Raw genomic sequence first — 70,887 nt, forward strand, 5'->3', positions numbered from 1 at the left:
GTGGTAGACACCTTTAATGTCAGTATTTAGAGGCAGAGGCAAACAATCATTGTGAGTTCTGTCTAAGCCAGTCTGGTCCACAGAGTGAGTTCCAGGTCAGCAAGAGGTTTTTTTTGTTGTTGTTGTTTTTTGGTTTTTTTTTGTTTTTTGAGACAGGGTTTCTCTGAGTAGCCTTGGCTGCCCTGGACTCACTTTGTAGACCAGGCTGGCCTCAAACTCACAGTGATCCGCCTGCCTCTGCCTCCTGAGTGCTGGGATTAAAGGCGTGCGCCACCACCGCCCAGCTCAGTGAGCCTCAAAAAACCCAATTAATCAATTAATGCTGAGTTCAATCCCTGGGATCCACATGGTAGAAGGAGAAGAGGCAACAGGTGCTCTGACTTCCACGTATACACTATGGTGCATGCATTTGTGTAAACACACACAATACATATTATATAGTCCCAAGCAATTATGTCATATTGATAAGTGAGGAACTCTACTTACTAAACACACACACACACACACACACACACACCAGCTTATGCCCCCAACAAGGAACTCCTAGTCCCTTATATCCCGCTCTAGGGCCCTATGTTGCTGCTAACTCTGAATTCACGGCCTTATGAAACCACTCCACGTCTTCAGGCGCACTCAAGTCACTCATGACCAAGTCTTTGCAAAAGCTCATCCTTCTATGCTTTCTCCCTCCTCTACCCAGAGAAGTTCTCCTCACCTTGCAAGGCCCAACTGAAGTGCTGCTTCCTCTGGGTAGCTCCCCACCCCCTGCCCCCCCTCACCCCACCCCCCTGTCCCCACCCCCATCTTCCCACTGACTCAGGTAGAGCGCTTTGCTGTGAATTTCCCAGACCTGCCTTGCTGCCCACAAACATTTCACAAGCTCACACCCATTTACAGCTTTGTGTACACCTTCTCAGAGTCCTTGGAGGTAGACGATGACAGTGACGACAACGGTCATGACAGAGATGAAGGTGGTGGTAGCCAGTGGACAGGGATGATGACAGCGATGATGGTGGCAAATATGTCCAGGGAGAACCCTGCTCCAAGCCTCTTCCTGGGTCACAGCACCTCAAGATCCTCATGATGGTCTGTGAGCTCGGCTTTGTTGTTACAAGGTCCTTTTCTGTGAGAATCCCGAAGAGTCCAGACTCCTTGCCTAAACTCGCCATTCTCCTGATTTGCATAGCTTGCAGAAGCCTCTGGCTTCAGGGTTGCACACACCCACATAGTCCCTGCTCAGACTTTCCTAAGTAATCTCCAGCCAAGCTGGTCTCTTGTTTCCATGGCCTTAGGATTTGGATTGCTTCCCGCTTTTAGCTATTACGAATAAAGTTACTATAAATATTCATATAGGAGCTTGTGTAATGCTTCAACTTCCCTTGAACAAACAACTAGAGATGAAATAGCTGCCTCATGTGATAGGTATAAGTTTATCTTTGTGTGCGTGCGTGCATGCATGTGTGTGTGTGTGTGTGTGTGTGTGTGTGTGTGTGTGTGTGTGTGTTGTATATGTATGCACCAGAAGATAGATAGATAGATAGATAGATAGATAGATAGATAGATAGATAGATAGAGATTTTGCCTATATGTATGTCTGTACAGCACGTGCCTGCCTAGTGCCCACAGAGACCATAGAGGGCATCGGATCCCCTAGAACTGGACTTATAGACGGTGTGAGCCACTATGTAGGTGCTGGGAACCAAACCCTGGGCCTCTAAAGAATAAGCAGCCATCTCTCTCTGGCCCTATGTACTTAACCCGTGTGTGTTTGTTTGTTATTTGTTTGAGACAGGATTTGTCTCTGTAGCCCTGGTTGTTCTGGAACTCTGTAGAACAGGCTGGTCTAGAACTCATAGATCTACCTGCCTCAGTATCCCAAGTGCAGGGATTAAAGGTGTTGCCATACCCCCCAGCTTCCTTTTTATATCTTTTTAACATCCTTTTGTCTGTTTGGTTGTGTTTCTTAGACCAGCTCTCACTAGGTAGCCTTGGATATATATATATATATACCAGGTGGATTTCAAACTCATGGAGATTTGCCAGCCTCTGGGCATGTGTGTTTTATCTGCATGTAAGCTGTACACCTTGTGTATCCCTAGTACCTGTGGAGGCCAGGAGCCACAGAGTTGTGAGCCACCAGGTGGGTGCTAAGAATCAAACCTAGGTCCTCTGGAAGAGCAGCCAGCCGAGCTATCTCTCCAGCCTCCTTTTCTCTTATATATGAGTGTTTCTCCTGCACGTATGTCTGGGCACCACACATATGCCTGGTGACCACGGAGGCTAGAAGAGAGCGTTGGAGCCTCTAGAACTGAGTTCTGTATGGTGTGAGCCACCATGCAGGTGCTGGGAATCCAATCCAGGTCCTCTGCAAGGACAGCAAATGCTCTTAACCTCTCAGGCATCTCTCCAGCTCTCTGCATTGGATTATCATCATCACCATCATCACCATCATCACCATCACCATTACCATCATCATCATTATAATTGTTTTTTTTGAGATAGAGTTTCTCTGTGTAGCCTTGGCTGTCCTGGGCACACTCGAACCCACAGAGATCTGCCTGCCTCTGCCTCCCAGAGTGCTGGGGTTACAGGTGTGTGCCACCGCACCCAGCTTGATGTATTTATTATTAATTGATTGGTTTGTTCGTTTTTTTTTTTTTTTTTTTTTTTTTTTTGGAGATGTTGTCTATTGTAGCCCAGGCTGGCCTTGAACTAACTATAATGTCAAGGACAATTTTGAACTTTGAACTCTCAGTCTTGCCTAGTGCTGAGGTCTCAGTTCTCCTGGTCTGGCTCAGGATCCATCTGTTTTCCTGGTGAAATATATGTTCAAATCTTTGCCCATATTTCATCCCACTGTTTGTTTTCTTAGTACTGACTTGTAATGGCTTTTTATTTTGAAACAAATCTCTTCTTGACAGATGATTCTGTTTTCTATTGATGACTCATCTTTTTCTCCTCCTTAGCAATGTGTTCCCGAGCGAGACAAGTTTCAATTTTTATGAAATCAAATGTATTGATTTCTCTCTTTTGTGGATCTGCTAAGTTATCTCAGCCGTTCCATCAGTTTGGTATATAGGTCTGACACATATTTTATCAGATTTATCCCTAAACATTTGATGTTGGCTTCATGGGTGGTTGGGTGTGTAGGTGTCTCTTCTCTCTCTCTGTCTCTCTCTGTGTCTCTCTGTGTCTGTCTGTCTGTCTGTCTGTCTCTCTCTCTCTCTCTCTCTCTCTCTCTCTGTGTGTGTGTGTGTGTGTGATATGTGAGCATGTGTGTGTGTGTGAAAGTGACAGCACAGCCTGCATGGTCAGAGGACAAACTCATGTGCTGTTGGTTTCCACCTGTGTGAGCAGGGGGCTCTTTGTTGCTCACAGCTGTGTGTGCCAGGCTAGACCGACCACAAGCTTCCGTGGCTTCTCCCTTCTCTACTTCCCATTGTGTGGTAGGGACACTGGGATTTGTGCTCGACTGTACCAGGCTTTCCTGTGGGTTCTGGGGATTTGAACTCAGATCCTCATGCTTGCAAGGCAGGCACTTTACTGGCCATCTTCCCGGCCCCTAAATATTTCATTTTTAGATGCATTTTTTTCAATTGTGTATGTATATGTGTATATGTCTACATGTGGCAACATGGAGGTGCCCACAGTTGCCAGATCCCCTGGAGCTAGAGTTATAGTTGTCAGTACTTGGTGTGGGTGCTGGGAATTGAACTCAGGTCCTCTGGAAGAGCAGCCAGTGCTCTTAATACTGAGCCATCTCTCCAGCCCCTAAATATTACATCTTGTTATATCACTGTCTATTGCTCCTACCATCTGTGTTGTTTCCAGGGCAGTGTCTTTTATAATTAAGATATACGAAAATGATAAGAAGATAATAAGGTACCAGATGTCAGATATTAGACTATATGGGGCTTATTAAATGAGCATGGGGAAAGAAGGAAAGGGGGAAGGGGTACCCGGGAGAGAGAGAGAGAAAGAGAGACAGACAGATAGACAGACAGACAGACAGACAGAGGAACAGAGACAGAGGAGGAATGATGAGAGAAGAGAGAGGAAGAGGAAGAGGAAGAGGAAGAGGGAGGGACAAGGTAGGACTGTCCTTTTATATAGCCCTGGGCAGGGCCACGCCCCCATGGCAGGGAGGCAATGACATCACAGGTAGGCAGACCGAAGCAGAATCCTAACGGTGTCTATGGGTTTCCTGATATTCTCACTATAGGCAGAGTCCCTTTAAGAGTGTGTGTGGTTCAGAGTGTGTGTGATGCCAGCTCGCCTCTCCCCCTGATGTCCCCAGGCTCGCATAGACAGAGCCTTTTCCATGAGCCGTCTCAAGGCTCTGTGTGGGCAGTGCTCTCTTTGACTCTTTTCTCTTCGTAGCGGCTGATTGGAAGTCCATTTTAATGCATTGGGTGCTACATGTATTTTATTTGTTTATATAAAGTATATTTAGCTTTCTTCTGAGAATAAAGTGACTTGGAGACAGTTCGATCCTTTAGTTAAATGGGTCTGGAGCTGGATTTGCATAAAGCTACTTCCTTCCTCTCAGGTCCAAAAGACAGTCTAGTCCCCCAAAACCCCAAAAGTCCAACCACCTGGAAATGAGCTCAACGTGGACTACAGGAGGATTTCTGCTTGTTAGCTAAAAGCCAGCATTCCCCCAAGAACTTGTGAAACTGGTTTCCCTCTACCAGAAGCAGTCACTTCCTGAGGCAGAGGACACATATGGCTACCTGCGGTGCCTGCTTGCATGTCAAAGCTCATGCTGACCTCCTGGTTCCTTGAGTGGCACAGGAACTCAAACATTTCCAAGTTCAGGCTCCCCTACCATAAACTCTGCACCCTCCTTATAACCCCTCTTATTATCAGTCTCTCTCCCTGTGCTCTTGTCTCTCTCTGTGCTCCTGTCTCTCTCTGTGTGCTCCTGTCTCTCTCTCTCTATGCTCCTGTCTCTCTCTCTCTCTCTCTCTCTCTCTCTCTCTCTCTCTCTCTCTCTCTCTCTCTCTGTGCTCCTGTCTCTCTCTCTCTCTCTCTCTCTCTCTCTCTCTCTCTCTCTCTCTCTCTCTCTCTCTCTCTCTCTCTCTCTCTCTCCCTGTGCTCCTGTCTCTCTGTGCTCCTGTCTCTCCCTGTGTGCTCCTGTCTCTCTCTCTCTCTGTGCTCCTGTCTCTCTGTGCTCCTGTCTCTCTCTGTGCTCCTGTCTCTCGCTGTGCTCCTGTCTCTCGCTGAGCTCCTGTCTTTCTCCATGCTGTTTTCTCTCTTCTCTCTGTGCTGCCCTTCTCCTCTTCCCCACAGATGACCCTGGCCATGTCCAATCTATTTTCTCTCCCTGTTCTGAGTCCTTCCAGATGCCTCTGGGTGCTCTCTTTCTTACTTCTATAATAAAAACCCTCCCCTTAACCATACCGTGGAGCGGTCATGCTTTGGCTTATCCCCACCTCTCAGCCAAGGCCCTTTTTAGGAATTCTCACCCATGCCCCTTGAACTAAGAACCTTTCCCTCTGGCTCTCAAAAGCAAGCTCTGCTTTCCAGCATTGTGTGTGTTCTCAGTGTTTCTCCGTCGTCTTTTGGGGTAGGTCTTTCCTAGCCTCAGGCAATTTCCATTGACAATACTCAGCTGAGTGTGTCCCGTCCTCTCCTCTTCCTGTGTCTCCCCAGTGCTCTTCGTCTGCAGCTCTCCCTGCCTGTGCACTGCCCATTGGCTCTGGTATCATTGGTGCTCCTAGATTTTCAGGCATTGTCTCACTCATTTGCAGGAGTACCACGGCCTTAGACGGGTCTCCCGGGGGTAAGTCACCTAGTTTTCCTTCCTTCCTCACGTTGGTCACTGTTCAGCATTGCCTGGAGTGCCACTCCTTTGGTCTGGTTTTTGTTGTTGTTGTTTTTTTTTTAAATGGTTTCAGTTAGCAGTGTCTCTTACGTCATCCTGACCAGAGGTTCACAGTCCTGCCATTGACATTGGGATTAGTTGAGAAGTATCAGGGTTGCTTTTGAGCTGGAGCTATGAGGTTCTGTTTGTTTGTTTTGTTTGTTTGTTTGTTTGTTTTCTCCTTCTCGGTAGTTGGGAAACTTGGCTACAGGGATCAGGGACCTCAGCCCCATTGTGCTTTCAAGCTGTCAGGCACTGAGTGCTACCAGGTCTACCGCGTCTTAGAAAGCCACCTAAAGAATAATCCTTCCAGGGCTGCCAATTCCTCCCCGCATCCTACTTTGGTCAGAATGTAGTCACCGGACAGTTTTAACTCCACCACCGACCACCACCAGAAAATAAATAAATAAATAAATCTGTTACCATTTGCCAGCCTCTGGGTTACCTGCTAAGAATTTGGGGCTAGAAAAGGTAATGAAGCTTGCCCAGGGATCAGCTACAAAGAGAAAGAGCCGGGATTGGACACGAAACCTCCAGAGTCCTGTGGCTGGCAGGCCGAGAATTAGTTCTGGGAACTTCCTAGCCTCCATTTCTTTTTCTTCGCTCCAGTCTGGAATCCTGATTTCATCTCTGGTTCCTGCCTTTTGCCCCTGAAACCTTATTCTGAGTAGGAGGACAGCATGGTAGGTGATATATAAACATAGGCTTTGTAAACAGATCCAAGTTCAAATCCTACTTTCTAATTAACTGTGTGACTTGGAGCAAATCACTTTCATCCTTGCTGAGCTGCAAGAGTCAATTCCTAGCTGGGTGCAGTGGTGGCACAGCTTTAATCCCAGCCCCTGGGAGGCAGAGGGAGGCGGATCTTTGTGAGTTCAAGGCCAGCCTGGTCTATAGAGCGAGCTGCAAGACATCAAGGGCTACATGGAGGAGCCTTGTCTTGAAAAACCAGACTGTAGGCATACATGTATTGTGTAATTCAAATGATTTCTATACCTCCCATATATGCTTTCAGTCCCTGTTCTGAGAATCTCTTGGCTCAATGTTGTGTTAGCAATGCTCCCTGCCCAGGCGTGGTGGTAGCAGTGCATGCCTTTAATCCCAGCACTCAGAAGACAGAGGCAGTCAGATCACTGTGAGTTCGAGGCCAGCCTGGTCTACAAAAGTGAGTCCAGGACAGCCAAGGCTAAACAGAGAAACCCTGTCTCAAAAAACCAACCCAACAAACACAAAAACACCCCAATGCTCTCCAACAGTCCCCTGATGTGCCAATAAAGCAGTAGGGGAGAGAACAGGGGTGGAGGAGTTAGAGGAGGAAGTAGGGGATTCAACCACCAGAGAGACAGCAGAAGGAATTGGAGCAGTAAAGCTACAAAGTGCAAGATTCTGTGGGAGGTATGCTGGGAGGAAACCAGATTAGCTTAGAGGGTAAAGAATAGAGTAATAACGGCTCAGTTATTGTGTTGTGAAGCTTATTATTAAACAAATATAAGAGTCTCAATTATTTGTGTGATAGCTGGGTTAAGAGAAAACCTGAAAAAACAAACTCAGTTTTAGAAAAGTAACTTTAACAACAAATAAATAAATAAAGCATTCACTTCCACATGAGTATTCTTGGGACATGGCAGGCTTCTCTTGGAGAAGGCAAAGTCTTCTTCCCTCATGGTAATATGAGCCGTCTGGTCCCAAGAGACTCCATTCACATCAGTCTGTCAGTCTGTGTGAGAAGCCTTCTCTAAAGGCATAAAGTATAAAACCAAGACAACTGAACGCGGCCACCTTGCACCCTGAAGCATGAGAGGAAATGTCACTTCCATCTGAAGGGACTGTGGGATCTTCTTGACAATCCCCGCTAGCTAATATTTAGGCTCTAATAGTTTCTTGTTGTTTTGAGACAGGGTCTCACTATGTAGCTCTGGAATTCACACTGTAGACCAGACTGGCCTCAAACTCACAGAGATCCACCTGCCTCTGCCTCCTGAGAACTGGGATTAAAGTTGTGTGCCCCTATGCGTAGTGACAATTCTGGAATTTTGGTTTCTTTTAAAAAAAAAAACACAGAAATATTATAAGAAAGTGTTTTCATTTTAATCCCAGGTGTGGGGTATGGGGCTGCTTTGGACTGTGTGCAGTAGCTGACTATGATTTGCCTCGTGCTCTAGCAGAAGTGTGCTTTTTCCAGCTGCAGATAGTTTCTGTGATTGTGTGACATTTGGAATTCTGGGAACTTTTCAGAAGGTACATAAATGCTAAGGTCCCAATAGGCAGAATAGGTCGTTCAGAGGTGGTGACTATAATTTGTCGTGCTCAAAGAAGAAACAAAAGGAGTAAAATTGATCCAAGAATCTCAATTTCTCTCACCCCACGTCTCTCTCTCTCTCTCTGTTGCATTAGTGTGTGCACGTATGTGCTCATGCACACACATGGACTTGTACACACTCACACACACTTGTTCTTGCTGGTGGAGGTCAGAGGACACACAGCAGCTGTGCTGGCTGTGTCGTTCTGTCACAGGTGTGCTGTGCTGAACATAACTGGGGGATTCTTCTACCACAAGGTGGACGGAATTGGAGTCCACCTCTAGACCTAGCTCTCGATGCCTGGATGGACATGTCATGCTCACAAGACATGTTTATGGGATGGACAACCCATTGACCAATGGGCTGTGGGAAATGAGTTCTGGTGTCCTTCTCAGCCACCATCCTGGGATTGCATTCATGATGGGGCTGGCAAAGTGAGCATGTTTCTGAAGCCACCCAAGCAAGTAAAAGCAAGACAGAGGTCGTCCTCACGTGAGTCTGGAGCCAAGAGCAAGATAGATCGGAAGGTCTGGGTCTGGAGCAGATGGTAACTGGAATTCAAAAGAGGAGCCAGAGGGGAGTCTCGTGAGGGAGGCCACACAGCAAGCAGAAGTGCCCAAATGCCCCCAGGTGTGAGTGACTCAGTTCTGCAAGTAGTCATTAAGAAAAAAAAAAAAAGAAGAAGAAGAAGAGGTCAGGGTGTACATGTGAAAAAGTCAGGTGTCCTCAGCCGTGTGTCAGAGTCTCACTTCCCAGCCGACACCCTTCAGGACTGTGGAAGCTCCCCAGGGCTGGCCTTTGCCCTGCTTCCCAGGTGCGGGCTGCTGTGGCCGGTCCCCAGACACAGCTGCTCCTACCTCCGAGCATCTTCAAGCACAAAGTCCAGGAGCCCCTGCTTGCCCCAGCCTCAGCCAGATACCCAGCTGCCCTCAGTGGGGCCAGCTCTTCGATCTAGCCACCTGCTCCAGCAATGACTCCCCGCAACGAGACAGGCATTACACTGCTGCTGTGTCTCTCCCTCCCCTAAACCCCCCCTGCTCCCCCCCCCCCCCCGCTCTTCTCCAGTCGATCTCCACAGGACTGTTCTAAACAGCAAAGCTGACCCTGACTCTCCACCCCCGCCCCTCGGGCCCTCCAACGGCTCCCCCATCACCAGTTCCTCAGCCAGGCACAAAAGCAAGGCCCCTTCACCGGCTCCCCTGCTGCCTCTCCCAGCCTTCACTCCCTCTGCACCCTTGAACTTCACCTGAGTTCCATCCACTGAAAACAGTGCACACCTCTGTGCCTTTGCCCTCCTTAAGTCCCCTACTCGTTCTTCATTCAGCCTTCCATTGGTCACACCCTGGTTTTATAAGACCGTATACACAACATCATGGTGGCAATAATGATGTTGTGTTAGAGTTGTTTGGTCATGCTGTTTCTCCAGGTGAGAACATATTGTCCTCCTAGCTGTACTTGTGCCTGGATCTTTGTCCCTCTAGGTCGCTATGTGTCTGATGGAGGAAGGGGGAAAGGCGTGAAAGGCAGCCACTGGCACCAGGTGACTGGAGGCAGGAGCGGAGTTGCGGGTTGGAGTGGATGAGGAAGGGACCCAGAGGAAAGAAACAAACAAACAAACAAACGAAAAAACCAGGCAAAGCATGAAGACACAGAGCTGGCTCCAGGAGGGAGCTGAGGAAGCAGCTCAGAGTGTCAGCCTCAGCTCTCTGTGGGGGTCCATCCCATACCTGAGCTCTGTGCTCTGAAATCCCCAGAATCCTTGTCATTTCCTCACGTTTGTTGTTTCTGCTGCCCTGGGAGGAAATGACCCTTGACCCTGTCTCTGGGAAGAGTTATTCAGACCTAACCCAAGACAATTGTCTTCTGGGCCACACAATTTGCTCCCACCCTGAGCACCGGGATCTCAGCAGGGCCAGGGTGTGGGGCGCCCACCAGGAAGCTCAAGCCAGGGCAGAAGAGAGTAGGGATGAGGAACCGGGGAGCCTCAAGGATTTGAGGCTGAGCCAGTGGTGAGTTTCCTGTCCTGGTCCTCTTGTTCTTAGTCATACTCCAGGTAACAAAGAATTTCAAGCTCAGAGGAGCTGAAGAAATATGACTGGGGTGTGCAGAGAGAGACCTACCACCCATTTGTACCATACTCACATGGCCTGGCACATGGTAGGATCCAGAACCAACTGGAATAATGGGAAAGCGGTCCTCGTCCTAGGAGGCTTTCCATAATGACCATTCCTGGGTCTCATCTGAGAGCTGTTGGCTCAGAAAATTGCTGGTTTAGACCGGGGGACTGGGATTGTTTGAAAGTGGCCCAAGCAGGGCTGGAGAGATGGCTCAGAGGTTAGGAGCGCCGCCTGCTCTTCCAAAGGTCCTGAGTTCAATTCCCAGCAACCACATGGTGGCTCACAACCATCTATAATGAGATCGGATGCCTTCTTCTGGCTTGCAGACATGGAGGCAGAGCACTGTATAATAATAATTAAGGCTGGGCGGGGTGTAGCACGCCTTTAATCCCAGCACTTGGGAGGCAGTGCGTTCGAGGCCAGCCTGTCTACAGAGTGAGTTCCAGGATAGCCAAGGCTACACAGAGAAACCCTGTCTCGAAAAACCAAAAAGAAAAAAAAAAAAGAAAAGGAAAAAGAAAAGTCCCTCAGCAAGGCATTCCCCTTGAGACTTGGCCCCAGTGGCTAGGTGCTGCCTTGCCTCATGAGAGACTTCTTGCTCCACAGAACACATTCAGCTGCTTCTTCTTCTCCTTCTTCTCCTTCTCCTCCTTCTCCTTCTCCTTCTCCTTCTCCTTCTCCTTCTCCTTCTTCTTCTTCTTCTTCTTCTTCTTCTTCTTCCTCTTCTTCCCATCATCCTGATCACAGAGCACCTGCCACTCTGCCTTGTAATTATTTAATAACACCAGTGCCAAACAGTTAGCATAGGGTGCTTTGTGTAAGCCTCCCTAGGACCCCTTCAGATGGATGACAGCGATGACCACAGTGGCGATGACAGTGACAAGCGGTAATGACGGGGAGCGGGTATGGAAATACTTACTGGCTAAAGAGTCTGCCAGACCCCCTCACCCTCACATCACTCATTTGATATTGGACATTTTTTAAATTTTCAGATAAGGGCAGGCCCTGAGCCACACAGAGGTAAATTCATTTGCTCTAGGCCACATAGCAGGTAGGAGAGGCAGGGTCTAACCCAGGCCACGGTCCAAGCACCTACCGGGTTTCCATTCTTTTAAGGATGGAAACATTGAAGTGCATGGAGATGGTTAATCCAAACTCAACATTTTCATTTATAAGAACCTCTGATCCTGAGGCTGCACACTCCCGCATGGCCCCTGCTTAAACTCTTGCTAAGTTATTTTGGGCTGACCTCCCCAATTCCTTGCCTTCCAGGCTCCCTTCCTCTCTTTCCCCATAATCCCCAGAGTCTTGCCTCCTCCTCTTCCATGCCTGTTTCCCCTCTGACCTCACTCCCTACCCATCCTGCCCCACCTTGCTTCCCTGGAAGCAAGGCCAGCCAGGCCTGGCTGAGGTCACTGCTCCTCAGGCAGGGAGGGATCCAGAAAGACTCAAGTGTTTCCCTTGGTTCCCTTAGCTGGCGTTCTATACTGAGCCTGTTGAGGCAAGGAAAGGCACCTGCCTCTCCTGCCACCACCGCCCCCCCCATCTTCCTATTCTACCCTGTCTCAGCTTCTCTATTGGTAAGGTAGAGAATGGCCATGCTCTGGTACCTTCCGGGGCTGAGAGAGACCCTGATGAGACCCTGGGCCCAGAAGGGTACATGCTGATGGGCCCACTCCAACTGCCTCATTCTTGGGCAGTGGTTTAGAAAGTAGGGGTTCCCAAGTCAGCCAGAGAACACTACATGTTTATCTCACCTTGCTGGTGCCCTTCTGGGCCTCCGTCATCTATGGGACAGGAATCATAGCAGTACCTTCTGTGTACTCTGAGGCCGTTACGGTTGGAAGGAACCATTAAGGGAAAGGCCACAAGCACAGGGCGGGCTCTCCATCAGCAAATGGTGGCAAGTGTCCAGTGAGGCCTTGCCTCCCTCTGTGGAATGCAGGGCCATCCTGGGCCAGCTTGTCAGAGACTTGTCAGGTCTCCAGGGTGGGTCTCCAGTCCAGCCATCAGGCCACAGGCACCAAGAATGACATCAATAACCGAGTGGGTGACAGCAGGCTTCCAAATGTCACTGTGTCAACAAAAATGCTATTGAATTCCAAGTGGGGAAGACTCCCTCTCCTACTTCTCTTTCTCTGGCTTTGGTTTGTGTTTTGAGATGGTGTCCCAAGCACCCACGTGGGTGTTGAACTCAGTATGGAGCTGAGGGTGACCTTGAACTCCTCCTTTCACCTGAGTGCTGGGTTAGAGGCTGAGTTCTGCACCTCCGGTTTCTTTGCTTTTTTTCTCCTTTGATCAGCTAGTCTACACAAAGCCCAGCGCATTTTTCATGATAAGTCTGAGCTCACCATCAGCTCTACTGTTCATTCCCAAGGGAGCGCGGACAAGCCATTTCTCTGTCCTGGGTCACACCTTGCTCATCTGTGAAGTGGGCGGGGTGCTTCCAGGCTTTGAGGGTTCCTGTGAGGGTCACGAGAGTCAGGCACAGAGGACGTAAGTCCTCAGCCCCTGAGACTCTACTCCCTTCTATTCTGGATGAAGACACTGACATTTGCTCATGTGGTTTTGGTGATTCTGTTTGTTTGTTTGTTTGTTTGTTTGTTTGTTTTTCAAGACGGGGTTTCTCTGTGTAGCCCTGACTCTGAGAACTCACTCTCTAGACCAGGCTGGCCTTGAACTCAGAGATCTGCCTGCCTCTGCTTCCAGAGTGCTCTCTGTCTATCATCTCTCTCTCTCTCTCTCTCTCTCTCTCTCTCTCTCTCTCTCTCTCTCTCTGTGTGTGTGTGTGTGTGTGTGTGTGTGTGTGTGTGTGTGTGTGTGTGTACATGTACGCGTCCATGACACACATGTGGCATTTAGAGGACAATGTTCAGGATTTGATTTCTTCCACTATGTTGGGTCCTGGGGACTGTACCCAAGTCATCAGTCTTGGCTCAAGGTGTCATCCAGCTGGCCTCAGTCCCTTGGCTTGTTCCATAGTCAGGAAGAAGCAGGCAGCGGTCAGGAGACCGGCTTGCACTCAGGAAGGCAGTCCCCAGTGCAGGAGGCGTTTGTTGCTTTGTTTTTGTGATGCCAGGGTTCCTCTCATGCAAGGAGCATCTGCCGTCCGCCCACATCTTCAGCACAGTCCATGACTTTCTGAGGACAAAGACTAATCCACCTTGTATGTTACACCCTCATTAGTAATGCCCAGCCAGGCCCAGCTATAGCCCAGCTCCTTCAGACTGGGTCAAAGGGAACAATCACCACGAGAGAGGTGTGGCAGGTAAGGCCACATGTCCTGTTCCCACTAGAAAGCCCACAAACACAGGACAGGAAATCAGTGGGCTTGTCCCAATAGCTGGTGCAGGGAAGACAGTGACCTTAGACCTACTGCCTGTAGCTTGGCTGGCAGCATAGAGCATTGATTTCCCAGTCTGTCCCTGTGTGTCAAGCTGCTTGGTCTTGCTGTCTCTAAGGAAAAACCAAATACAATTTATGGTTTATTTAGAGTGCTGAGGATTGGCCAGCCATCTACCATCACCAATCTGCATCTGGCTCAGAGCCACCTTGAATCTTCTCTCTTCCAAAAAGAATAAAACCTCATTTCTAACTGGGCATCGTGGCACATCCCTTTAATCCCAGCACTTGGGAGGCAGAGGGAGGTGGACTGCTGTGAGTTCGAGGCCAGCCTGGTCTGCAAAGTACATCCAGGACAGCCAAGCCTACACAGAGAGACCCTGTCTCAAAAAACCAAAACCAAACCAAACCAAACCAAAAAGCCATTTCTTATAGATCTAACTGGCAAAGACTAAAATACAGAGGACACTTAGTATTGATGAAGACTGTGAAAGGGTGGTTGTAGTGGAAGGCTTGGTTTCTTTTAAAACTCAGTTATGTTATATAAATATGTACTTGGTTTAATCCCAAGTGTGGGATATGGGGCTGCCTTAGTTTATCCACAGCTGATAACAGCCTCATGCAACTCAGAGAGGGGCATTGTCTTTGCCAGCTGGAGAAAGTTTAATTCTGAGAACTCTGAGACTGCCTTCCAGAGTGCAAGCAGGTCTCCTGACCGCTGCCTGCTTCTTCCTGACTATGGAACAAGCCAAGGGACTGAGGCCAGCTGGATGACACCTTGAGCCAAGACTGATGACTTGGGTACAGTCCCCAGGACCTAACATAGTGGAAGCCCAAATCAGAGCCCAGACAGAGAGGGAGGTCACTTCAAGGAGATGGTTAGAAAATGCTCTGAGAAAGGACACTCAGAGACAGAGACAGAGACAGAGAGACAGAGACACATACACACATGCACAGAGAGAGAGAGAGACAGAGAGAGAGAGAGAGAGAGAGAGAGAGAGAGAGAGAGACGACACTCAGAGAGAGAGAGAGACAGACAGACAGACAGACAGAGACAGACACACAGAGACAGAGAGACATAGACACACACACATACACAGAGAGAGAGAGACAGAGAGACAGAGAGAGGACACTCAGAAAGAGGATGAGAGACAGACAGACAGACAGACACACACACATACACACACACAGAGAGAGAGAGAGAGAGAGAGAGAGAGAGAGAGCGCTTTGAGGAGAAGGTTGAAGGAGGAAGGCTGCTTGTTCATTTGCTGGTCAGCAGGACTGCCACATATCCTGATGACTGAGGTTGGTATTGCCCCAAAGAACCCACTGAACCTAACCAGCTGGAAGTAGCTAAGGAAAACTACACCTCCTTTTCCCACTAACCTTCTTTCTCTCCTGCCTGCCTGGTGGCAGGGGTGGAAGGGAGGAAGAAGTATAAGAACTGAACCCCTCCCCCCAAATAAAATTTAAAAGTAGCGTGAGTAAAATAGAGTTAAAACAGTTGTACCTATAGGTGGTGTCTTAGGTTTTTGCTGCTGTGATAAAATGCCATGTATGGGGAACAGATGAAGCCCTATCTAAACATGTGCTGTTGACATGTGCAGAGTCATGTCAAATACCCCAGTGCTTCAGACCCAGGGGAGTGGCAAAAACATCCCTAGAAGAGGCTCAGCAAAGTTTTTCTCTGCTCCTGGTATGAGCATTTATGAACAACTGGCCAGTGTACATAAAAAGTGTCAACCACAGACGACTACAGCCTGAGACAGTGCCCTCCAAAGACCTACAAAACCTACCTCCTTGTCAGCTGGCTGCAAGAAACCGGCCTCTTCCATTCAGACGAGTACAATAAAGGTGTCCGGTTTTTTGGGTTGCTGGTGGTGGTGATGTGTCTCCATCAGGTCACATGCCCTACCCCATCGCTGATTTTTCCAAGTGCTTGTCTTTTCTTCATTCCCTCATCACCCCAGTAAGGTGTCCAGGACCAGGGCATGCAAGGCAGGTGACCATGACCAAAAGCAACTTGGGAAGAAAAGTGTTTACTTCTTACAACTCTTAGATCGTACTCCCTCAGTGAAAGAAGTCAGGGCGGGAACGCAAGGCAGGAATCTGAAGGCAGAAACTAAAGCATAAACTCCAGAAGTATACTGCTCGCTGGCTTGCTCCCCGTGGCTTGGCAGCCTGCTTCCTTACATACCCCAAGACCACCCGTCCAGGTTGCTACCATTCATCGTGGGCTGGGCCTTCCAATATCTATCATTAATCAAGCAAATGGTGGAAGGTCATGGTGGCGTGCGCCTTTAATCCCAGCACTCTGGAGGCAGAGGCAGGTGGATCTCAGGAGGTTCAACGGCAGTCTGGTCTACATAATGAGTCCCCAAAACAATCAGGGCTATATAGAGAGAAGCTGTCTCAAACTAACTCTACAGACTTGCCTGGTTTTTGTTTGTTTGGTTGGTTTGGTTTGATTTTTGGTTTTTGGTTTGGTTTGGTTTTTTTTGAGACAAGGCTTCTCTTGTGTAGCCATGGCTGTCCTGGACTCGCTTTGTAGACCAGACTAGCTTCCAACTCACAGAGATCTGCCTGCCTCTGCCTCCCTGAGTGCTGGGATTACAGGTGTGCGCCCCCTTGCCCGGCTTAGGCCAATCTTTATGGAGACATTTTCTCAATTTATAGCCCTCTCCCAGATAACTCTAGCCTGTGTCAAGTTGGCAAATAATAACAACAGCAAAATACAGCATGCAGGTCGTAGTAAATTGAAGGTATGAAACCTAGAATTTACCATGCAGCAATTCAGATCTGAAAGGAAGCACAAGATATAAGAAAAAAAATCAAAAACAAAAAAAAAAACTGAGACAAGATTTTACACTGTAGCCCTCTCTGGCCCACTTCAAGCTTTTCATAATCCTCCTGCTTCAACCTCTTGAGTATTATTAGGATTACAGGTATAAACCACCACACTCTGAAAAACTTATAATTTTTGAATCACAATATGTCAACATCTTAAAAATTACAGAATTTCTTTTCACCTTGTAATTCTTCTCCTACAAAAATTTATACTGGGATACTAATATTTTTTTCTTATAGAGTTATTAACAATTACCTCAGGATGAAGGCATCCTATCTAAGGCATCCAGTGGAGCCTCTGTTCAATCATCAAGACTATCAGCTGTTAAAAAAAACTGTGTCGTGCATTACATGATGGCACATAGACGTAATCCTAGCACTTGGGAGCTAGAGGCCAGAAGGCTAGGAGTCCTAGGTCATTTCTGGCTATACAGAGAGTTTAAGGCCTGGGTAAACATTATCTCAAACAAAACAAAACAAAAACTGTGCTAGGAAAGTTCTACTTGCAGAGACATGTTCATTACTGGCAAGTGACACAGCAATCTAAACCCAGAATGGTCTACACTCATATAACTGGCCAATAAGCCAATATGCCTCCTCCACTGGGGCTTGACCTCTTAGAACTGAGCTGCCAGGCTAGAGGAAAACCAGGCTATCCTGCAACAGGCAGACGAGGATACAATACCACATGAACAGATGGGCCCAAATATGTGCCTACAAACACAGCTGCATGAGTGACCTCAGCTGATGTCATGTGCAATGGCTCAATAGGTTCCAAAGCCACAAGTCCTTGCTGTTTAAAACCACTGAGTCTGGAGATGCTTTCTCTCCTATGCTGTGGTTGAAGCCCGCTGCTGTCCTCACGTCTAGTTTTCAGAGTGCACACAGCCCTTTTCTGCAGCAGCTTCCTCCTATGAGTCCTCATCCTTGTCAGCTCCAGGGAGGCAGTGCTTTGAGCGACCACAGCTTACTGAACCTACTACCGCTGGCCAGTGACTGTGCAGCCTTCACAAATACCAGTGTGAGCATGATAAACATTCATATATATAATGTGAGTCTTCTTCTATGAAGAAAAAATTACTCAATGGCAGCCGGGCGGTGGTGGCTCACACCTTTAATCCCACCACTTGGGAGGCAGAGGCAAGCGGATCTCTGTGAGTTCGAGGCCAGCATGGTATACAAATCAAGCCCAGGACAGCCAAGGCTACACAGAGAAACCCTGTCTTGAAAAACTAAATAAAAAATAAAAATTATTCAATGGCTACTCATTCCTGGTAGAAAAACCAGAAAAAATGATTTTAAAAAATAAGAAACTAATAAGACTACTAGTTTTGCTACCCATAGATCCCATAGGTAACTTGAGTTGTCATATAGCCTGTATCTATAGAAATCCAGCTATGGGGCACATTATAGCCTCACTCTGTAGCCCAGGCTGGCCTCAAACTAAGACAATCCTCCTGCCTCAGTCTCCCAAATTCTGAGATCACAGGCATGAGTCACACCTGGATTATTTACATTTGAAATCGTGACAAATTTACAGCTTTGTAACCTTTTTTTTCCAGAATATCTCAACTTCCTTTCTGCGGCAACCAGTTGACCTCAAATGAACATTCTAAGCCAGTGTACATGCACCTGTGTGACATGACACACACCGTTTCTCCACTAGGTTCCCACAGTGAGGGACTCTGTCGGCTTTGTCTGGGGCTGGTAGGGGTTACTTTTGGCAACACCGCTCTCAGTATAAAATTTGAAAAGAGTCTGAGGAACAAGCAGTAGCCTCAAGTCACCCAGCAAACTTGCCGCGGAGGCCAGATTGAGCAAGTCTCTGTCCTCCTGAGTCTCCAGCCACAGCACTCTCCCTGTCTGAGTGAGGCACTGGACTGTCCTGGATTTCAAATGTCTGTAAAGATAGGATCTCACTCTCCCTCTATTAAAGTGTGAGTCAGCTCCAGCATCAGGATGAGTCACCCAGCTCTTCCTGATGAACGTGCCTGTGACTGCCAGGAGACCCAGGAGGGGACGGCCAGGAAAGATGGACATAGGTAACCTGTTCTGTTAGGGGTGAGCTATGGGAGCTATGTGTTTCTTTTCCGTCTAAATTACTTCATGGTTCATTCTTTTTCCTTTCTTTCTTTCTTCTTCTTCTTTTTTTTGTTTTTTTTTTTGTTTGTTTGTTTGTTTTGTTTTGTTTGTTGGTTTGGTTTGGTTTGGTTTGGCTTTTTCAAGACAAGGTCCCTGGTTGTCCCGGACTCACTTCGTATACCAGGTTGGCCTCGAAATCACGGAGCTCTGCCTCCTGAGTGCTGAGATTAAAAGCGTGCGCCACCACACCCAACTCTACATGGTTACTTCTAAACACGAAGATGCCCTCATTTCAATTTACTACTAAGGGCCTCCCTCACCGTGGCCTCCAGCAGCCGCTTAACATCCATGCTACAGTTTCCTCAGCCTCTCTTGTCTTCCCAAGGGGGAGGGGGAGGGGGAGGGACAGCGTGTGGGAAGGTGTCCTGTTGGTTACATCAGTTGTGAACCGCATGCCCAGTCGTCCACGCCTCTGTAGAACTCAGTTCTCAGAACAAGAGAGCCAAGTTTGCTTTCCCATGCGCCCCGAGCTTCTCAGGCTCTTCTCCTCACTGCTCCCCACATCTTTACGAAAGGCCTCCCGTGTGCTAGGCCCAAGGCGAGGAATAGAACCCACCTCAGAGCCCTACAACTTGAAGAGTATTCAGGGTTCATTTTAGTACAAGAAAGCATCCACAAAGAAGAAGTAACTGGCTTAGCACAACATCTCTGGCAATAATACCAGACTTCCAACTCCCAGAACTCTGCTGTTCCTGAGGCTCAGACCATATCCAACCCTCTCTCCAATCCCAGAGGCCCCCAGAAGGAAAAAAAAAATCAACATACAGAATTTCCAAGAGACAGGAGCCTGCAACCCCGGAGTAAACAGGGCTTGGAGGATGTAAAAACCTAGATATAATGGCCACCACTCCCCAAGTCCTTGTATAGTGATCACCCAATAGTGACTTTCTCACTCCATATCCATGATCAGTTAGTTCTACAGGTGGAGATATTCCCAGCATGCATTTGGGAGACTCAGATCAGGTCACATATCCAAGGCACACAAGCATGAAGCAGGTCTGTCTCCGAATCCTGTACTATGTCTTCTCCACACCTTGTCACTTCCTCCGTCATTTATCCTTTGGCTCTGTCACTCATTAAGCATTTATAGTTTATTTCCGGTGCCAACTAACTTTCTGGACAGAGGAAAGCTGGGGATGACCGAGGGCTGGCCCTGGAGAGGTATTTATCTAAGGGAAAGATAAGGCTCAAATAATTGTAATCTAAGTGATTAGAGGCAGGCTGGGCAGTTGCTTGGCTAGTGCTGGGCCAGGGCCCTAGACAAGTGCTGCTGGTCCAGTCTTTATTTACTCTAAAGATTTGTGTGGGCGTGTGGGAGTTATAGCATATAACGGTCAAAGGGCAAATTTTTCTGCAGTCAGCTCTCTCCTTCTACCCTGCTTTTAAATTTTATTCATTTTATGTCTCTCTCTGTGTTTCTCTCTCTCTCTCTCTCTCTCTCTCTCTCTCTCTCTCTCTCTCTCTCTCTCCAAAATGAATTTTGTTATTCTCTCTAACTCTCACCTTGTTTTTGAGGCAGGGTCTCTCCTGTTTCTTCCATTGTTTTGCCCCTGGGAGCGCCTGTCTCCATCTCCCATTCCGTCTAGGTATCCTGGGATTGCAGATGCAGCCTCTGGATTCTTATGTAGGTTCTAGAATTTGAACTCAAGTCAAAGGCTCTGCACTGCAAGCACTTTCATCTAGTGAGCCATCTCACTGGCCCCATGTTTTTAAAATCTAGGTACTAAAACTTACTTACTACAAATTTCTTTACTTTGTAGAGCCTTTCTTTTCTCCTTTAGAAAATGGAGAGGAAAAAATACAGTCATCTCATAGAATTTCTGAGGGGATTAAATTACCATATTTTCCAGTGTATAAAATGACCCCCGCCCCAACTTTTCCAGTTAAAATATAGAAGTTAATAGACTCTCCATATTAGACTTCCCCTCTTCCAATGCACCCCCTGTGCAGCAGACTCAGGCATGTGTCTATTTGCATGCAGGGCACAGACAGCCAGGCATTAAAAAGTTAAAAAGTCATCTTATACACTGGGAAATACCTGGATTATTGTATTGTTCCACTTAACAAACTTACAAAAAGCAGGAGGTAGTGGCTCACCTGCAGGTTGAGGCAGGAGGATTGTGAGCTTGACATAATGTGGCTCTTCTGAAAAACAAACATGAAAAACTTTCAAAATAAAATAACAAGGAAAAAAATATGTTAACAGCATGTAGCAGCTTTTAGTTTTTTGAGAGGCTTGGAGTACTGGAAGACACAGACAGGGGACATCTCCCTAGAACTACGTAAAGATTTTAGGAAAACCAAGCAGAAAGCCAATATGCATTCAGACAACTGCAGAACTCAGAAACACACACAGTTCAATGTTTTCATAAACGGGACACACCTGTGTCACCAGCATCTTAAAAAGAAACATTATCAACAGGGTCAGGGCTTGGGTGTGGCGAGACTGGCCCTCCACTCCCAAGGAAAGCTCAAGGCAGGGGTGGGTAGGGGTGCCCCAAAACCCAGTTGTGAAGATAAATAGTGCCCTTAATGCAACTTCTCTCTCTGGTGCTGGGGAATCAAATCCAGGCTGAGCCAACACTCTATCCCTGAGGTTCAGTCCCAGTCCTTAATGCCATATTATTGAAAATCAAAAAAATGATAATAATGAAGAAGAAAAATCCATGATGACAAAGTATCAAAATTTTCAATAAAGTTGGGATTTAGCTGCTGAGTCATATAAAAGCTTGGGGCAAAGAGAAAAACACCAGGACTGCTGATTGGCTCTCCAGCTGCCTCACCCTGATTACCCAGCAACCCCCCCATTCCCCCACCCCACCCCACCCCACCCCGGCGGGAGCCCCTCCCTTCCAGACAGAACTGTTCTCCAGACTTCTGAACTCCGGAGCGTTTTGCATGTTGTGTGTATGCAAACACACGATTTTGCGTATGACCTTTCATGTGATGCCTGTGAGATTTAGCCATGTCGTCATATGCCATGTGCTTAAAGCAGAGAGTGATGTTTGAGAGACAAAGGTCATGGCAGGTGGGAAGATACCTGAGAAATGGCTCTATCTAATGGAGGGTAGCAATGGGGGCGGGGGAGGCAATAGTCCTATGGAAAGGCAGAAGCCACAGGATTGATTGGACTAGGGTAATAAGGTGAGTGGCAGGTAGCTCGCTAGGGCAGTTTGGAGGTACCATCTTTGGGGTACTTGGAGGACTGGAGGTGGAGTGGTGAGTTTAGATTTAAGATTTGAGTGGGAGCGCCTGTGGGACACCCAGGACACCGTCCTGAAGGCAGCTAGATAGCCAGTTGTGGCGTTCAGAAAATAGCATCCCCCGGATCAATGAATAGGTGGTAGCACTCGCAGAGAGGCACACCAGACGATCGGGGAAGGGACACCGATGAGATAGATCGGAGCAGGTGGTTGGAACAGGTGTGCATATCAGACTATCATATAAAACACAGAGAACTGTCCTGCCTGGCCCAGCATGTCCTCCGGGAGTCCTATACCATGTTTACATCCAGCGCAGGAGGATCTGAGCTGCAAAACAGCCTTCGAATTAGAGGCGCCCCATCCCGGTCCCTGCCTGCGCCCCTTGCATCAGCTGCCACTGATTCAGCAAAGCCTTTTCGCCCTACGCGGTATACTTGCCTTTAAAGGCAATAGAGCCTTTTCCGGGCTCTCTTACTCACTCGTACTTCGTAGCAGCTAGGACCCGCCCCGCAAAAGCACCGCCCATTCCTAATTCGTGCTAGTAGGCACGCACCCGGCAGGCACCCGCCAGCATCATCCTGGGCACCTGGCACCTCTCCGCTAGTCCGGGTAGCTCTTTTTTTTTTTCTCCCAGACTGGCTGGGGCTGGAGCAGCTTGGAAGCAACCCAGAAAAAAACTGCGTTCGTTTAAGGGCTGAAGTCAGCCTCCAGGGAACAAAGCTGCCAGTGTAGGCGCAGACCAGCGAGTCTCACCGGGTCTTGGGGGGCTGCTGTGGAACTCTACCTCCTCCCGTCCAGAAGCCTCAGGTCCGGGCGGGTTTGCTGAGCTGCCATCGGGTTCTTTTCCTCCGAAACCCTCTGTGGCTCCCCACTCCCCACCCGGCTCTGGCTTAGTAGGGGCCAATCACACCACAAGGAGCCACTTCTCCAGGCCACTCTGTCCACATCCCCGCCCTCCGTGGCACACCATTCCAGCTAAGGCCTTACATCTCCCGGTCTTTCTCTGGTGCTCTCCCCTAGACAGGGTTAAATTCTGTTTCCAAGGACTCGGTCTCCAAGACAATAGTCCATCTTAAGAATCTAACAACCCCTGAGCCAGTGTCCATGGCTCCTGGTGAATTTGCCTCTAAACAGTAGCCTCCAGGGGCCATAAAACATTTACAGAGAGGACAGAGACTTGGAATTCCAAGCAGACAATGGGATCTGTGTCTGGGCAGGTATAGGGAGATGGAGGAAAGCAACGTCGTTTCCTGGCTACTCTGTTTTTCCTTGAGTGCCATGGGACCATGGGACTGGGCTGAAATGCTGACACCAACAATTAGCACAGTTTGAGCAAGGCCTGGTAGTGCAAGCCTTTAATCCCAATATTTGGTAGGCAAAGTGGATCTCTGTGAATTCGAAGCCATCCTGGTCTACAGAGTGAGTTCCAAGACAGCCAGTGCTCTATAGTGAAACCCTCTCTCAAAACCAAACCAAACCAGAAGTGTTAGTGCAATTCACTTTGGGAGAGCCTTGTCCACACCAGGAGGAGACTGTTAGACCCATTTTAGAGACATGGGGTTTGAAGCTGAGATGAGGTGTACGTTTGGCAAGTCAGTTGCAGAGCTGGAACTCCAAAGTCTGAACCTTGTGGTTTAGGGTGTTGTCTAAAGATCTTCTTTCTGAAATCATTCATTCCGCTGCCTTTGTGCGCGCTCTTCTCTCTGTCTAGAACGGCCTTCCCACCTAGCCACCTACCGAACTCCTATACTACCTTCCAAACCCTGCTCTGTATCACCTCCCCCTTCCCACAGAGCTACTTCCTGCCAACAGCCTTACCCACCCCCACCCCTCCCCCGACCCCCTTACCCTGTATTCTCCCTTAGTAATGTTTTTTACACTCCCCCTCTCCTCTCAATGTCCCTTGAGACTGGGAACTCCCCAAAGCTAGGAATGCTCTCTCTCTCATGCCTCTGTCCCTAGGAAACTGACTAGTACAGGACCGGCACAGAGGAGGAAAAGGTGGCTTTTTGGCGGCGAGATAGGCATGTGCTTCTGTGATGGGGGAGGTTGAGTTTGTGAACGATGCTGTAAGGAAGGTGTGTGGACCTTGCTCCAGCCCTGACATCAGCTGTACAGGGGGAAAGTAACAGGATCCAGGGTCGGAGACAGCAAGAGCAGCGCCAGGTCTCGCAGACAGCAGAGAAGGAAAGGGGGGTGAGGTGGTGAGCAAGGTGAGAGAAGGGGACCCTAGACTTACCAGGCCCACATGCTTTCTTTTTCAGTGACCCAACAAGGGTGCCCCCTAGGCCAGCAGCTGACACACAGCTCAGCTTCTTGTCTCTAACAGAAACTACTCTGAGATCCCTCCCTCACCCGAACCTAGGTGGGAAACTGGGACTAGAGGCTCTTCCCTCTATGGCCTCCGGGAAAATAGAGTGAACCCAGATGACAATAATGCCACCACCATAGAAGCTATGGACTGTCATGCTGAGCATTTTCGGAGCTCGCCTGTAAGTCTCAAAGCACAGGACTTGATACAAACTCCATTTTATCCAGAAGAAAGCTCACTGGCTAAGAGCTTGCCCAGTTTATTATATAGGTGAGCTGGTTCAGTGCCAAGGTGTTCTGTGTCCTTAACCATTTAGACACCCAGCCTCTCTGCTTTTCACATTTAGGTGTCACCATACAGTCAGAAATAGAGGTAGGTGGCAGTTTTACAGCCTAAAGAAGTGGTGGGCGTGGATTCTAGGCGCAAAAGAGGAGCTGAGCTGAGAAGCAGGAATACAACAGGGCACGGAGAGGGGAAACCCAAACTCGGAGCCAGACCTCCCGTGGTCTCTCTAATAAATTAAATACCATTTTACACGTAACATCGCGGTTGTAAACACCCTCCAAATATTAACTCGCTTAATCTTCCTGACAACCCAGGAGGTTGTACTATTATTATCTCCAGTTTACCAAGGTTTATCCGGTAGCCTAGCGTGGAAACCGGAGTCCCAGCCGCCGGCTTTACAGCCCGGCACCATTTTGCTAGTGGCCGCTGAGACTCAGAGACGTGTGCGAAGCAGCCCCGAGCCACACAGCGAGCGCCCCCCTCGGGTGCACGCGCGCGCTCAGCTCGGGACTACCAAGTTGAGCATCTAGAGCTAGTCAGGAACCCTTCCCCCCACCTCCACCCGGCAGAACCACGCCCATCGGAGCCCCGCCCCGGACGTGCTGCAAAGGCCCCTCCCCTCCCGGCCCACCTACACTCCCCCCCACCCCACCCCCCCGCGGCGCGGGCCAATGGCGGCGGTCCTATAAAAAGGCAGCTCCGCGCGCTCTCGGACAAGAAGCTGAGGATTTCTTGTGGGTTGCTTTTCAAAACTACCGGGTCCCAAGATCGCCAGGTTGTGGAGGTCCGGCGGGAGACGCATAGTCACAGCACGCCCGTTCCCCGCCTCGCAGCCAGCACAGCTAGAACCTCGAGCGCACCGTGGCCATGGAGCCCAGCAGCAAGGTGAGTAGTGGGGCTGTGCGCCCCGGGAGGGGACACGCTGCGGAGCGCTGGGGCCCGGGGGGCGCCCGTGCGAGGCCCCGCTTCCCCACGCGGCTGGGGCGGGGGCCGCGGATCAGGGGCCCTGGCGCCGCACGTCGCGCACGACCTCGGCGGCTCCTCCCGCGCGGGGGAGGGGGCCGGAGCGCGGCGCCCATTGGCTAAGAGGGCCGAGCCCCCAGCCGGGCCCCGGCTAGGCGCGGAGGAGGCGGGACCCGCCCGGAGCCCGCGCCGCGCCCGGAACCCGGGCCTTGGGGGTGGCCGGGAGGAGAAGGCACTTCCTCCAGGCCAGGGTCGGGAGACGGCGTGCTCCCGGCACGCCTCGATGCGCAGTCCTCCAGGGATGAGGGGCTTTTCCCCGGGGCGAGCCACTGTGTAGATAGGATGGGTCTCTCATCACCTGTGAACAGGCTTGCCCTGCAGTGAGCCGATTTACTGAACCCCTCCTGGGTGTGCGACATTGTTTCTTTCCTGCCGTGCCTTTGCTTTGTGTAGAGTTTGTTTTAGTCGCTTAAAAAATTAAAAAAAAAACCCATGTGGATATTCTCGTTTTAGTCTATAGGAAGGGACAAGGATGCGCACCTTCCCGCGACCTCCGCCCTTCCCGCCCCCATTTCCTTTTTAAAGCTAAGAGCAGCGTGAACGTGAGCTAAATCCCGGGTTCCTTTACTGGGGAGTGGAGGGCTTTGGCTTTTGGTGTGACCAAGCAAAGTTCCAGTTGGCTTCCGATGGTCGTACTGGCGCCACGGTGATAGGGTATAACTAGGTAAAAATACAAAAAATTGAAAGACGGAAACCCGAAGTCTTTCAGAAGCCACTTTAAAACTCCGAACTTTGGTTTCTCCACTTAGAGCTTTTCTCCCTGACTTCTTCAAATGCAAGCCTTGTTACCCTCTGTAGTGCCAGGCCTGGATTGATCCGTCCGTCTTTCTTTCTTTCTTTCTTTCTTTCTTTCTTTCTTTCTTTTTCTTTCTTTTTTAGAGACAGGGTTTCTCTGTGTAGCCGTGGCTGTCCTGGACTCACTTTGTAGACCAGGCTGGCCTCGAACTCACATCGATCCACCTACCTGTGCCTCCCGAGTGCTGGGATTAAAGGCGTGAGCCACCACGCCCGGCTGATCTGTCTTTCAAAAGTCCTTGCATTTTGTTTTTGTTTTGGAAACAGTCTCACTATGCAGCTCTGGCTGTTCGAGAACTCTTATGTAGTCCAGGCTGACCTCAAATGCAGAGATCCTGCCTCTGCTTCCTGCGCTGTAAAGCCCGGCACCACAACATTCGCCTGGATATTTCTTTGAGTGGATAAGGTGACTATTCTGAGCGCAGAACAGTGAAGGTGAAAATCGGCGGCTGATTGATCACCTGGCTCATGGCTAAACTACCTCTCCGTGCCCTTCTGTGTGTCTCCTCACCAGGAACACACAGAAGGGAAGTAAGTTTCCTCAAATCACACAGTTCCTAACGTCTAGGCTGCGCTCACTGTCCCTTTTCACCCGTGTGTTTTGACTTGTGAGCAGCAGGAAGAGTTCACTTGAACTTCTGGGGCAGCCCTTGTGGCGCCTGGAGTAAACGCTGCCACTAGCAGAGTGAGGGATGGATTCACCCCTACCGGCTCCGTCTATAGCTTTTTCAGAATACCTCCTTCCCTGTGGTTTATCTCTGTAATGATAAATTTGTGTTCTTGCACTGTTACACCAATAGAATCTGATCCCCTCACCCCCCACCCCCACCCCTGTACACACAGGTTTCTCTGTAGTTCTCCCTGGATGTCCTGGAACTCAGAGAGATCCGACTGCCTCTGTCTTCCTGAGTGCTGGAATTAAAGGCGTGCACTGCCACGGCCCAGCACACCAATTAAATTTTTTGCTTAAGTAAAATAACTCTGGAAGCACAAGTAGTTTTTTGTTTTGTTTTGTTTTGTTTTTGAGACAGCGTCTCTACATAGCACTGGCTGTCCTGGAACTTACTTTGTAGACCAACAGATGAGACTGGCTTTGAATTCCCGCCTGCCTCTGCCTCCCAGTGCTGGGATTGAAGGCGTGCGCCACTATACCCAGATTAGGTCCTTTTTCATTATCTTGTGTACTTTCTGGGAGGAAAATAAAACCCTTCCCTTTGCAGACTGCTGATTTCTCCAATCAGGGCTACAAGCCTTTTGGGTTGTGTATTAAAACATAGTCCTGGAGGGCTGTTTAAATGGCCGTCCGTCAAGTCACGTCACGTCACGTCTCAGGTGCGCTCCTGTAGTAAGGAACTTAACTGAGTAGGAAGTAGGGCGGGGCGTGTGGAAGCTCCTGACCGGCAGGGGCTGAGCTCCTCCCCTCTCCACCTTTTGACTCCGCCTTTTGTAGCCGTCCACGGCTGGCCTAGTACACATCTAGTCCCTGTGGTCCTTTGCTTTACGGGTCAGTCTCTGCGCTTAACAGAAGACTATTTAAAAACCACAGGGTTCTTCGGGATCCATGGTAGAAGGACTTAAGTATCTGAGGTTCACGGTGAGGTTTTCAATTCTCACTTAGCTCAGTTGCCTCACCTGCCGAAGACAGTTTTAATCATTAGACGGTAGCATTTAGTGTTGGGGGTGGAGCTGGGGGGGGGTGGGCGGAGACCTAGAGAGATGGCCTAACAGAGAAAGGCACTTTACCTGCTGGGCATGAGAATCTTTGTTCATCCCTGGGACTCATATGGTAGGAAAAAAACTAGTTCCTGCAAGTTGTCCTCTGGCTTCCATATGCACACTGGCATGTGTCTCTTCCCTGCTCTACACAAATAAGTAAGCAAATGTAATTTTAAAGTTAAAAAAAAAAAAGATAAAAGAGCCAGGCAGGCATGCAAATGGATCTCTCTGAGTTTGAGGCTAACCTTGTCTATATAGCGAGTTGCAGGCTTGTAGCTATGGCCATAGTAAGACCCATCCCTAAATACATTTGGAAAGGGCGGACCCAAAACACGTGTACCCGCTCCTGTGGATGCTCCATGAGCCTGCCTTGTTTCCTTGAATCTCTGACACGCTGGGCCCTGAGTAACCTATCTCAGCTGAAGCCTGCATTCTAAGAGCATGTGGTTTTAGGGGCCAGGATGCATGCTGAGCTTTGAGAGTTGCTCAGAGAAGTCATTAAAACTCTTCACTGGTCAGGAGTCTGGTGTGTGTAGAGAGCATGGTTGGGGGTGGGGTGGGGTAGGATGGGGTGGGGTGGGGTGGGGGAGCCAGGACAGAGTGCCAGGCCCAGAGCTAAGCCAGCTACTGTGGCTGCCTGGCCCTGCCTTAGGCTTCTGGTTCAGGTCCGCACAGTGCCGGGGACAGGCACAGCTCTGTGGCGGAGCCCTTGCCTAACACATGCCAGGGTTTACAACTTCACTGCGAGGGACGTGGGAGAGTCCATGCAATGATGGCCTTAAAGCTCAGAGAAAAGTGACTTCAGAAAGTTTATGAGCTAAGCTTCCCCCCCCCCCCCAAATATGCTGCCAGCCCTTGCACGTAGCACGAAGATAAAGGGAACTCATCAGGAAGAGACCTTGTGGCCATGGGGGCCAGTGACATCCGTCTTGGACTTTGAAGATTTGAGGTGTTTTTTGTGCTGGCAGACTCCCCCCACCCCCGATCCCATGTTCTGTGCCATCTTCCACCCATCTCAAAGCAGAAGTCTTCAGGCTTCAGGACTTCCAAGCCATTTCTGGGTACAGTGAGAATCTGAGGTTTGCATTGGGTCTAAGTGGATCTCTGGAAGCTTCTGTGAGGGAAATAGATTTCCTGAGAGCCTCCGTCTCTGTCTCTGGTAGTTGCGGTTAAGACTGTCCTCTTGCCCTCCATCAGGGTGGTGGCTGTTATAAGTGAAAAGAACCCCCCTTTTTCTCACCATCTTAGATACACAAACAATGTCAACAGGCCCAAGATGATTCCTGTTCAGTGTCCAGCCACCCTCCGGTTCCACCTTACCCTCCTCCCCTGGCTAGGTCAGCCCCCAAATCCCCCTCTAATCAGCTTGTGACTTGAGGGAGCGCAGCTTTGCCGGGTGCCTCCTGGTCACAGGGTGTTGGTGCCCAGAGCTCTGCTCCAGCACCAAGGGTACAAACATCAAGCCCCTCCTCTCCCTTCCCCCAGACTGGCAGAACTGTTCCCCTGGAACAAAGGGGAAAGTGTGCAACATTGGCCTGGGGCCTGCAGCCTCACCCCCTCACCTCTCTCCTGGGCACAGAGGTGACAAAGCCATTCAGTCTAGCAACCACTGTCCTGGGACTGCAGAGGCCAGGAAAGCTCAGAGAGCTTGTGTCCAGACTGGCCTAGACTAAAACAAATCTCCAATTGTTACCTCCCTCCCAGGGAGGGGTGGAACAGAGCCTGAGGCTCTGTCACTCGGCCACCAAGCCTGGCAGAAGCTTTAGGCAGAAACGTTGAGATTTTTGCAGTAGCTGAGCCAGGGCCTTCTGGGCCTTGAACCTGGTGGTTCTGGCTTACCCCAAGGCTTTGACATCCAGACAAGGCAGAGCGTTCTTACCAGGCCCCAGATGTCGCATCTGCCCAAACTGCTTAGTCCATAGCTCATGCCCCTTGTCTTGAAATTGAGAGTGCGCTTGGAAGGGCCACTCCGAAATTGCTTTCTTACCTTGTCAGACGTCCCTAGCCTGTGATCACAATCTTTTGTGGATCAGCCACACTGAAGTTTGCTAGGTGTGAGCCACATGAGGACTGTTAGATCTCTGGTCTGCTTTCACAGCAGACTGTGTGTGTGGGGTGGCGTGTGGGGTGTCAAGTGTCTGCAGGAGGAGGGATGGGGAGCCTCGCTAAAGGGAGGCAAGAAACAAATAGTACCTCTTAACTTTCCTTCAGCATCAAGCCGTAAGCTACGGCTATCCTCGTGACCTGAGCCATGGCTTCCTGCTCAGCTCTCCTGGTATGTGACTAAGTGGCCCTCCAGTGTGCCAGAGCAACTCTTCAGGGTCCTGACCCATGTCCATGATGCTCTAGGCCCACCTCCTCCCTATCACAGCCTTGGGTGTGGCCGGTGGTGGCCATGTCGGTCACATGGCTAGCTCGGACCAGCTCCCTGGAGAGTAGTGCTAGCTGCTGAAGAGATTTCCTTCAGCCTGAATGTGGGCCTTGGTATCCTGTTAGCCAGCTTTGCCATCCGTGTTGGGGTCTGCATCTGTGTAGGAGCAGCGACCACCTTCACCCACACATTTGGCTTCTGGCCTCCACCTTTATTCTCTCCATGAAGAGCCCCTCCGACCTCCACAGCCAGAGCGCGATTCTAGGACCTCTTCACTCCAAAGCTATTAGCGTGCCGTGCCCACAGGCAGTTGCGTCTCAGGACCCGATCTTGTGAGTTAGTCTGCTCTGTTGGCCCTGTCCTTACCCCCACCCACCTTATGTCACAGTCAACTAGGCCCACATCTTGCCTGACCAGGGCGGTTACTCTACCATAATGTCATTTTTCTCTCCTCTAAACATTTACTTGCAAGAGCTGACCTGGCCCTAAAATCTGGGTGCAGTGTCTCCCAGCTAAGTAAAACCCTCAGCTAGAATGCTGCACTGGGGGATTAACATCCCCCCCCAACACTTCTGAAGACTGTGCTAGGGCCTGCCAGGCCCTGGGGTGGTGTCCAGTAAAATTCCCAGATGTGACTGGAAAATAAAATAGGAGTTTCAGAAAACACAGAAGAAGTAATGGAGCAAACTAGATACCCACAAAAGTAAAAGACCAAATACATCTTTTTCTTCCAGTTTTCACAGCAGTGTTTATTCCCGAGGCTTCTTTTGTGTATGTGTACACACCTGTCCCTGGGTGCAGTATTGGTGTGATGGTTCACACTTCTCTGTTGTGTAGCCCCTCCCGATGGCCAACCTAAAATGAATACTTCAGTGCCCTGCACAGTTAAGGTATTGGCAACTAGCAACTCAGGGGACTTCAGGTTTGAAGTCTACACACCAGGTATCCTTGCACAAATCACTGTCTTCCTCACACAATATAATTATACCTGTGGGTTTTTTTTTTCCTTTCCAGCATATGCAGATGTTTTGCATTCTTTTCAGCAGCTGCATAGTATTCCATTACAGGCGTGTTTTGCTGTGCCCTTGTACTTTTATGTATACTGCACATCTATACTTTCTCCACCCAGTACATTACATATTCACATTCGGCTCTAGCTGCCAACCGAAATATCAAGTTACACAGACAGGGATTTGCTTCAGTATATAACCGGATCCCCGTTCACTCAGGTAGCCCTGGGAGCGTGTGCTCAGACAAGTCTTCACTCAGCAGTGTCTTAGGAAAACCTCACAGAGAACGGACGATGTAGAGGAAAGGATTTTCATACGGTCACAAAAGCAGTAGAGATGGGACTTAAACTTGCTGAGAGTGACAGTGACCTCTGTCTATGCCCAGTCTTAATCAAATTAATTTTCTCTGTTGAATTTGGATACACCTGAGCGGTGTCGGCTTCTTTAGGGTCCCTTTATTCACCCCAGGTCTATTCCCACAGGCCAAGGAGGTAGTAGATTGCTCCTCGTGGGAAGAACACCCCCCTCCAGCTACTTAAGGATGGTTTTGCCGGGAAGACTTGGACAATCTAGCATCGCTCAGGCATTGACTTTGCATCCAGCCACTCAAGGAGCTACAGTCCAGGCAGACAGGGTTTCTATAAAGAGCAGGACAGCAAATATTGCTGGCTTTGTGGCAAGATCTATCTGCCCTAGCGTGCCTCAACCACAGCTGAACCTCTATACTCTATAGCACAGAAGCCCCAAGTAGGTACTCAGATGTGTGATCTTATTAATTAGCAGTCACAGAAATTCTAATTTAATATAGCTTTCATATATTTACCCTCCCTTAGAAATGCAAAGTCCATTCTTAGCTGGTAGGTGGCATCTCTAGTCCCTTAGCCCAGGCAGGGTGATTACTCTAAGCCAAGGTTGGCTGACAATCACCCTTGAGTTGGCTAACAAAACTCCAGGAAAAATGACCAAAAGTTTCCCAGGCTTTGGCTGCTGGTTTCAGAATTGACAAGACCTAGAGAGGCGCGGGAACGGAATTTGACCTACATAGAACGCTACATAGATAGCATGTTTCCTTCCGAAACCAGTACTGGGAAGTAGGGGAGAGAACCTGACCAGGAAGGGCCAGGGCGTGTGGTACCAGAGGCCCTGCCCCGCCCCCACCCGAGGCTTCAGAGGAAGTCCGTGCACCCCAGGGTAGGAGCCTTTCCCTCTCTGAGCCTTCCACAGTGAAGTACAGTGGGTCCCTGGTGGCTAAGTCAGGATGTGAACAGCCCCTGGCAGGGTGCCTGGTACCCGTGCTGCTAAGTGCCCGCCTCCCGCTCCTGCCCCTTTTAAAGACCCACCTGCCTCTAGGGCCACCCCAGAGTGCCCTAGAGGCAGTCATGTGAGTCTTAACATCACTAGAAGGCTTTAAGGAAACTGATTCAAGAGCAATCAGGGCCTAAGGTCACTTGAATATCGGTGTTGTGGGATCAGACCATCACTCATATGATTCGGGCGGCTTGAAGGAATCCGGGTGAAACAGCCCTCTGGGAGTTCAGAGAAACTCGGGTCCTACCGCTGGCTTTTTTGTTTCCTGAGTAACCAGTAACCAGGGCCCCTCTCTCTAACCTCACCTTTCTTATTTATCAAGTGAAGATGGCACACGGCTCTACAATATCTCAGGATGTTTTGTTTTTTAAACACCCAGAACTTTATTCAAATGCATCCTGAAAAGAAATCTATGTAATAAGCAAATGAGTGAAAGGGGCTAAACTTCCTTCCTGCTTCCTAGGGCTAAAATCCTGCGTGGTCCCTGCTCCGGCACACCCCAAGACCATTCAGGAAGCAGCAGAATAAGATAAAGTGGCATCTAAGCGGGGAGACTCTCCTCCCACAAGGAACATCCTGCCTCTGCCTCCTAGTAGTGGTGCCGCGTGCCCTCCCACCCTCTGCCAATATTGACTGAGAGCCCGATGCAAGGCAAGCCAGGCAGGAAGGGCACAGAGGTGGGGCTAAAAGGCCAGGGATCAGAGGGCATTATATTATACACTGTGGCCTGGGCGATTTGTATCTCAGCAAATGGGGGAAGAAAGGTCCCCAAGCTAACACTTCACCAGTTGCTTCCTGGGCTAGGGAGGAGCGGGACACGGAAGACCGACCCTCTTGTATGCCAAGGCCTGAGTGCAGGTGTTTGCTAGCTGAGAGCCCGTGGAGCACCTAAGGGATTTGAACTCTGTACACCTGACTTAAGGTCTCCCATATCCATGTGGGCATGTCGCAGAGGCTTGGGGAGGGGACCAGCCGTTTCCACTTCTTGGCTCTGATGTTCTAGCATGCATTAGGGTTTCATTCTGTAAAACATAAGTGGTATGAGTTTTATCCAAACAGTAAGTTGAGAGGTGGCCCTTTGTGGGTGTTCTCTCTTTCTTTCCCTCCCCGGGCATTATTCTGCTGCAAAGACCACACAAACCAGGTTCCCATCTCCAAGTCCCCAGTTGATGGCAGGTAGGTATATTAAAGCCAGAGACTGTAGAGAAAACATCAGAGGAACAGCTTGGAAGAATGTGGAATATTCTAGAAGGTAGCTTCATCCTCAAGTGAGGCTTGCACCCCTTCTCTAATTCACCATCACGTCAGCCTGGTAAAAATAAGCACATGTTGAGTTTATGGATTCTAAGTTTTTTTTTTAAGGATTTATTTATTATGCATACAGTGCTGAAGAGGGCATCAGATCACGTTATAGATGGTTGTGAGCCACCATGTGGTTGCTGGGAATTGAACCCAGGACCTCTGAAAGCAATCAGTGCTCTTAACCACCGAGCCATCTCTCCAGCCCATGGATTCCAATTTCATCTGCAGGCTAATGGGAGCAGATGGACAGTGGTGGCCCAGGTGAGGGTGGCTGCCTTGTCAAGCACTTGTTGACTGAGATTTCCCACTAATGTGGAATTTGACAGTGACCCTTTAAGGAAGAGCTCTTCTGTTTCCTCAGAGGTAGGGGCTGCCTCAGATGCTAACAGCAAGGTGAAAGGAAGTGGTGGGCTGTGTCCAGGGCTTATCCCCTTTGACTCTTAAGTCAGCAGTGACCAAGCAGGGTATGGTAAGTGGTGTGGGCCAGGGTGGGGAGGGCTCTGGGGCAGGTGAAAGACCTCAGGGCCTTGTACCTACCGAGGGGCAGGAGCTCCGTTCCTCCTCTGCAGTTTGTACTGAGCCTCACTAAACCTTCATTTTCTTAACCTGGCTCTATCAGCCGTCCCTGTTTCTGCTGCTGCACATACTGTTCCGTCTACCTGGAATGTAGTCTGGCCACGCTTTCCCACTTGGCAGACTGCGCATTCGTCCTTCAAGCTGACTTCAATGCCACCTGCTGGGAATTGAGTTTGATTGCCCCCAGGGCAAAATTAGAAGTGTGTCCCTCCAGGGATTCCTCAGGTCCCCAATGCACCTTTACTGAAGTCCAGTGGCCATGGGTGCTCACTGGGTCTGCCTCGCTCGACACCGGTGCTCACTTGACTGCTAGCCATCGCCTTGGCATTAGGCTGGTCATCTGCAGTGAAGTTAGACCTTGACCTGCCAGTGGCAAAGCCCCTTAGAGAGGGGTTTGTCCTTGTTTCCCGGCAGATCTCTTCTCCCTACCCTTTGAATAGGGAGGGCCTTAAGGGACACATAGGCCTAGGATCTCAGGCATCGGAAACAGACTTAATGGAAGACAGGGCCACCTCGCCTACCCTCCATTGCTGTAGTTTCTACTCACACTCCACCTGCATAATTTTTGGACAAGTCTGTATTATTTTTCTCTTACTATTTTTGACTAAATCTGTTACTTTTTATTATAAGGTATATGAAATTGTGGGTTTATAAAAGTGGGTAAATGGTCAGAATTCAAGAACCCGCCAAAGGGCCTGAAGTCTCCTTTTTTTTCACCTTGCCTCTTGCCGGCACCCAGGACCCCCAATGTTCATTATTACCTAGGCCAACTCAGAGCTACTTGCCTCAGCTTCCCGAGTGCTGGGATGACAGGAGTGGGCCACCGCGCTCGACCTCCATTATCCTTCTGGTACATGCTTTTAAGTGGCTTTCATATTTGTCCCTCCAATTGTTTTTTTTTTTTCATATCAAAGGTGGCATTCAATATGAATACTGCTGAAGCTTGCTTAAAACTTGTCATCATAACATGGAGAGGGTCACAAACCAATACATTCTTTACATATTCCATTATATTGCTATGCCACACCTCACTAAATCCTAGGTGTGTGCTAATTTCCTATCTGTTCTAGTGTACTAGAAAAAAAAGCATATCTGCATACCATAAGCAGCACACCTGAACAACCCTGAGCATATCACTCACCAGATAGCCCAGCACATGGTGGGGCTCAGCTGTCACCACTGAGCCCTGCCATTGATGTTTACCACGGCCTCTTGAGTCCCAGTGGTCACCTGATGACCCTTGGCTTGGCTATGGCTCACCAGAAGCTTGTCATGTGCTCACCGCCCACTCACCCAGCAGCCCTGCGTCTGGAGACTCCCTAGAGAGCTGGAAGACAGGAGAGCTGAGAGGCCATGCCTCTGATTTAGCTCACAGAGGATGGAAGTTGGAGGGAAGCCCCCAAAGTAAAGGATGAATTCGCTCGCAAGGTCAGCCAAGGAGAAACAAGCAGACAGACCAGTAGAAGGCAGGCTCCAACCTTCTGAGCTGTGTACTGGAGCAGACGCAGCCCTTCCTCTTCCTCAGACTGATGTGAGAACTAGCTTTGGCAAGCCTGTCCCGCAGCCTTCTGGAAAATGAGAAGACCAGGAACGTGTCTGCTTAAAAGCCATGCCCAGCTCTATCTAGCAATCTAGACGTCAGCACTGCTTCTGGGTACTGAGGGGGAAATGCGCCCAGAGACCCACACAAGGCTGAAGCCCAGCTAATGCCATCCCCCACCGCCCTCTACAGCCTCACCTGGCTCTGGACCTGCAGCTACCGTGTGGGTGTTCTGCGCCCACAGATGCTGGCTTTTTTTTTTTTTTTTTTTTTTTTTGGCATGTCTCCCCAACTCTATTTTCCCACAGCCAGTTAAGGGCCCGCCTAGTGTCACATTTCTTGGCCTCTTCATTTGAAGAGCTGGAGAGAGTCCTTTACTTTTGTGTATCCAGGTGGACACCTCAGTGTGTGTCACCTCTGTGTAAGCAGGCCCTTTTCACCTACTGGCCTCATCCCTTCCTGCTGCTTCCAACCCTTTGCCCCTTAGAAACTCTTTGGTTGAGCACTTAGTCATCTCGGGTCATGTACTGTTTGCATCATATTTCTGGTTGGTGTGTTATCTAGTACAAGTAACCCTGAAATGAAAGTGCATGCTTTGCCGGAAGGGGGGAGGGCGTTGGTGTGAGGAGCACTGAACGGGAGATTCCAGAGCCCTGAGTTCCGACCCTGCTGCTGCTGCAGACACCTGAGTTTGGTCTCTTGCTCCGAGCTCTCAGAGCTTTGTTTCCTGCCCCATGAAGGGTAGGAAGGTTGGGGAAGGGCAGGGTCATATCTCTAGGAACAATGTCATTGTCCCCATTTTTGCAGACAGGCACATGGAGGGTCGGGAAGCCGTGGGGCATAGAGACCCAGCCAGGCCTGCTGGCGTTCCCATGGGCTAGACGCCAGCCATCGCCCTTGGCTTCGCTCCACAGCCTTTCATTCCCATCTGCACTGGCCCTTTCCTTTAGTTTGGCCTCCCTGACACAGGAGGCAGGGTCGCTTCCTGGTCCTCCCAAGAGTCTGGGGCTCCCTGAGGTGTGAGCATCACTCTACCTGGGGCAATGAGACCTTGGAAAACCAAAGCTCTATAACTGCATAGAGAAAACCCTTATTCCTCTCTCCTCAGAGATAAGTCTAGAAGTCAGTCGGGCAGGTTCGGGCACCTGAGGCCAGGAAGTAGCCAGGTTTCCTGGGAGAGGGACAGGTGTGTTGCCAGGAGTCAGGCCAGGCATCTGAACATGGGAACCTGCCAGCATTGACTTTGTTCTAGAGTACTCTGGGCCCAGACATGCCTGTAACCCTGTGATTTCTTCCTCTGCAGAAGGTGACGGGCCGCCTCATGCTGGCCGTGGGAGGGGCAGTGCTCGGATCCCTGCAGTTTGGCTATAACACTGGTGTTATCAACGCCCCCCAGAAGGTAAGTGCTATACCACCCTACCCATATAGACCATCACCCCCACATACTTATGGTGCCTCCTGGGTGTCGACCATCCACATCAACAAACCATCTTCTCACGGCCATAGAATGCTGGGATCTTGGTAGGCCACCTTAACTAGTTTCCCCGAGCAGCACAGACACTTACAATGCTCCGTATAGCGGGGTTTCACTTACATGGTATTTGGGGCTCCCGGCAATGGGGAAACGGTCAGAGAGCAGGAAGCTTTCCCCAGTGCCACTGAAGTAGGCAGACAGAGCTGGTGTCTGATGCCACCCTGTTGTGCAGTCTTTATGTTCTCACACCCCATCCATGCACCCACAGCACAGTCTACTTCCAGATTGAAACTGCTTCCTGTCCCTGCAGGTCCCAGGTCAATGTGTAAACAAACTCAGCATTGTGCCCTGAGGCACTGCAGGAGCTAGGAGCCTGGCTTCCTTCTCCCCACTTCGCATCCCAAGTGTGCCCCTACTTGCCCTCTGTGTGTCTAGACTGGAGAGGGCTCTGGCAATCATCTGGGAGATGAGGAAAAGGGCTTAGGAGCGGAAATGACGATCCACAGCCCCTCCTTCCTCTACACTAGGCATTTTGCATGTGTTTATGGGGCTGGGTGGCGATTTCTAGTTTATAGTCCCGGAAACCCGAGGCCCAGGCTGATGAGATGACCCATGGGCCCCAAGGTCACACACTAGAGAATGGTGGCACCAGAAGCCAAGCTGTGTGTTTCCATAGCCCGGGGCTGCCTTCCTAACCTACACTCTCCTGTCACTTTAACAATTCAGACTTCCACAGGGATCACAAAGTGGAAGTAGACAGGCCTCCTGCCAGACCCATGCTCACTACCTGGGCTGCTGAGACCAGACAGTGAGTGTGAGTGGCTCTCAGGACCAGGGGCCCAGCTTGGGCACCAGACTGTGAGGAATCAGCTGGGCTTCTTCCAAGTAGGCAGAGCTTGGCTGTAGGGGCCACGCCTGATGCTGGGGAACAGCTCACTAGGAAGGCTTGGCTGCTGAGTCACGCTGAGCTGCAGCAGCCCTGATGGGATTTTTCCAGGATCTAACATGGCCACTGTGAGACAATGCTTAGAACAACCCCAAACCCTGCTTTTACTAAGTACTTAGAACAGCTCCCACCAAGGTGTGTGCTTTGGAGCCGGCTCTTTGTGGGAATCCGAGCAGACGGAAAGCCTGTAAGATGAGATAGGCAGATGAGCTTGCTATACATTGAGGGTTCCTGGGCACCCCAGATTCTGGTTTAGGATGCTTGAGGAAGCTCCTTAACCATTTCTGACGATGGGTAGCCGGCATTGGAAAGTACTGGGTTGAGCAATGTCTTGACTGTGGTCACAGTGAGCTAGTGACGTAACCAAGACTCTAAAGGCAGGATAGAGGGAGAGTTTTATCCCAAAAACAGACAGGGTGAAGTGAGCAGGGGAGGCAGTAAGATTCACGGAGAGAGCCACATCCTTTGGGAAGGATGAATATGGTGGCATGTCAGGAAGGTAGACTGGAGGAGAAGTGAGGAGTTCACAGCAAGCCAGAACTGGGCCACTATAGCCCCTGTGTGGAGCAGCCTGGATGTGCAGCATAGCCAACCTCCGGTTGCCATGGCACATCCAGATGGCCAGGTGGAGGCTGGGTATCATGAGGCCCGTCAAGCCCATGAAGAGGGCAGGCCCGGTCAGATCCTGGAGTGATGGGATGGATCTGAGTTATGAGCTGGGGTCAGAGACATTCACAGACGAGTATCAGAAGAGCAAATGCTGGATGCTGGGGACAGATGAGGGGTCAGAGTACAAGGTGCCTGCCACCAAGCCTGACCACCTGAGTCCAGCCCCTAGGGCCCACATGGTAAAAGACAAGAACAGATTCCTACCAGTTGTCCTCTGATCACCACACACATGCCAGAGTACACATGTACGCTCCCCCTACACAGATAAGTGGAATTTATTTTATTTTATTTTTAAATCTTGGAAGGAGAGTTAGACAGGATTTAGTCAAAATCATTTCAGGATGAGGACATAAGGGAGAATGGTTTAAAAATGGCTTTTACACTTCTGGTTCAGGGGAGGAGCTAGTAGGTGTGAGATGTCAGGAGTCAGTTTGTCTGTAGGTATGAGGTGGGCAGGGACCGAGGTTTGTCAGCCACCTTTAGGTGGGCAGAGGTGCTCATGCAGCTGAACGGACAAGTGAGCGAGCGAGCGATGGCCGCTGCTATCCAAATGGGCATTGAGGGAAGATCGAGAAGTAAAGGCAGCAAAGCTCAGCTCCTGAGGGCATTCCCAGTGACAGATGGACAGGAGCCGATGTCGAAAGCCAGCCAGTGATGTGAGAAGTGGAGGCCGGAGGCTCAAGAGCTACAGGGCCTTGGGCTACATGGCAAGTCTGAGGCCAGTATGGTCTCTAAAGATCCTGTTTCCAAAAAAGCCAAAATAAGATGTAGAACCCAAAAACCAGAACCTTGCACGGTCAAAGGAGGACCTGGGGGTTTTGAAGGACGAGGATCTGTCCAGTTCATTCTCCCCTGTGTCTTCGTGCCTACAGCAGTGCTTGTCACAGTAGTAGGCACACGCTCAGCAGCGAGCAGATGCGGTGGAAGAGTTGACCAGACACCCAGAGCTGGGCTGGTCATCCCCACACTGCTTAGTGTGGAAACGGCAGTGGTGGCTTTGCGGCTGCCAAGGCCAGCGATGGCAGTGTGCGTGCGTAGAAGTCTCCTTGCATTAGTTTGAAGAGGAAAAAGGAGACAGAAACACTAGACACTGGGCCTTCCCAGGAGACTGGGGAAAAAGAGAGAAGAGACAGAAAGAGAGAAGAGGTCACAGTGGCTGCAGGGCTTGCATAAGGTTGGAGTTTGTGTCAGGAGTTTTGTTTTTATTCCAGACTTCCTTTCTAAATACATTGTAAGGCATCAGTAGAGGAGGAGAGGGAACCGCTCAGGGAGCCTGTAGGAGGCAGCTGCTGGGCAGGAGCTCGGGAGACTGCTCTTGACAAGGAGGGAGGGGCAAGATACTTCTGAAGGTGTGAGCACAGCGGGAAGGAGTCTTGTCTGCCTTGGAGGTTCCCTGGCTAGGAAGGAACAGTGGGACAGAGGCGACCAGAATTGATGACCGTGATGTCAGAGGACAGGTAAGCCCCACAAAACTGCATTTATGAGAGCAGCCAGGGACACCTGTCCAAAGGTCACCTCAAGAGCCAGACTTGAGAACGACCCTGGTAGAGGGACCCTTCTGAGCCAAACACAGCGGCGTTCGCTTGTCCATTTTTACACTTTGCAGACATTTCTCCCAAGCCTGGCTGGAGTTTTCCTATGCAGGTAACCAATTTATCATAGGAAAAGAGGATGGAAGGACGCGAGAGTAAAACACGAAAATGTGGCTCCCTGGCGTATAGCGCCATACTTACTTGGATACAATTGAATTCATTGCTCAAGGAAGGCACGGTTCAACGTGCTAGCACTGGCCTTCAACGAGGACTGTTGAATCCACTTGCCCAGACCCTGCCCTCTGCAGCAAGGAGATGGGCTGTGAACACAAAAGCCACCCCATCTAGAGAGGATGGGAGAGACCTCTTTAAAAAGGGAACGTGCGTGGGGATCTGCGATGGGCAGGTTCCAAGACCCTCCCATCTCCCACATGCACTGAAATCTCGGACACTCACGGCCCCATGTGGAATATAGCGCGGCGCTGCCCAAGCCTTCTCGCATCCTTCCTCTCACGCGCTCATCCCTGCATTACCTGCATCTGAGACCACATCAGTGCTGTTGTCAGTAGTTGCCTATTGCTTAGAGATTAAAGACAACAGTGTGTCCATGGTCAGCACAAATATTTATGTTCGCCAGCTGGTCGGACCCACAGATTTTAAGGAAAGAGGCTACAGGAGGGGCAGCACACCAGAAAGACCTCAGGAAGGATTTGGCAGCCCACTCAGACTTGGCCCCACAGCAAGCAGAGCCAGATGCCCAGACTAAAAGTGTGCAGGGCCGTGGCCGTGGACAGGGCTCCCCTGCCGTGGAATCTGTCCATCAGCACCCGGCGCTCCCACTTCTCAGTCTGTTCCCTGTCCTTGCCCTCGTGAGTAGACATTCCTCCACTCATCCAAAGCAGGAGGTGGTTCTTTGCCATAAAACAGGCCTGAAAGGCTTCTGCCGGAAGTGGCAATTAATTGTGATAGTATCTTAAATGTTTATATAGCACCTGCCCTCAAATTACCTCCTTTCCCTGCACCTTGTAAGCCTGGCAAGCAAGACTAGACTGACTTCCTTTTTGTGGGTTGAGGAAAGCAAGGCTGGCTGGCAAAAGGCACCCGGGAGAGTGTAAAGGCTGAGCTGGGGTAGAGTGGGATGGGGTGGGGGATGGGTTTGGGCATTGGCTCTGGTCACCCCAAATCATGGTGGAAACAGTGAGCTTGGCTCCAGAGGGAGCCAGTAACTGCACAGTGACACCCTGGGCCGACCTATTCAGTGGCTCTCTCCCTTTGATGAGGAGCAGGACCAGGCACCTCTGAGGAAGAAAGGCATCCCGTGGAACCCTGCGCCTGTTGGGAGGGACCTTACGGCTCAGCTCTTCTGTTTGGCAAGGGAGGATCCTGGGCTACAGAGGAAGTAAGGCCTTGCCTCAAGTGACCTGGCTTGGCCAGTGACAATGACCTGAGTTGGGCCTGCTTCCCACCCCCAGCCCAGGGCCCCTGTGGCTGAGCTGACACCAAGCCTCTCCTTACCTCTGTGGGGGTACAAACGGCCTTAGGGTGACCCATCGCCACACACCCTTACAGCTTATTTCTTTCTAAGCGCTTTGGAAAGTGGTCATTCGGTTCTCATGATAACCACCCCAAGTAGGCACCATAACCCCCATTTTCTAAGAAACAAGCACAGAGATGTGAAGAGTCTACACCAAGGACACATGGCCAGCAGAGAGCAGAGCTGGGCTTTGAATCCAATGAGTCAGGTTCTGGTCTGTGCTCAACCTCTGTGGGAGACTAGCACTGAGAAACAGGAGGCATCTAAACACATCCTCCCTCTCCCTTTCTCCTTTTCTCCCTCCCTTTACCCCCTCATCTCCCAGGCTGACCTTGAACTCTGCCTCTGGACCCTTTCTCACACTTGCCACACCTCTGGCCCACTGTGCTCTGAGCACAGAGCTGAGTCAGGCCCAGTCATGTACAGAGACACCTCAAAAGCTTCCCACACAGTGCTTACACAATCCCTCATGCCTTCCCGGCTTCACGCTGTCACAGCCCCATTATTGCCAGCCCCCTTTGTCCCCTGCACCCAGCACCAGTGGCACGTGGCTCAGACCATGTTGAAGTTTGAGCTAGATCACAGCTGTCCGAGGACAGTGACAGAATCATGGACAGGCACGGTGTGGGCAGAGACAGCAGTTGGCCCTAACAATGTTTCTCAACCATAGCGCCGTGGGTACTCTAGACTAGACTGTTCTTTGGTATTTATTATGATGGGCTGTCTTATATTCAGTAGGATTCCAAAAAACTGTGTGACAGCAGGCATTGTAGTCATGACATGTCCTCTGAGGGAGGGGCAGGTCACCCTTGTTTGAAAACCACTTTGATGGAAGGGGAGGGGTGCTGCTGGCTAGGGGGACTTCCCAGAGGGGAACTGCGCTCCCTGAGAGATGATCAGATAGAAGGGAGAGAGCACTTTGAGATGTACAGTGTCACTGTCTGCCCAAAAAGGATGTGAGTCACAGGGCTAGTAAAGACGCTCTTCTGACATGGCTCTGGCTGCTGCAGCTGCCAGTGAGGCAAAAGTCTGTGTCTTACGTGGAAAGCTCCAGAGGGCTCTGGCGGGCTGTGGAGCAGGGAAGCACAGGCCAGGGCAGAGGCCTATAGATGAGGAGAAAGGCCAGTTCCCGGTCCTCTGAAGCCCCCTGGGTGGTCTGATGCAGCTTCTGGCTTTAACCTGAGCCTCTTCCAGGCTTCAGAGAGGGGGCCCCTGGGGATGCAGTGGGTGGGACTGTGTCCAGCCCTACCTGCAGCATCTGGCCCTGGGTTCACAGCTGACCCTCGGGTGTGGCTGCATTGTTTCAGAGGCATAAGCTCCGAGGGGAAGAGCGGTTCATGGGCCTTTGTTCTGAGCAAGGTGAGAGTATAGGGGTCAAGGCCAGGCTGAGGGACTGAGCTGGGACAGTCTGACCTTTTCCCTCAGAAGGACCGTATCCCTTCATCCACACAGACCATAGGGGAAAACCCTCAGGGGGCATTGCTGGGCCATGAGAGAAGATTCCCACCTGGAAGTGGAATGGTCAAGGGTGGGTGCTGAGAGCAGCCAGAGCTTTGCAAACATGCCTCTGTGGAGAATCCTGGAGCAGGTCATCAGGGTGACCAAGCTAGCCAGCACCCCACATGTATAGAGCCTGTGAGCCAAGATGGGGTGCTTATTTCTAAAGGGTTGAAAGAAAAGCAAGTGACAGGCTGTATGTGGCTTCAGCCCTTTATATAATAATGTTTTCTATCACAGCTCTGGATAGCTTTGCCTTGCAAGCTCACCACAACAGGCACCTCCCACTCCTGAGGTGGAGAGCCTCTTTCTCAGAAACCTAGGAACCTGCAACTTCTGTTCTCTGGGGCCACAGAACCATTAGGATCCCTGAGCCAGCCGCTCCCCCCATCTCCCACTCCCCAACACCTCCCCCCCCCAACCCAAGTTCCTTCAGGTTCTTCCTGCTGTGCAGTCCCTATGGTAGTCATCTGTCCTTGCCAGTGTCAGCTGGGAACCTGTCTCAGATGCTGCTCTGTAGCTTAGGTATTTTTTGTCTGAGTCCTTTGGGGATTCTGATTGTTTTTGCTGTTCCAGTGCCCGAACTTTAGAGTGCCTGGTACATGCTGAGTAAGCACTCTACAAGCAAGTCACACCCTAGCCCCCTCTTGGTTCTCTCAGAAAGGTGCCTTCTCTTTTAGAGAGCAGCAGTGACATCAGTAACGGCTTTTTCTGTGTGCAGGCTGCATGCTCTGCCTCACGTCCCTTCACAGACAGCGCCCTGCCACCACAGAGAGGAAGCAAGTACTTCCTCTCTAAGGAGCAGACGTGCTCACCTACAGTTGCCCGGGCCTGGTAGAGTGTGGCTTTTGTGATTCCCAGGACACCCTTGGGCATGAGCAGCTCCCTCACCTCCACCCCAGAGGAGCAGCCTGGTGAGTTATAGCTTTTTTTTCTGGCAGCCCAGGGACCTCAGCTGCACGGCGCCAGGGTGCTTCCCATATGAGTGAGGTCAAGGAAGCCTCTGCACTAACAAAGCATCGCTAAGACCTCAGCTCTGGTGACAGGCTAACTCCACACTGAGGCCGTGCTGAAGTAGAGGAAGCTGGTTGCCTACGCTTCTTCCCAGGGCTCAGCAGCCTAGGGGAGCCACTAGGAGAGTGAGCATTGCCGCACTCCCGGCAACTCAGGCTGGGAACTTAACCTGGGTGTGGGAGAGCTTCCGGCTGCTTCATCACTTCGCTGCCTCTGTCCTTGCATTGTGAGGAGAGCTAATGACCTGAGCTGTGGGGAAGAGAAGTTCAGAGTTTGTCCTTCAGTTCACAGAAGCAGCTTAAGTCTTAGCTGACTTACTCTCAGCACAGATCCACCGTGTGCACACAATTCAAATGAGCTCCCTTAGCTGACTTCAAACATTATTTTTTATCAGTTGCGATGGCACATGCCTTTAGCGCTAAGAACTCAGGAGGCAGAGGTAAACAGCATCCACAGAGAATTTCAGGACAGCCAGAGCTATGGAGAGCGAGCCTGCCTCCAAAAAAAAATTTTTTTTTTTATTCTTTATGTGTGAGTGTTTCGCTTGCAAGGACATCATTCCCCTTAAATTCCGCTTGTGGGTCAGCTTGGTCACCCTGAGAGTGAGCAAAAGGAAAGAGTTCCCACTAGTTTCCAGTGAGTGCTGGAGAAGCAACTGTCGTTTATCTGTACAGCTCCCTTACTCAGAACAGCGTGTTCTCCGCAGGGCCTGATAAACAGGGCCTCCCATTCCAGCGGTTCGCTGGGGTGTGTATCCCTTGAAGAACACAAGCACTTTGTTTTGTTTGTCGGACCAGGAGCTTCTAGGAAGAGAGCCCAAGACCCTTTGGGTTTTAGGAAGAGAGCCTTTGACTCAAGGTGTCCTTACCACTGGCTCTGGCCCCTCAACCTCAGGGAAGACAAATGCCTGGGAGTCTGGAAATCTCTGGGCTAGATCTCAGCGGCAGGAGCAGCAGTGGGAGGGAAGGGAAGGTGCAGAAGATATCAATCAGAGCAGTGTTGAATTGTAACAGGAAAGTATAGTCAGACTTTGACAATGGTTTTCACTGAATTGGGGCCAGTACCGTGTGGTTGGTACCATGAGTGTGTGTCCTGAATTCCTTTTAGCTCTGTAGAGGAAGCAGTCATGTACCACATGAAGACCTTTCAGTGACAGGCTGTGCGTGCAGAGTGGCCACCCTGTAGTACCATAACAGCCAGGAAGTTGCTCGGTGGTTGAGCATATGACCAGCTTGTGCAAGGCCCTGAGTTTATCCTCAGCACCAGAAAACAAACCCATGGAGAAAATACTCCTGTGGTCTAGCAACATTAACATAATAGCACTAATCCTAGGTCTTGAACGTGCCCGCGAAGCTGCCAGTCATAAAGGTTTAGCCCAGGGCTGGGGCAGTAGCTCAGTGGTAGAGGCCTTGCCTGGTATACTCAGGACCCCCAGTTTGGCCTACACTGCAGCAGAAAGAAAGTGTTTACCACAAACAATGAACAGTTCCACAGATGGCGGTGACCATAGGGGCTGGAGAGAGGGCCCAGTGGGTGTGCAAAGCATGGTTGCTCTTACAGGGAACCTAGGTTTAGCTCTCAGCACTCAGGGTGGCTGCCAACTTCCTATAACTCCCAGGGGATCTGGCACCCTCTTCTGGCCCACATGAGCATCCGCGCTCAGATGCACATACGGATATGCACATACATATAATTTAAAATAAGTTTTTTAAATTATAGAATGATACTAGAGGTAGTTCTTATTATCTTTTGACTTTTTTTTTTTAATCAGAATTTCACAGTGAGTTCCTTTTACATACTAGAAGAGCCTGCCTGGTTGTGCAGCAGCAGCCTGGCGTGTCTCATGTTTTCTGTCACCTTAACTGCAGCAAGAGCCCCTGGATGACCCACACCATTGAGGTTTATTCTAAATGCACGCTGGTGTTGGCACAATGGAACCACATAGTGACACGTTTCGCAGAGTGGGTCTCCATGAGGTGACATACGATGGAAATGCCGACGGCCGTGGTAGAGGGGAGCCAGTTAGAGCTCAGGGCTGTGGTGCCGTGTCCACGTCAGCCTGAGCTAAGGAGACCCACGAACAATCAGAACTTGATTGTTTCTATTCAGATCTAGGGTCGGCCCCTGCACTGTCTGGCTTTCCCGGATACAGCAGGTGCTTAGACTGTATACAATATGTGCTTAGGCCACCTTTTCCCAATCTGTTCCTAAGCCCTGGAGCCTGGCTCTGTCAATTTCTGTCACAAACCGTGACAACAGAGCAGGGGTAAAGATGGTTAGGGGCTGAGGGCCCAGGCCCACTCCCCACACACTTAACTCTGGCAAGTGTGGCTTGGCGGCTTTCCTTTCCGCGCCCTTCCTCTCTGCCGTACCCTAGTGCTTAGAATCAGGGCTGGGGAAGAGACCGTGTGCAGGAGCGTGCAGTGTGCACCTGGGGAGGGGATGGCCTGGGTTAGTGTGGGATTGTGTAAGAACTGCAAGTGATAAGGTTGGAGGAGGGGCTATGACTGGCCCAACCCAAAAGCCTTATGCTCCAGGCAAGAATCACTCACATCTGTGATCCTAGCATTCAAGGGGCTGAGGCAGGGGGATTGCTATGAGCTCCTGAAACCCTGTCTCAGAGAGAGAGAGAGAGAGAGAGAGAGAGAGAGAGAGAGAGAGAGAGAGAGAGAGAGAGAGAAGTGAAAAAAGTTTAATTAATGTGTCATGTCCGGGTGTGTACCCAGAGAGTTGTTTCCCTGTGTATGCGTGGGCCTGTCCATGGCTACTTGTGTGCTGGGTGGGTCTGGCCTAGGTCTGTGGCACTGGGTGTTGTCAGTGTTGCCTGACTGTGGTGAGTGTGTCAGAACCAGTGTCACTTGCCCATGGCCATATCCTTGGCACCAAGTTAGGCTCTCCCTGGTGTGGAGGCAGGGCTAGTGAGCAGCCCCGCACCAAGACTAAAGTCTCCAGTTCCTGGAACCGCTTCTGTGCCCTGGGTCTTATCCCAACCCACCCAGGTGAGCACCTAGAAAGGAAAGGGGCCGTGGGTCCTTCAAGGTGGCATTTCCAGCCAGTCCCAAGTGAGCTGAGCTTGGGAGACAGAAAGTGCCAGTGTACCTTAGAGTGTGTCCTTCAGTCCTGCAGGCTCCAAATGCAGAGTCAGTGAGTATACACTTCCCACCCCACCAGCCCTCAGAACGGCAGAACCTGTCTGGCCAGGTGTGCAGGGAGTTGGGAGAGGGCCCAGGGCCTGCAGCTGTGGCTTAGTGGCCTAGAATATACCAGGAGCCATCTGAAAGGGAAAAACTAGGCAGAAGCATTTCACCCCTCACCTCTCACCTCCCCATACTTTCCTGCTCTGTGCCCAAACTATCTCTGTCATCCCTGGTTCCCTAGCAAGTCTTAAGCACCTTGGGAGAGAGGAGAGAGAGCCCAGCCCTTTTTACGCAAGGAAACTGAACCTGTATAAAAGGAAGAAGCGGGCTGGCAATGAGTTTGCAGCCGAGCCCTGGCATCGCCTGTGGTGAGGTGGCCACTCTGACTGGAGGGGCCACCTACCCAGACTCTTCTCCCTACAGGTAATTGAGGACTTCTACAACAAAACATGGGTCGACCGCTACGGAGAGCCCATCCTGGCCACCACACTCACCACGCTCTGGTCCCTCTCGGTGGCCATCTTCTCCGTCGGGGGCATGATTGGTTCCTTCTCTGTGGGTCTCTTCGTTAATCGCTTTGGCAGGTAAGCAGGAAAGGCCCTGGCCCTGCCTTGGGGAGCCCACGTCATCCTGCCCTGTGAGTTCTAGAGGGAAAGTTGGGGTGGCGGTGACTGTGGCCTCATCCCTGGGGAACCTGGGGGGTCCTGGGAGCTGGCTGACCTTTGACCCATCCGCAGGCGGAACTCCATGCTGATGATGAACCTGTTGGCCTTTGTGTCTGCTGTGCTCATGGGCTTCTCCAAGCTGGGCAAGTCCTTTGAGATGCTGATCCTGGGCCGCTTCATCATTGGAGTATACTGTGGCCTGACCACTGGCTTTGTGCCCATGTATGTGGGAGAGGTGTCACCCACGGCTCTTCGTGGAGCCCTTGGCACTCTGCACCAGTTGGGCATCGTCGTTGGCATCCTCATTGCCCAGGTAAGCCAGTTGTGGTCTACCCGCCCCAGCATTGTGGCCCTCAGGTCACAGGCAAGCAGAGCACCCATGACCCTCAGACCCACCAGCCTAAGAGCTCCTTTCACTCTAGGCCTCCAGGCCTGTGTGCCTTCATGCACACTGAACCTTCTTTCTCTCCTGGACGCAGCTCCTTCTCCATCCCTTAATTCGAGTAGCAACCCTCGGCTGCGCTGGACACATTTAAATGTGGCCTTGTCCCTTGTCCTTGCAGTAATTTGAGCTGGTTTTTGTAGGTGAGGGAACAGGTTCAGAGAGGTCCTCCCCTCTCCTAGCTTCTGGCAGGCAGGGAAGGCCCGCTTGGCGCCTGAGATGGAGACTGGAGTAGGGCCAGGGCGGGGACACTCAGAGTCCCTCGTTTCTTCGTCCAGGTATTTGGCCTAGACTCCATCATGGGCAATGAAACCTTGTGGCCCCTGCTGCTCAGCGTCATCTTCGCCCCAGCCCTGCTGCAGTGCATCCTGCTGCCCTTCTGCCCCGAGAGCCCCCGCTTCCTGCTCATCAATCGGAACGAGGAGAACCGGGCCAAGAGTGGTACGGGCCGGGCCCTGCCCTCCTCCCTGCCCCCCCCCCCCTGAGCTCAGGCCTTTTTCCTCCACTCTGAGCCCCACCCCACCTTCCCTTCGGTCCCACCAGTGCTGAAGAAGCTCCGAGGGACAGCCGACGTGACCCGGGACCTGCAGGAGATGAAAGAAGAAGGCCGGCAGATGATGCGGGAGAAGAAGGTCACCATCCTAGAGCTCTTCCGCTCCTCCACCTACCACCAGCCCATGCTCATCGCTGTGGTGCTGCAGCTGTCCCAGCAGCTGTCGGGCATCAACGCCGTGAGTGTCCCACCTACCCCTTCCTGCAGCCCCCAAGTGTGCACCGGGAGGGGTGGGAGGGAGTTCCTGCCAAGGCAGTGTACCTGTGGAGCCAGAACCTGTTGGCAGTATCTACCTGCCCGAGGAGTGCTCCTCCCCCACCCCCACCCCCACCTTATTCACCTGGGGTCCCACACGAGCATGCTGGGTCTCCAATGGTCTCCCTTTTCTGGCAGGTGTTCTATTACTCGACCAGAATCTTTGAGAAGGCAGGCGTGCAGCAGCCTGTGTACGCCACCATCGGCTCGGGGATTGTCAACACGGCCTTCACCGTGGTGTCGGTGAGTCTTGCTTTTTTGGTCAGCAGCCAGGGTCCCGTTCAGGGCAGCATGACAGAGTTGTGTCAATGAACTCAGGAGGCTCGTTACTCATGCCGTTCAGCTGCCCACACCCAGGGAGGGGAAGAGACAAGTGCACTCCCCAGGTCACAGGCAGGATGCCCTCAGCCATCTGATCCTCAGGGTCACCTCTCACCCTGTTACTGTTGGACTCAAAGGCAGATTTCTGCCCTCATCATCCTGTGAGGCCCCCAAGCTTCAGCCTCATGAGGAAGCGGTTTTTCCCTCACTAGTGTGTGTATTGCCTTGTGCTCAGCTGAGAGGCACCAGGCAGAAGGAACATGTCTTCTTGCCCACAGCTGTTCGTGGTGGAGCGAGCTGGACGGCGGACCCTGCACCTCATTGGCCTTGCTGGTATGGCAGGCTGTGCTGTGCTCATGACCATCGCTCTGGCTTTGCTGGTGAGCGGCCCTGCCCTGGAAGGCCCAGGGCAAGGTAGGGTGGGGACCTGGATTTAGATCCTAAAGTGCCCATGTTGCACCCGGCCTAGGCTGCCCGGTGTCGGGTGTGCTTCTGGACAGGAGCCTGCCCTTGGCTTCTCAGGTTGTCTCCTCCATCTCGATCTTTCTCTTCCCTGCCTGGGGATTTCCTGACCCTGCACATCTCATCTCCATGTGAATTTACCTATATGGCCGCAATTCATCTCCACAGCAGTGTAAAGGTGCCCTTAGTGCCACAGAGGTACACAAACACACTGGCTCCAGGCTCCAGGCGAGGAGCCATGCAGCCTGAGCATCCTGTTCATGAAGAGCTCAAACCAAATGCGCCTTGGGTTTCAGATCTGTGGTGTCTGCAAATATACAATGAGTTAACTTTCAGATCGGGGCCCAAGTCTAAGTGTAGAATTCCTTTATGTTTCATATGTGCCTTCCGCCCATAGGCTGATGGCAAATTTTTTTTTTTTTTTTTTTTTTTTGGTTTTTCGAGACAGCTGATGGCAAATTTACATGGTGTTTTTATCATGTCACCAGCACTCGAAAAGCTTCAGATTTTGAAGCATTTTGCATTTCTTGTTTTTCAGATTAGGGATGTTTGCCTTGCGTTCCCATTTTACTCAACCTAAGGCCCCCGTGTTGGATAAGGAATGAAGCTAAGAATGGTCCCCAGCCTGTCTGTCACTAGTCCCTAACCACTATGAACAACTTGTTCTCCTTCTCTCTCTCTCTCTCCCTCCCTCCCTTCCTCCCTTCCTCCCTGTCTCTCTCTTCCTTCCTCCCTCCCCCCTCTCTCTCCCTCCCTCCCCCCTCTCTCTCTCCCTCCCTCCCCCCCCCTCTCTCTCTCTCTCCCTCCCCGCCTCCCTCCCTCTCTCTCCCTCCCTCCCCCCCTTCCCCTCCCTCCCTCCCTACCTATCTCTACTGTGTTCAATTCAAGCAAAGGAAAGCACCCAGAGCACTGGAGGATAGGCACAGGTTAGATCCCCTGAGACTGAGAGCCTGCATAGGGTACCTGGGTGTCTGTTACTTTTTTTATTGCTATAATAAGACACCATGACCAAGGCACTTATAGGAAAAGAGCATCCTCTCTGGGGGGCTCCAACAAGGCCCTACCCCCTATCCTTCCCAAACAGTTCCAACTTGGGGCCAAACATTCCAACATGAGCCTCTGGGGCCCGTGCTTTCAGACCCATCGCATTGGGGGTTGCACGGCAAATCCAAGGTGACCCAAGGCCCCCTACCTCTCAGCCCAGTGTGGAGACTCCTGCAGCTTCTTTCTCCTCCTGAGAAGCCATCTAACCTCTCACCTCATCTCCCTCAACAGGAACAGCTGCGCTGGATGTCCTATCTGAGCATCGTGGCCATCTTTGGCTTTGTGGCCTTCTTTGAAGTAGGCCCTGGTCCCATCCCATGGTTCATTGTGGCTGAGCTGTTCAGCCAAGGGCCCCGTCCTGCTGCTGTGGCTGTGGCCGGCTTCTCCAACTGGACCTCCAATTTCATTGTGGGCATGTGCTTCCAGTATGTGGAGGTGAGAGCCACATTGTCTCTGTCCACCATTTCTCAGTGTAGGGACCCAACATGCTATGTGAGGTGCTTACCCAAGAATCATGCTGACAAACATGGCTGGGCTCAAAAGCCCAGGCCACCAGGCAGAGCCCTGCCCAGTCCAGGCTCTCGCCTTAGTTTTCAGGTCAGCTTTGAGCAGTCTCGTTTAGTTTTCATAGCATTTGGGTGGCTGGTGTCCAGGCAGGGTCCTTTCAGCCAGGACGGAGGGTGATGTGTGTGTGTTTTCCAGGAACTCTGCGGCCCCTACGTCTTCATCATCTTCACGGTGCTCCTCGTGCTCTTCTTCATCTTCACCTACTTCAAAGTTCCTGAGACCAAAGGCCGGACCTTTGATGAGATCGCGTCTGGCTTCCGGCAGGGAGGTGCCAGCCAAAGTGACAAGACCCCTGAGGAGCTCTTCCACCCTCTGGGGGCCGACTCCCAAGTGTGAGGAGCTCCACACCCAGCCCGGCCTGCTCCCAGCAGCCCCAAGGATCTCTCTGGAACACAGGCAGCTAGACGAGGCCTCTTCCAAACTTGACAGATCTCAGGCGAGCCGGGCCTGGGTGCCTTTCTTCAGCCAGCAGTGAAGTCCAGAAGAATATTCAGGACTCTGGCTCTAGAATTTTTAATGAAAGCAAGACTGTTGCTCAGATCTATTAAGATAAGCAACAGGTTTTATAATTTTTTTATTACCGATTTTGTTATTATTTTTTTTTTATCAGCCACCCTCCTATCTCCTCCACACCTTAGTCTTCACCTTGAATGGCCCAGTGCCTGAGGGTGGGGACCACGCCCTGTCCAGACACTTGCCTTCTTCGCCAAGCTAATCTGTAGGGCTGGACCTATGGCCAAGGACACACTAATCGAACTATGAGCTATGAGGCTTTACCGCAGGGGCGGTAGCTGCAGCTGCTGCCCCCCTTCCGCAGGCCTGGATCTCCCCCACCATAGGGGTCCAGGCTCCATTTTAGGATTCGCCCATTCCTGTCTCTTCCTTCCAAACCACTCAATTAATCTTTCCTTGCCTGAGACCAGTTGGAAGCACTGGAGTTGCAGGGAGCAGAGGGGAAGGGCCAGACTGGGCTGCCAGGTTCTAGCCTCCTGCGCACTGAGGGCCAGACCGTCACCGTCACCATGAGAAAGGCCTCGGAGGCTGAGAACTCACTTACTGGATACACGGACACTCCTGCCCTGCTTTGTATAGATGGAAGATATTTATATATATTTTTGGTTGTCAATATTAAATACAGACACTAAGTTATAGTATATCTGGACAAATCCACTTGTAAATACACCAACATACTTCTGTAACTTTACCTAAGCAGATATAAATGGCTGGTTTTTAGAAACGTGGTCTCAAGATGTGTGTGGATTGGGGCCAGGTTGGTTTGGATGAAAGTGAGAGAAGCGAAGCACGGATGTAACAGGGCAGAGGCTCTGGGCGTCCTGGCCCAGGATCCTGTCAGTTCTAAGCACCCACTCAGCAGCCATTGTATTGCTCAAAAATCTGTATGACCTCTGACCCAGAGGAAAACTCAAGTTCTCTGTCTTAGCCAGTTTCATCTGGTTATTTTCAGATTGATAACTGACTATACTGATAGCCAAGCTTGAACATTACCCTGAAGTGAAGATAGAGGCCCCATCTTGATCCAAGAAGCTTCACTCCCTCCCAATGCCTTGTCTCTTCTTCCCCAAGTAGTTGTTGGGGTGGCTTGTATCCAGTCGAGGCCCCCTGAGGGAGTGTCAGGGTGTCTGAGCAGCACTACACAAGCAGGCCTTTCCTAGTGAAGGACCACCATCGGATTCAGAGACCCTTGAAGGGCCTTTCCTGGAGCAGTGTATCTCACCTGTCTGGGTTTCTCTGGATTTCTGAGCATTATCCAACCCAGCATTAGGCTGTAGTAGACCGCCCTGGGCCTCCTGCCTCCAAAGACCTGTTACATCAAAGCCTGGAGGGAATTTCCAAAAACGAAGCTGAGAAGGGCAGACCCTGAGCGGCTGAGGCCAGGTGTGGGGAGTATGAGAGTTATCCTTTGGCTGCCTGCAAGGCCTACCACCAGAGAGTAACCCCTCCAGTAAAGCATAGGGTAGGGACTGGTAAGGAGTGCTTAACAGCAGCAGGGAAGTAGCAAGGCCAGAGGCCTACAGGTTCGAGAAAAGCGGGTCCAGCCTTCTCGCCTTGCCCCTAACAACGACGCGCAGGCGCAGAGGGGCGGAGATGGCCACATCCTCCTGGCCACGCAACAGGGACGCGGTCAGCCCACTGATGCGTGGGGGAGGCGGGGTTAGGTGACGTCTTCACCAATAAGAGCGAGGAGGCGGGCTCTGAGCCAGGGAGGAGCACACCTGTTCGGCATCAGGTGAAGCGTTCAGTTTCTGATAGGAAACCAAGAGGTTACCAGGGTTGCTCCCTAGCTCCTCCTCCTCCTCCCCGTGGTCTAGACCAGTGTCTCCCGGACTAGACCATCCGGGCTCCACGGCAGCCTGTATTTTCTTCATTATATTTCTGTCCACCCACTGCGCAGGAGGTGACGGTCCTTCCGCCATAGCAAGGAGGGGCAAGGCTGGACCTCAGCACAAGAGCTTTGTCTAAGCTTCCTAAACCGAATTCTTCCAATGAAGTTTTAGGCATGAAAGCCGATTCAGAAAGTGCATTCATTAATAGGGAAAGAATGGCTATTGTCTTTTGACAAAACTGCATATTCATGGCCCCTCCTCCCATTTTATTGTCCCTCCAGTCCCTTGTCCACTCAACTGCTCACAGTAGTGCCCGCCCCTTCCCCTTCCCCGCCCCCCCCCCGCCCCCAATCAAGCGACAGCCTCCTCCTCATTCCTTTCTTCTCTTTCAATCTATTACGCTGTCCCTCAGGATAATGCCTGGCTTTCTTTTCTTTGCGTATGTTACACATAATGGCTTTCGTTACAGCACTTTATGCGTGCATGTGGTGTATATTGATCATATCGCCCTCCGTTACACTGTTCCCCTTCCCGCTTTTGCTGAGCCCTTGCCTGAACCAACTCCTTCCCCCCAACTAAAACTTCTTTCTTTCTTTTCTTTCTTTCTTTCTTTCTTTCTTTCTTTCTTTCTTTTAAATTTCGGCTGGGCAGTAATGGTACACTCCTTTAATCCCAGCACTCAGGAGGCAGAGGCAGGCAGATCGCTGTGAGTTCGAGGCCAGCCTGGTCGACAGACTGAGTCCGGGACAGTCAAGGCTACACAGAGAAACCCTGTCTCGAAAGACAAAAAAACAACAACAAGATCATTACATTACTGGAGGGGGTAGTAACGGGAGGTGCACACATGGCCCCCATGTGCCTGGAAGTCAGGGGACAACTTGTGAAAGTTAGTTTTCCACAAGTTCCAGGCATCAAACTCAGGTGGTCGGGCCTTAGTGGCAAGCACTTCCTCCTGAGCCATCTTGCTGGCCTTTCCTCCTCCTCCTCCTCCTCCTCCCCCTCCCCCTCCCCCTCCCCCCCCCACATGAATTTCACTAGAGTGCTTGCAGGAGCATGGGCCATGGCTTGTGTACAGGAACACGGGCACCTTGCCAGTGACTACACGTTGAAGAAGCTATCAAGCCGTCCTTCGGCAACCATCAACTGCCTCTAGGTCCTCAGAGATGGTGGGGTCCCTCCTGCCCCTCCATGAGAGGGTGTCGATGGCCCAGTCTTGTGTGGGAAATCACAACTGCTGTGAGTTCAAGAGTGACCCAGCCAGTATCATGTCCAGAAACCGGCTTTCCAGAACTCTCCATACACCTTTCTGTTCCTCCAATCTTTCTAACCCTCTCTTCCTCGGTGACCCTGAACAACATGGGTAGAGCAATATGGATGTCCCACTTATGGCTGAACAACTTTAACCAGTTATGGATCTGAAGTCACTGCTGCCTACTGCGTAAAGAAGGGTCCACTGGCTGGAACTGGCAGTGGTACTAATCTATAGGAGAAACATAGTTACTAGAAGGCAAGTTGATGGGCATGCCATGTTTATTTAGCAAAGCAGCATCTATAGCTTCCCACTAGGACCTGTGACCTTTCCAGCTATGGGCTTTGGAAGGGTGTACAGTACCAGACAGGCTTTGGTTTCAATCAGAAAGTAGTTGATCACCCCCCCCCCCCATATCAGATTTGATTCCGTTGTATCATTGAGCACATCGTAATTTCCATCTTCCTTAGTCTGAACTTTCAAGGCTTTTTGCGATGTCCCTGTTTCCCCTATCCATATCCTCCAGAGACCCTGGCTGGAGAGTCTTTGGCTCCCTCGTCCCCTTTCCCCTCTGGCTCTCAGGGATTCCCTTCACACAGATTGCCCTCCCCACTGTTCCTAATAACCATCCAGCAGATGGCCATTCTTGTGAGGAAACCAGGCCTGGCCTACCCACTTATTGGCACACTGCTGCCTACTAGTGGCTGGTGGGTGAATTTAAATCAAGGTTGATTTTAAGCTCTGCCTCTCTCGTTCAGAAAATAAATTGCTTTGGAGGGGACAGATCCATTTCCTCATCCTGTCTCATTCACTCAAAATGATTTCCCTAAAGCAACAACTGCCATATTACCACACAGCTTAATACCCCACACTGTTTCGTGATACAGTCCAAAACTTTTACCCAAATTCTGGTTCTGAAAGATCCCACCATCTGAACAGTGCCTGGTGGCGCACGTCTGTAATCCCAGCACCCAGGAAAGCAGAGGCAGACAGATCTCTGCGAATTCAAGGTTAGCCTGGTCTATAAAGTGAGTCCAGGACAGCCAAGGCAACACAGAGAAACCCTGTCTTGAAAAACCAAACCAACAAACAAAAAACCACACCAGCTGGGCATGGTGGCGCACGCCTTTAATCCCAGCACTCAGGAGGCAGAGGCAGGCAGATCACTATGAGTTCAAGGCCAGCCTGGTCTAGAAAGCAAGTCCAGGACAGCTAAGGCTACACAGAGAAACCCTATCTCGAAAAATCCAAAAGCAAACAAAAAAGAAGCCACACCATATACTCAATGCCCTATGCTCCAGCCAGGCTGATGATTTAGTTTTCTCTAGAAAGCACCACCACACCTGTTGCTGTCTTTTTTTTTTTAACTGTATTTTTTAAATAATTTATTTATTATGTATACAATGTTCTGCCTGCATGTACACCTGCAGGCCAGAAGAGGGCATCAGATCTCATTATGGATGGCTGTGAGCCACCATGCAGTTGCTAGAAATTGAACTCACGACCTGTGGAAGAGTAGTCAGTGTTCTTAACCGCTGAGCCATCTCTCCAGCCCACCTGTTGCTGTCTTAATCTAACACTTTTGCTAAAGCTTTTTTCCCTCCTGGTCTGCCTTTGTTCTGTTGCTACCTGTACTTTTCCTAAGGACACATGAACAAACATCTATGCATCCCAGGTAGGGAACCAATGGAAGAACAAAGGTGACACCCAAATGTGGCTTAGAGGACCAAGAAGTTTATTGGCCTTAGTTCCAGGGACACAGGTGACCCCTAACCAGCCACACCGCTGAGCTCTCTCCCCACAGCATGGGTTTTGAGTTGCCCACAGTTCACAGATGTGGTTCGCTTCAACCTTTCACCTTCTATAAACCCTAGCATCTTCTTAAGACCATGTGTGGCTGGGACAACGTTACATACAGCATAGGGGGAGGTGCAAGAAAGAGTAGTTGTGTAAATGTAACTTTAATTCAGCAGATGTAATTGTCATCTTGGATACTTACTGCTGAATAAGGTCATTCTTTCTAGCTCTTTCTGTACTCTGGCTGGCTGGTTTGACTTGCCTGTTCTGGCTCAAAACTCCTCTCCAACATGTCTGATTCAATTCGGCTTCCGGCTGAACTGCTCTGCTTGGCCTCAAACTCTGACAATCTTTTCTAATCTTCTGGCTCCTTCTCATTCTCTGGCTCGTTCTGTCATCTTCACCTGTGTCTAGTTTGTTCTCTCTGCAGCCTGTCTCTGTAAAGCTCTCCCAGTAGAACTCCCTGTTCCTCTCTTCTTCTTCTCCTCCTCCTCCTCCTCTTCTTCTTCCTCTTCTTCCTGTCTCTGTGTCTCTGTCTGTGTCTCTGTCTCTGTCTGTCTGTCTGTCTGTCTGTCTCTCTCTCTCTCTCTCTCTCTCTCTCTTGTTCTCTTAAGTCACCTTTCTTTCCTGTGCCGTTCTCTTGAGAGTTCATTGCATTCTATCTCTGACTCTTTCTGTCAAACCTTTCTCTGATTCATCACTTTGTCTGCCCCTCAATTAGACATCACTTTCAAACACGGCTGCTTCCTTCTACAAACTAACTTACTTTCGTTGTTTGGGATTAAAGGTGTGTGTGCTAAGGGCATGTGTGTGTATTCCATCCAGATCACACAGACCTCTAGCAGCCATGTCGCTCAGTTACATAGCTGGGACCCCAAGGGAGGGTCTAAAGATTGTTCCTACCCCATTCTTCAATGAAGGAAGGTAAACAGGTCCAAAGCCCAGGGCTGCTTGCCATCCCTTCCAGCTGCTCTGAATGTGACGGTGATGGCTGAGCCAGGTGCTATGGTGGATGCCTGTAAGCCCTGGGCGTCATGGCTGTTTCCCTCAGAGGACAGCATTCCACAACTGTTCGTAATGTGCTATGGTCATAGGAGACCAAATTAACTGCCACTTTCTCTGTGAGGGGTTTATTCATTCCCTTCACCTCTTACGTAATCAAGCACACACTCTGCCTTAGGAGCTGAAGTCAGAAAGCAGCTGACTCCAGACTGCCTCAGCTGAGTCAGCTTGGGAAAGTCTCTTCCCTCTTCTGACTCCTGGTGTCCTCATCTGTTGTCAAAAACAAACAAACAAACAAACAAAAACCAGGAAAATGTGGACTAAGTCTAATGCCGGTGTCAGCTGAGGTCACGCCTTCAACTCCCTTTCACGCTTCAGAAAGCAATACTTCCCTCAAAGCTTTCTTTTCTTTTCTTTTTTTATTTTATTTTATTTTATTTTTTAGTTTGGTTTGGGTTTTTTTGTTTTCTTTTGTTTTGGTTTTGGTTTTTCCAGACAGGGTTTCTCTGTGTAGCCTTGACTGTCCTGGATTAGCTTTGTAACCAGGCTGGCCTCAAACTCACAGGAATCTACCTGCCTCTGCCTCCTGAGTGCTGGGATTAAAGGCGTGCGCCACCACTGCTTGGCCCCTCAAAGGTTTCTTAAGATGAGAATTTCACACATGTATTGGTCACATCCATTCCACCCCCAACCCCCTCTTTCCAACCCCCCCACCTTACACCCCCCCTTATACATTCTCTCCCTTCTCACCCCCATGTGCCCTCACTCACTCAACCACTCTCATTTTGGTTTTTTTGTTTTTTGATCTTTTTTGTTTTGTTTTGAGACAAGTTCTCGCTGTATGCATGGCCTTGGCTGGTATGGAACTCACTATATTGAACAGGCTGACCTTGACCTCATCAGCCTGCTTCTGCCTCTCTAGTGTTGGGATTAAAGATGTGCACTAAATAAACAAACAAACAAATAAAGCTGAAAGTGATCAAGTGAGTGGGTGCACATGAAGATGGGAAGAAAAGGTGATGGAAGGACAGGGCCAGTGGAAAAGAAGAGGATGCATGGGGGCTGGAGAGATGGTTCAGTGGTTAAGAGCATTGGCTGCTCCTCCTAAAGGACCCAGGTTCAATTCCCAGCACCCACATGGCAGCTCACAACTGTCTCTAACTCCAGCTAAAACAAAATAAATATATTAAAAAAAAAAAAAAAAACACCGGCTGCTTAGAGAGAGAGAGAGAGAGAGAGAGAGAGAGAGAGAGAGAGAGAGAGAGAGAGAGAGAGAATGCATGCCCAGCTTGCTCCCTGTTTTAAAATTTAAACTAGCTAGGCATGGTGGCAGATGGAGCTCTGTGAGTTCAAGGCCAGCTGGTCTACATAGTGAGTTCCGGGCCAGCCAGAGCATCATATCTTAAACAAAAAATAAATAAATTTAAACAATTTTAAAATCTTTATTGGTGGTGGGGGGGAGGGGGTTGGTTTGGGTTTTTGTTTTTTGTTTTTTGTTTTTTGGGTTATTGTTGTTTTTTGAAACAGGGTTCCTCTGTGTAGCCTTGGCTGTCCTAGACTCACTTTGTAGACTAGGCTGGCCTGACACTCACAGGGATCCACCTGCCTCTGCCTCCCGAGTACTGAGATTGAAGGCATGCACCACCACACCCAGTTTAAAATCTTATTTTATGTACATGAGCATTTTGCCTGTATGTATGTCTGTGAAACATGTGTGTTCATGGTGCCTGCGGAGGCCAGAGGAGGGCATTGAGACCTCTGGATCTCAGGTTACAGGCAGTTGTGAGCTGTCATGCGTGCTCAAAATCCAACTGTGGGAGAACAGCCAGAGCTCCTAACTACTGAACCATCTCCTTAGCACCAGCCCCTCCCCTTTTTAAAACCTCCTCCGTTTAGCGATGGCTGTATGTACATGGATGTAGGGCCATGTACTAGAAAATGGGTAGCCTGTTCAGGGGCTGTATTTCCCCCCCCCCCCCAGCAAGAAGATCAAATGCCCACCCACCCACTCCCACCCTCACCCCCCCCACCCACCCCTCCTGCTTGAGAGCTCTCAGCTGCCTGCTGCCATGCCTTTCATCTGTCACTGTAAACCCTAACCCTCTGAGACTGTAAGCCCAATTAAACTCTTTCTTTTATAAATTGCCTTGGTTGTGGTGTATTATCACAGCAACAGAAAAGAAACTATATATGAGTAATGTGTTGACCTAGTGACCCTCAGCAACCCACTTAACCCATCAAGTCTACACTGATGTTGCCTCTTTCATTCCTAGTATTAATAATTTCTCTCTATGTCTCTGTCTCTGTGCCTCTCTCTCTCTCTCTCTCTCTCTCTCTCTCTCTCTCTCTCTCTCTCTCTCTCTCATTAAGTCAATCTATGGAAGCAGCTGACTTGGGCATCTGCAGTAGTGACTTCAGGCCCAGCACAGCTTGAGGTGATCTGTCCAACACTCTCAGAAGGTCTGTGCAGGTCGGTGAGCTATTTGTGGACTCTCCTCGGGAAACACCTCATATCTTGGACCCTTGAAGTGGTTATCGGTGTTTTGGGGACGTTCAAACTGTTCCTTCTCTCTCAGATTCTTCTATTCTCTATCTCTAATCGAGTCGCCTCCTGCAGAGACCTCGTGGGGGGTAAAGGTCTCTAACAGGCTGGAGCATGGCAAACATGGTGCTAACAGAATTTGCCCTTTTCCCCTATTCCCTCTGCCTTGCTAAAAACCATTAGATTACATCCCTAAATCTAGCCCGCAAGATCTATTTCTTTATTTGGCCACTAACTCATTCTTGAGACAAAACACCAAGGTCCAACAACTAAAACCTATGATTTGGCTAATCTGTCCAATCAGGATTTACCAACTCACCCTAGCACAGGCTCCCCTTTTTTCCTCCTTAAAAACCCATTCCTGCAAATAAAAATAAAATAAAATAAAATATTTGCTGATGCTGTTTGCTGTTTGCTGTTTGCTGTCTGCCTTTGCGGCCTCCTCCCTGCTTGTCCCTCTGAAGTAATACGTTTCTTTTGTGCTAAGGACCCGGTGTCTAGATGTGTCCTGTACTAATTCCAAGGGGCCAGGACTTCCCTTACAGTGGGGCTGGTAATGGGGATTGGAATCCATTGTATGGACACCTCCTTTCTGTTTCTTTAGCAGCTAAGTCTACAGTATGGCCTCCTGACCGACCTGTTCCTGCAGCAAAGAAAATGGGCAAGAACAAGCAGTTACAGCATCCGTAGTCACCCTCTTCCTCAACTAGCGTCGTACCTAGAACATCAGCAAATCAAAAGTGCAAGGATGATGATTCCACTACATCCTCACTTGGCACTCCTATCTGGACCATGTAAGAGCACAAATCGATCATGGAGAGTCTTGGTAGATTGTGACACACTTTACCAAGTGGTAACTACTCCAAAGGCATCTATTGTTACATATGGTTTCATTATTTAAGAAACTAACACATTTCCTTGTACTTGGTATGCACCCTTTACTAGGGAAAATGCCCTTTTCTCTATACCCATACCGAAGACCCACCAGTGGAGCTTTCATTTAGCCAGAAAGGCCAGCAACATGTTTTCACTGTCCAGTCCCAGGAGTCTATGAACTCCTGAGTCTTACACTATATTTTTGTTTATAGGGCTCTTACTCGCCTTTCTCCTACACTGGTCCACAACACTGATAAAAATAAGCTGATCAGGCATTCATGATCAAGAGGCGTCAGCCACGTTAGACTTTTAGTAAGATACCAGCATCAAAGACACAGAAGTAACAATAAAAAAAAAACCTTTCCACCTCAGCAAATTTTCTACAAGTGCGCAGGTGAGTTAGCCGATCCTAGGATGAATGATAAGCTGATAGAGCCGGCCTATCCTACAAGCAAGAAAAGGGAACGTCATAAGCCGGCTTCTTTGGATGTTGGAGAGCACCATGTGTCTAATTTGAGATTTGAGTCCCTCCGGTTCATTTAACAGGGATCCCCCACCCACATACTCACACTCACCCCTGACAGAAAAAAAAATAGCTGTTAGTTTTGTGGGGGACCCAGTACCAGAGAAGGTCTAAGACAGGTTCAGCCTTCCTGCATGTTGTTCTACCATCTGGGCCCCTTGAGCCAATGGACCAATGGTGCTCAACCATCGGTGTCAATGGCAGGGAAGTGTGTTCTTGGTGTCCTCGGCAAGATTCAATAGTTGCAGCATGGCCTTTAGGGTTTCGGAGCAAGGCCCTGCCATCATCCACAAATAACGGCTCTCTGTTTGAGGGACAGCTCCTGGCTGCTAGGGCACCTCTGTAGAAACTGAAAGCTTGACTACCAGTCATAAAGTTACTCTGTGACCCAAACTGCTTATCGTTGTGTAGGTGCTACGGTTATCTGTCCTCTAAAGTCATAAAGTCAGGTGTGCACGCACTCCATTATCAGATGCGAGTGCTATGTGTGTGGCTAGGCAAGACAGGCCCTGCAGACACATGTTACCTGAAATGGCCCAGTGACCAAAGCCCCTCACTCCTGCTACACTGCATCCACTCTCCCCACACTCAGGGCCTCGTGAGGACTTTCCTACAATCTCCTCACGGAGGAAGAGAAGACACAGTCTTGATTTAAGACTGATTCTGTGTGAGATGCAGGTCTCGACCAAAAGCAGACAGCTGCGGCCCAAACCATGATATCATCAAGGGCGTTTATCTGGGGAAATCTTCCCACTGAGCAGAACTTGGGGCCCGGGCTATGCACTTTGGGAGGAGAACTAGTTAGAGGTGCAGTAATACAAGCGCACAGGCTTACTGTTCGCAGCCAACGGTTTGCCCGAGTGCTCAGGGACTTGTACTGAGCATGATTGGAAATTTGGAGAAAGAAATTTGAGCTAGGAGCAACGGCACACACCTTTAAGGCAGAACCAGGAGGATCTCTGTGAGTTCGAGGCCAGCCTAGACTACATAGTGAGATTCATGGCAGCCAGGGAGGAGGGCTACATAGTGAGTGAGACCCTTTCTCAAATCAGTCATCCAATTAAAAAAACAAACAAACAAACAAACAAATAAAAAAGAAAGAAAGTTGGGGGCTATGTATGATCAGTTTCTCTGAAAAGTCAAAAGATGTAAGTCATTTGTGTCTTACAGGGATGTTGTCCACACAGTGACGCAAACAGAGAATACTTTCAATAGCAGTGGCCCGTTCTACAAATGCACCAGGCAGCTCTCTCTCTCTCGCCCCCATGGCATCATTCAAGGGGCTCGTGAACAAGAGAACAAAGCAGCCCTCTGGCAGGGAAGGTTATGCTAGACTCAGGGACACGGGCTTCTGTTTACCAAGGCTGACCTAGCCACAGCCACCAAGTCCGCCAGCAACAGCTACAGCTAACACTGAGCTCCCGCCAGGACGCCATTTCCCAGGGTAATCAGTCAATGCCTGGTGGAAAAGTGACTACACTGGGCCACCTCCATCATGCAGAGAGTAGCGATTTCTTTCTTTCTTTCTTTCTTTCTTTCTTTCTTTCTTTCTTTTTGGTGTTTTTCGAGACAGGGTTTCTCTGTGTAGCCTTGGCTGTCCTGCACCTGCTTTGTAGACCAGGCTGGCCTTGAACTCACATCAACCCACTTGCCTCCGCCTCCCAAGTGCTGGAATTAAAGGTGTGCACCACCACACCCGGCACGATCTGTTCTTTCTAGAATCAGTGTTGACTCTGGATATGGATCTCCCTTCCCTGCATGCGAGGCTATTACCCACTGGCTTGCCCATTATCATGGTGTTGTACACGTCACGGCAACTGGCTTAACAGGCTTAACAGGATAGTGGGATGGACTTCTGGCAACTCAGTTACAGTTAGGATACACACCGAGCTAGTGGGGCCAGCGCTCTAGAAGGCTATACGTGCTCGGGATCTCTGCTTAATCTATAGTGTCATTCTTCCCTCAGCCAGGACTCACAGGGCTGAGAGTCAAGAATGGGAGTGGGGTTGACACCACCTGCCACCTTTGTTGATACTCTGCTGGGTTGTAAAGCTCCAGGGGAAGGCGTGCTTCCACTGGGAGATGGGGCAGTGACAACACTGAACTGCTCCCTAGCCACTTGGGGTTCCCCATAGCTCTGAGTCAGCAGGCCAAGACGTGGGGTGATTGATCCAGACGACTGAGGGGTCTTTGGCCTACTAAACCATGAGGGTAAGGGAGACCCTGACCTGGGAATAGTGGAGACCCACTTAGGGCCTCTATTATCACTAAGCCCTATTGTTATGATCGCTGGAAAAGTATAGCCCACTCCAGGCAGGAACACACATGGCCTGAACTCTTCAGTAATGATGATTTGAGTCCCATGCCACTTCCTACCCTTGGTTAAAAAAAACCTTACTCAACGGGGGCTCTTGATGAAAGCAAAGTGAATACAGAGTGGGTGGTGGACGCTGACAAGTTCTGAAATATCAGCTGCCATCGCGTGATCCCTTACAGAAATGAGTTCTCCAGCGGTCACCAACATTTCCTCCATGGTGCGCCAATCTGTTGGTGTGCCTGTCTACAATAGTAAGCAAGTATCTTTGTTTTCTTTCTTCTTTTCAGTTAATGTGTAACATGGGGTGTGTTGGCTTTACAGCAGCATGCAGTACTGTCAGTTTTATATTGCAGCATTAATCTGTGAGATATCACGACACAAATGCGTGCCATTCACAGACGTCATGTCCTCTTAAAGGGGGTGAACGGTTTTGCCCACATATAGATAGCAGTACCGTGTTACACAAGACCATGACCTCCTTATTGTCTTTATTTGGAGATGAAATGTGGTTTAAGGAATACCAGAATGAAAATAAGAAGAAGCCAAAAGATTAGAGCAGATTGTTGAGTTAGTTTGAGGCCAAGCAGAGGAATTGCAGACCAAGAGAGAAGCCAGAATAAATAAGTCAGCTGGGAGAAGAGCTTGAGCCAGAACCGCTGAGGTGAACCAGCAGCCCAGAGCTCAGAAAGGATGGGATTACTAAACACTGAGTCTCGAAGGCTGAAAACATTCTAGGCCTAGGTTAGATTCTGTGGAAGCTAGAAACTTCCAGGACTAGGCCTAGGTTAGCAGAAGGTGGTTGTAAGCCTCCCAGACAACAATTGAGCCAGGAGAATAAAAGTTATTTTTGCATATGAGTGTTTTGCCGACATGTATGTCTATGCACCACATGCACGCCTGGTGCTCATGGAGGCCCAAAGAAGGAAAGAGTTGCAGATGGTGTGAGCCATCATGTGGCTGCTGGAAACCAACCCTGGCCCACTGGAAGAGCAGCCAGTGCTCCTAACTGCTGTACCGTCTCTCCAGCCCTCCCTCTCACAGTACTGGCCTCTGACTTCAGACTGGAGTTCCTCCTTGTCTGGTTATAAACATGATATGGTGTGTGGGAGGGAAGGGACTTCTTAGCCTCAAGAACCAAGCAATCCAACCCCTATGATAATCTTCTTCTAAATCTACTTATCCATCAGAATTTTAATGTGAGTACTAAGGGAGAGGCAGCTGCCCTGAGCAGCATCAGGACTTACATTCAACCAAAGGGGAGGTACTTCCATCTTTACTCTTTTTAAACATTTTTTAATTCCTTTTATTTGCCTGCATGCATAGATATGTGTACCACACACATGCTTGGTACAGTGAATTCCCTGGAACTGGAGTTACAGACAGGTGTGAGCTGCCATGTGGGTGATGGGACTCGAACCCTGGTCCTCTAGAGGAGCACCTAGTGCTCTTAACCACGGAGCCATTGATCTACTCTTCACCTTCTCTCTTAGACACTGCCCCCAGCCTTTTTTCAGCCTCACATACACAGAAAGGAGCTCATGCTGGGCCAGCTTCCTTCATTAGCCCCTTCCCCCCGAGGAAGAGGGCTTTACCCACTGAGCCATCTCCTCAGCCCTCTACTTGTTGGTTTCCTGACAGGAGTGTTCAGGAAGTGGAAAATGAGAATTTTGTTTTGTTTTGTTTTGTTTTTCGAGACAGGGTTTCTCCGTGTAGCCTTGGCTGTCCTGGACTCACTCTGTAGACCAGGCTGGCCTCGAACTCACAGCGATCCACCTGCCTCTGCCTCCCAAGGAAAATGAGAATCTTAGCCCAAGCAGGATCCTAAGGTAACTCAAATATGGCCTAGGGTTCAATCCATCAGCAAGAGCTCCTGTGATGGCTGATCACAAGCTGGGTCACGGTCAGACGAAATTACAGCCCTAATGGCCTCCCTGCATGCTCTTCCTCTAGACAGGCTCCTCCTGGAAAGCCATGGAAACACTGTGCCTGACAGGGATCAGACTTGCACAAAGACGTTATCGCTTAGTATCTGGGAAGCTGCCTGCTCTCTCACCTTAGTGATCTCCCTCCCTCATTATTTACTCTCTTAGCAGTAAGTCCAGGCTGTGGAGAAAAAACCAAAACATATATCCTTATCTCCAAGGATACAGCTGTAGGAGGGATTCAAGCCTGAGGTGAGTGACAGTCACGGCGAGGGGCCTGCCCACTTTTCAAGATCTAGTACATTTGGGTGGTAGAGACATAAACTCTGTGTTAAGTCCTAAACATTTGGGTTTGGGGGGAAAGTTAGTGACCAGGGAAAAGGTTCTTTCATCTCTAGGGAGTTCCCATCACCGGGTCAGCAATTTACAGCCGTGCTAGAGTTCCGGTCTCAGTTGGCCAAGCTGAGGTGACCAGCTCAAAAACTCCTGGCTGTGCTGGTGCTTTCTACTCAGGAAGGCTGAGGCTGGTGGGCAGATAATTAATTAACCCGATATCCTTATTGGTCAGAAATGTGACACCTGGGATGGACCGGGGCTTTGTCAATCCATCGGGATGGTTCTACCTGAGTCTCAGTAGATACAGTGAGCCCGTCTTAAAGTCACCATGACAACATGGACTTCTCCTCTATATCTTCCTCCTGAACTCCAATCACACCCTTCTGCAGTCAGCTGACAAGTGTGCAGGCTCATCTAGCTTGTTAAGAAAAAGAAAGAAGCCAGGAGGTGGTGGCGCACACCTTTAATCCCAGCACTCAGGAGCAGAGGCAGGTGGATTGCTGTGAGATTGAGGCCAGCCTGGTCTACAGAGTGAGTCCAGGACAGCCAAGGCTACACAGAGAGACCCTGTCTCAAAAACCCAAAAAATAAAAATAAAAAATAAAAAATAAAAAGAAAGAAACTTGAATCACAATTAGTGGATACTTGCTTTGTGTTTTAGTTTTTAAATTTTTATTTATTTACTCATTGTGTGTGTGTGTGTGTGTGTGTGTGTGTGTGTGTGTGTGTGTGTGTGTGTACCATAGCCTGCTTGTGGAAGTCAGAAGAAAATGACTTACAACAGTCACTTCTCTCCTTTCACTTTGTGGGTCTCAGTGCTAAAGTCAGGCTGCCAAGCCTTGCCCACAGGTGTCTTTACCCAATGAGCAATCTTACCTGCCTGTTCATTTTGTTCCATGACAAGGTTTCACTCTACAGCCCAGGCTGCCCTGGAACTCACTATGTAGCCCAGGCTGCCCTCCTGCTCCAGCCTCTGAAGAACTGGATTCCAAGCAGGCTTCTACAGGTCCAGCCTTTAGCTGTATTCTTCACCCTCTAAAGACACGTTATGGCTCAGGGACTAAGGCGCTTGCTGCAAGCCTGACGACCTGAGTTTGATCTCTGCAACACCTCGTGGTGAGAGGAGAGAGCTGAATTCTACAAGTTGTCCTCTGACCTCCATGTATGCGTAGAGGCAGTGTACCTCCCATAAATAAATTAAAAAATGAATGAATGAAATAAAAAGTAATTTTAAAAGAAGATAGTTTATGCAGTTGTTCCTTTAAAAACAAAACAAAGCAACAACCAGCTATTTCATCTATGTCCCAACGTCACTCTAGCAAGTTGTACACGTAAGCTCATACAGTTTATAATATGCCAAGTATACCTCAGTAAAGCTATCAAGAGCCATCATGGGTTCTTCCTCGCTGTGTTCCATGTTCATCTTGAGTTGGCCAGGAATGCTATCCTCACCCTCCCTCTGGAACCTGGGCAGATGGAGAAGGCTCTGGTCAGAGCCGTCCTGACTGCCAGCCAAGGAAGGGAGAGCGTGTGGGAAAGACACAGCTTCTGAGAACCCCTGCAGAAGTCACAGAGCCATGGCCAGCATTTGAGGCTTTATTTGAGAGGCTGGAGAGATGGCTCAGTGGTGAAAGGCACCTGCTGCTCTTCCAGAGGACCCGAGTTCAATCCCCAGCATCCACATGAAGGCTCACATCCACATGAAAATCCAGCCCCAGGGAATCCAAGGCCCTTTTCTGTCTTCTCAAACCCACACACATATGGCCCACACATACACATAAATAAAAATAAGATATATTAGAAATGCTTTATAGAGATGCTTATATTTCAGAATTATGTATTTTCTTCATTTTTGTTTGTTTTTTGTTTTTTTTGTTTTTTGTTTTGTTTTTCAAGACAGGGTTTCTCTGTGTAGTCTTGGCTGTCCTAGACTCGCTTTGTAGTCCAGGCTGGTCTCGAACTCACAGCGATCCACCTGCCTCTGCCTCCCGAGTGCTGGGATTAAAGGCGTGTGCCACCACGTCCGGCTGTGTTTTGGTTTTTCAAGACAGAGTTTCTCTGTGCACCCTTGCCTGTCCTGGACTCACTTTGTAGACCAGGCTGGCCTTGAACTCACAGAAATCCACCTGCCTCTGCCTCCCCAGTGCTGGGATTAAAGTGCACCACCATACCTGGCTAGAATTATATATTTCTGATTGTTTGTAATTCATTAACTAGCCCTTCAAAAGGATTTACCTTTATTTTTATGTGTTTATGTATGTGCCTGGACCCGTATGTGCAGGTGCTTCTGGAGGCCAGAAGAAGGTGTCAGATGCTCTGGAGCAGAAATTATTGTGAGCTGTCCACATGGATGCTGGGAACCCACCTAGTGTGGCAGTGCACATCTGCAAGCCCAGTGCTCCTTTAAAGAGGTGTGTGTTGGAGCGGGGTTTGGGGTAGTGCTTGGTATAGTGGATATAAACATGTCTTTGTTTTAATCCCAAATGTGGGATGGGGAACAGACTTGAGAGAGAACAGGTGATGTTTATCCACTAGGAGACAAACTACCTTGTGTGGGGGCTTGCCTTCTGCCAGCTGAAACACATATTAGTACAGACTCTTAGAGGATGTATATATATGCTTACAGCAGGAGGCTGGGGGGCTTTTTGGGTCTTGATACTGTTTAGCTGTTCAGCGCTCCACTTTGAGATGTTCTTAGAATGCTCTAGAGAACGCTTTGGGGCTCCGGGTTCCGGCTGCTGTTTCAGGTTTCAGCAGCATCTTTGGCTGAATTGCTGGTGTGCCGAAATCCTGCAGACTACGCCAGGGGAATCACTCCCAGGAACCGAATCCAAAAAGACCTACTTCTCCTGTTCCCGTTAACCTCTTTTCTTTCCTATCTAGGGTAGGTGGGTTGGAAGGGAGCTAGAAGCATTAAAGAACCCCAAGTAAAGTAGGTTCTTTGTGTTCCAACTGAAACAGCAGGCACGGCTGGAGAGGCAACAGCGTGCTGGAAGCTTCACCACACGTGCATCTTCCTTTATACAGCTGAAAGTTTTAAAGGACTCTTTCAAACGCTTTAAACAGCCTAAAATTTAGACTCTAAAGCTTGCTCAAAAGTTTGTTTTGGGCTCCTAAATCCATAGAATCACATTCCTTCCCAGTCGGCTTGGTTTGGGTATAAATCATCAAGCAAACTCTTGTGTGGTTCATCTCGGTTTTGAGATTATTGGGTTAGTTTAGTTTAATGTTTTCACTGCAGTAAACATCTGACGCAAACAGCTGGAAGCAGGAAAGAGTCCTTTCAGCTCTGATTTCAGAGGTTTTAGCCCATAGCTCTTGGTTCCACTTGTGGCTCACACTGAGGCAGTGCATGCTGACTACCAGAACCTGCACAGGGGCAGCTGTTCATCAAATGGAAGGCAGGAAGCAGAGAGAGACGAAGGACCCAACAACCAGATACAGCATTCACTAAGCATGCCCCAAACCAACTTCTTCTAACTAGGTCCCACCCAGCTGGGATGTGGCATTGCCTGAGACAGGGGCGGGCTTTTAACTTTCAAAAGACTCAGTCCACTTTGAGTGTGCCACCTCTGTTTCACATTTGGAATTCTGGGGACTCTTTTTTTAATTAATTTATTTATTTATTGTATATGAGTACTTTATCTGCAGAAAAAGGCATCAGATCACATTACAGATGCTTGTGAGCCACCATGTGGTTGCTGGGAATTGAACTCAGGACCTCTGGAAGAGCAGGTGGCGCTCTTAACCACTGAGCCATCTCTCCAGCCACCTAATTCTGGGGACTCTAGAGAGGGTATATAAATGCTAGA

The 70,887-nt window shown here is 49.9% G+C and overlaps 1 protein-coding gene across 1 annotated transcript; it reads left to right on the plus strand.

Annotated features, from left to right (window-relative positions):
* The first annotated feature begins 25,059 nt into the window (after positions 1-25,059).
* On the plus strand, positions 25,060-53,403 carry SLC2A1 (solute carrier family 2 member 1). The gene is made up of 10 exons (XM_084786222.1): positions 25,060-25,298; positions 37,358-37,453; positions 48,281-48,441; positions 48,595-48,835; positions 49,243-49,405; positions 49,508-49,695; positions 49,911-50,015; positions 50,372-50,473; positions 51,831-52,034; positions 52,302-53,403. The coding sequence occupies exons 1-10, from the start codon at positions 25,281-25,283 to the stop codon at positions 52,500-52,502; spliced, it is 1,479 nt and encodes a 492-aa protein (XP_084642348.1). The 5' UTR covers positions 25,060-25,280; the 3' UTR covers positions 52,503-53,403.
* Positions 53,404-70,887: the final 17,484 nt, after the last annotated feature.

This window comes from Acomys minous (assembly GCF_964271855.1).
Source record: "Acomys minous genome assembly, chromosome: 6".
NCBI classification, from domain to species: Eukaryota; Metazoa; Chordata; class Mammalia; order Rodentia; family Muridae; genus Acomys; species Acomys minous.

Coding starts and splice junctions, on each gene's coding strand:
- SLC2A1 (XM_084786222.1), top strand. Junction 48,836..49,242: donor TTGGCATCCTCATTGCCCAG/GTAAGCCAGTTG, acceptor TTCTTCGTCCAG/GTATTTGGCCTAGACTCCAT. Junction 50,474..51,830: donor CCATCGCTCTGGCTTTGCTG/GTGAGCGGCCCT, acceptor CTCCCTCAACAG/GAACAGCTGCGCTGGATGTC.